Raw genomic sequence first — 60,948 nt, forward strand, 5'->3', positions numbered from 1 at the left:
TGCTTTTAAAGTATTTAGGGGAAATCAATTAAATGTTTGTTTTTTTTAAAAAAAGAAAAACACCTTAAGGGGCGCCTGGGTGGCTCAAATGGTTAAACATCTGCCTTCGGCTCAGGTCATGATCCCAGGGTCCTGGGATCGAGCCCCGCATCGGGCTCCCTGCTCAGCGGGGAGCCTGCTTCTCCCTCTCCCTCTGCCTCTCCCCCTGCTCATGCTCTCTATCTCTGTCTCAAATGAATAAATAAAATCTTAAAAAAAAAAAGTTTAAAAAACACCTTAAAAGTGATTGTAAAATAGTCAATTTTATAAGCCAAATAGTGAGAGTCATAAATTCAACACAAAGTTTTAGGGAAGAACTGTGTTTTGAATTTGTAGTTGTAATAAATAGAATATTAATTGGAAAAAAAAACCAACAAAGAGGTCCTTGAATAACCTTTCACAAAAGGCTTTCAAGACACCCTGTTGACAAAGAGAGCTTTGCAGCCCTCAAACCGTTTGTGCATAAGGTATCTCATTGCTTAGAGGTTCCCAAACTTGAGTGTGCATCAGAACCCCTTGGGAGGCTTGTTCAGATACAGATCTTGGGCTCCAGCCCCAGAGTTCCTGATTCAGTGGGTCCGGCGCCCAAAACCCTGCATTTCTAACCCAGGTGATGCTGATGCGGCTGGTCCGGGAACTAGACTTTGAGACCCAGCACGTTAGATCCGCACGATACACCCAGGGAGGCCACATAGTGTCGTCACCTGCTTGCCTTGCTCTTCCCTTGTTACCACTGTTCTTCGGGCCTTGATTCCCCTGGCTCTAGGATGAGAACGGAGCAGTGCTGCCCCACAGGGTAAGGTCAGAGAGGGTCACGGCGGGCTTGCAGAGTCTGGTAGAGAGGATTGCATGATACTGTTCCAACATGACCCCAAATCCTGGGGGCCTTTTATGTCCTCCGTGCATCTAGCATAGTGCTATGCACATAGTAGGAACTCAAGAAATACTGATGACAACAATGCTTACCGTCCCTTCCCCATTTACTAGGAACAATCAAGGGCTGGCTTATGGGGGTGATACTTACATACTCCCCCAAGTGGCCGTGCAGAAAGTACCTGGTCTCAGGGGCTGCTTTCTCCGTGAAGGGGAGGGAAATGGAGGCGCCTAGTGACAGAAGACAGCGAGGCTGCCCCGTCTGGGCTGTTTCCCCACTTGTGGCTTGTAGAGACGTGGCATGCTGAGTGAACAGAGAGGCAGCGCAGGGTGGGTGGCCTGGTCCAGAGCGCCAGCCCCCGTCCCGTCCGCAGGATGGGGCTAATCAGCCCCGCCGCACAGGGTGGCTGTGAGGAGCCCGGTGACTGCGGAGGGGATGCCAGGCGCGAAGTAACGACCAGCTCGTCATCAGAGGGCAGAGTCCCTTGGAAGGTGGCCTGGTGACTTTTGCAATGTGGGCTGTCAGATTAGGGACTCCTGTTCTGGTGGTGTGGCTGTCAGCCCGGTGAGGAGGGGGATATGGTGGGTTCCGGGGCCTGCTCGCGAGTTCACTCAGAGGAGAGCACTGGAGTTTTCCTCCCTGACTGTTCTTGTGTGAGAACATTCTATCACCTCCCCCATGGCTCCTGTCATACTTGGTTCAGCCAGTTCTTGGATCTAAACTCAGAGGGATTACGTGAGTCGGGCTTCTCTGAGACTGATGGGAGGAGACAGATGGCTCTCCCCAGCTGGGGTTCGTCCGGCCTCTGGTTCCCTGGTATCTGGGTTTTCGCCACACAACTTCTCCTCAGGGATTCTGCACATTAGGTTGGAGAGTGAACAGGGAAAGATTCAAGATTGGGTAGCCAGAGTAGGAGAAAATGTATAAAGCTGCCTTTTCCTTATAGGAGTGAGCATTTATTGATATAGTAAAAATAGGGCATTATTTGTGAAGGCTGCAAGTGAAGAACACTTGCTTGGTATAAACATCACAGACAGATATGACCTCTCTTACCAAGAAGCTGGAGATGAGCATTTCCAGGGTTGGTACAGAAGCCCAGAGAAGTTGGGGCTCGGGCTGGCATTTCTGTAAATTCTTTGGGCCCTCCCCTCATGGCTGCAATATGACTGCCGCAGCACGGGACATCACATCCTCTCAAAATGGTATTCAAATCAGGAATGGAGGAGGCAGAAAAGAAAGCTTCACTTCTTTCATGAGGGAGCAGCATCTTATCAAACTCCCTGTGCAGACTGGAAGTGTGTTGGACTGAGTTGCACACCCTCTATCAGACCAACTGCTGACAAACTGGGTTACCCGTACTTGGCTTTAACTGATCGTACTTAGTGCACATCTAAGTAGGGGAGCTAGGTACACTGCTGCCAGAACAAAGTTTGGGTTCTATTTGTAAGAATGAAGGAGAAATCGGCTATTGAACGGGCAGCGATATGTGAGCTGTCCCTGGGGTCCTACTGGATCCATGGTTTCATGTGATGTACTTTTAACCAACCACCAACAGTCTGCCGCGTGTCTGGTACATCCTGGGCATTGTGCAAAGCACACGGAGACAACCTGGGAACGGGAGGGACTAGAAGCGGGCCCTGTGACCAAGTGTGTTATCACTGCAGGTGTGGGCAATGCGTGGCTGACCCCTGCATTGGTAAATCAAGTTTTACTGGGACACAGCCATGCCCGTTTGTGTCGGTGGTCTCTGGCGGTTTCCACCCTACAACAGCAGAGCTGAGGAGCTGCGACAGAGACGGACAGGCCTGCGAAGCCTACCTTATTTACTGTCTGGCCCTTCCTTTACAGAAAAACATTTGTCAATCTGTGCCTTATTGTGATAAACCTCATTATGTAAAATTCAGAGGCGGGGCGCCTGGGTGGCGCAGTCGGTTAAGCGTCTTGACTCTTGGTTCGATCTCAGGGTCCTGGGATCAAGCCTCCTGCCGGGCTCTGTGCTCAGCGTGGGGCCTGCTTCAGATTCTCATTCCCTCCCTCCCTCTCGGCTCCTCCCCCTGCATGCTCACATGCATGCTCTCTCTCTCTCTCTCTCTCAAATACAATCTTTAAAAAAGAAAATAATAAAATAAAATAAAATTCAGAGGCGTGCCTGCCCTCAGAGTGGCGCTATGCTGGCTGGGAAGACAACATGCACAAAGAGAGGGAACAGTAGACACCCCCCCATCACTAGAGTCTGTATGTCTGCGGCAGTTTGGGGGCAGCTCACGGAATGGATAGCTTCGTCCCTTTTCCTTCTAAAATTATGTCTTCTACCCGATGCCAGCTTCTTCCAAAACATCATGAAGGCATTCCCCACTCAGTGTAGCAAATGCCAAGCACCACACTAGATGCAGGGAATGCACATATAACGGGGATCCAGGCCCCTCGGCCTGCCCTTAAGGAGCTCAAAGCGTTCTGGAGCCCAAAGGCAAGAGATGAAAATTCCCTGCAAGTGCCCCAACAGGGTTAAGCATAGGAGGCTAGGGGAGTGTAGAAATGCCCTGCCCAGCAGAGTCAGAGGGCGTGGGGTAACGTGGAGCAGAGTCAGCAGGAGAAGGTGAAACTGTGAGGCAGAAGCTGCACTGAGGGTGGTGATGTGGGGGGTAGGGTGTTCCTGGCAGAGGAACAGCCTATGAGTGGCCCAGAGGCAGGGGCTTGTAGGGAAGTCAGGGAGCCTGTAATTTAGGGCCGCTGCAGGGTCTGTGTGCTGGAGGGAGGTAAGTAGCCTGGGCTCAGGAATGTGGACCTTATCCTGAGGGCAACGGGGAAGCCATCAAGCAAGGGAGCAGCTCAAGGAGATACACATTTCAGAAAGACCAGGTCGGAGGCAGTTGAACTTGCAAGGCAGGAGGCGGTGGAGGCCCAGACCAGGGTGGCGGCAGCAGGGACGTACACAGGACACACGGTCCCCTCGCGCTGGATGACACATGGCTGAGTCATTTCGGCCTCCTCGACCCGAGAAGGAGGGTCTGAGTCCCCAGGTAGCTCTTCACCAACACAGGGTGGGAGACCACATAAACCAACCGATGTTCCTCCCGAGACCCCTCTGATTTACTCAGCGAGTGAATGGCTTCTGCATCCCTGGGACACCCCCGTTGGGGACATGGCAAGCCGTTTCCAACACCCGGATGGTTCTAGGCCTAGGTGAGAAATAGCCAGTCCTGGTCCGTAGGGGACGGGAGGAGAGGAGCAGTGTCCTGTGTCTCTGAGTCACTTGCTGGAGCCGACGGAGTCCCAGTTTGGTCTGCAAACCCATCCTCAAGACGGCATATCCGAAGGCCTGGCCTCTCTCGTGTGACTTTTCCCAGCCTGCTGCGTTCTTGTGCATCTGTGGTGCATTCCACAGAGGCAGCGATGCAAGACCAAAACCTCCCAGCGGAGCCTCCTGAGCCCCATGTGTCACCGGGCCACCAAGGGGTGGTGGCATCTTCATCTAAAATAAAACGAGGACAGAGAGACGGCACATCCAGGCAAGCAGGTGGGCCCCCAGCAGCTGGGGGCGCCTGAAGATGGGAGAGGGAAGCAGATCGTGGGGAGAACTTTTGGTCAGAAGGTAGAGTGGGGGCAGACAGAGCTCTCCCAGCCTTTGATCTGTACGGCTCCCGCAGACAGACGGCAGAAGTAGTAAAACAAGCTGGGAACAGATCTGGCTTTCTTCTGAGTCACCCAGGGCAGGAACATGGAAAATTCCCAGTTTCCCTTTCTCTCTTTCCCAAATGGGAACACAGGTTCCCTGGAGGGGCCGGCAGAGCCTTGGGCGTGCACCCAGCCGGCAGGACACCGGGGCCATCTTGCGTGGCGGCTGGCCCCTTTCTGGCTCTCTGGGGGTTCCCTGTCCAGCAGATCCTCTCCTGGCAGGTCTCAGAGTGCCAGAAGCCTCCGTGAGATTTTAAGGTTAGTAATGCTGATTGTTTTGGGCTGCTGCCTGATGGGGGTGACTCATGCTGAATGCACCTTGCCTGGACAGGGACATTTAGCAGAGTCCATCACGAGCAGGGGAAACTACATAGCCTGGCCCCCCTCACCATGGAACCAGCTGTTTGTCTCTATTACCATGTGCACAACGCTGCTAGGAGACCTCTGCCTCCCCACTCCGTGGCTTACTTCGGGATTTCGGCGCCACACATGCATCTGACACCCGGAACTGGCCCTTCTGTTCCGCTGCAGTATGTCCAACCCCGCCCCCCGCCCCGCCCGCCCCTGCCCCAAGAGGAGGGGGAAACCAAACTACATGGTAAATGATGCCCCAACAACCTCAGTGGATAACTAAGAGAAAAGAAAGGCGGAAGTCCTAACACCACATAGAGGAAATCTTAGCCGCTGATAAATAACATACCCATATAAGTACAGGACGGAGTGCCATCTTGAGAAACCAGGACATCAACTGGTGGTCCTCTGAACACCTTCGGATGTCAGCTTCTAATCCCTGGAAAGGCAAAATGATGATGTGCGCGAAAGTCAGTCACGCTTTGGCACAGGTCCTAAAGCATGCCCGGAGTCTGCCCTTGGGAGTTTAACTAACTCAGCCAAACTGTATTCGTGGCAATTTTGTCAAAACTTTATGGAAAACTATAGACATTTTTATACAAGAAGTTTGCCTTATTCTATTTGTTTCCGGGAGGATAAGGAGTTAAACTCTACTGGGGGAGTTATCTTAATCCATTCAGGCTGCTATACCAAAATACCACGGACTGGGGGGCCCAGGGGGAGGCTTACACAGCAAACACTTATTTCTCACGTTCTGGAGGCTGGAAGCCCAAGGTCAAGGTGCTGGCAGATTCGGTGTCGGCTGGGAGCTGCTTCTGGGTTCACGGATGAGGTCTTCCTGCTGGGTCTTTACGTGGTGGAGGGGTGAGAAAACTCTCTGGGGTCCCCTTTATCAGGCCACTAATCCCCCCATCTAGTCACCTCCCAAAGGCCTCCCCTCCAAATACCATCACCCTGGGGTTCACGTTGTAACACGTAAACTTGACGGGAGGGACTCAAACATTCGGTCTGCAGGGGCTGTAAGGAGCACCTCGGGTTCTGGAGTCAGCAGAGCTGGGTCGGGATGTGAGCTCCGTTACTCAGGAGCTGCGCCGTCTCGGACAAGTTACTCAACTTCTCTGAGCCTTAGTTTCCTTGTGTGTGAAACTGGGGTCATTCCAAGTACACCCAGGCCTGGCGCAGGATCAAGGCTGGGAAGAGCATGAGCTGTGACAGTGAGGGACGTCCGTGCAAAGAGTGCTCTGTCACGGGGAGGTAAAGGGACTTGGATCAATGGTCTCGAAGCGTTTGCCTGCCGAGTGTGCCAGCCACCGCGGACACGGACAGGAGTCAGTGTGAATGCTGAGCTCAGGAACTCATGCTGGACACCCCACGGAGGTGTCCCCTCCCTGCCCAAGCAGGAGGAAAGGCTGCTTCACTGCACAACGGGATGAAAGATGCCAGCCAGACTGGGCTGAATGGAGCCCCTGCTCCCCAGAGGCAGGTATGGCCTAAACAGCTAGGACAGCACGCCTCGGGCTGTTGTGAGTCTAAATCACCCACACACTGAGCCAGGTCATTCCAGGTTTGAGAGGAGAGTCCCATTTGGTCTAAACCTCTGCTGACTGTGTCTTCCAGCTCATGAGGTCCAGGCCCTAAAGGCAGATGAACAGACTCGCCGAGGAGGAGGAGGAGGAGGAGGAGGACGGTGGCCCGGTGCCCAGTTACCCACGCCAAGCACTGACAGACAAGTGGCCCAGCTGGATTCTAGCGCGCGTGAGCAAAGCTGGAGGTTTCGGGAATGAGATCTGCTTAGACCAGGGGACTCAGCTGAGCCCCAGCATACAATAGTATCTGCAGTTCTCACTAGACCCTGGGCTGGACCTCTCAAGACGGATGCTTTTGAGGTCTTTAAAAACCGAAAGCCCTCCATTTGTATAAGACCATCTCTATTACTCAGGGCTCAGAAAAACAAAAACCTCCAAGCCTGGAAGAGGACAACTGGAGGGAATTGTGTTAAAGACGCATCTGAAGACACGGGGGCGTGGAAGACGTGACTGGCTGGCTTGCTTATAAGAAAGAGCCCTCGGCAGAGCCATACCAATGGCTGTACATCCCGAGAGGGCCAGGAGGGGTAGAAACATAAGGCCCAGGAGAGGTAAGAGGCAAGAACATGAAAATGTCAATGCCTCAGTACCTCACTGACTCATTCACATGATGGGCCGACTCAGAAGAAGACGGGCTGTTAGGTTCTCTGCATCTGCAAATGCAATTGCTGAGAACCCTACTGTCCCACCCCAGAAATAGGGCACAGCCCCCAGACCGACATTAGATGGGTCGTGTTCTTACACCTCAGCCCAGATCATTGTTCTTAGCCAACAGCAGTCCATGGAAGTAGGGTCTTAATTGTAGCTAATTAAATAAGAAGGCCACAAGGTAGCGTGTGGGCCTTTATAAGTGAATTCCGCCCCCTGCGGTCCCCAGTGCCCTGGCCCTAAGGAGAGAGAGACACCATGCTCCTTCTGCACGGTCCCCCCTGAGCCTTGACCGGACACTGTCAGCACTCCATCCCTCTGGGGGTGGTACACCTCCCTGCTCAATGAGCGAATGCTTTAAAAAAAAATGGTTTCCGAGTTTTATACCCCTAGTCAAGGAGCCTAAGCCTACAGTTACTTTGTTGTCAGGTTCACCTGGGGCAAACACACTTCTTGGTGAGTGATTTTTAACTGTTTCTCTTTAAGAACCTCTACCTACGGGTTCAAGCTGCGAGCCAGGGTGCTTCCGCAGAAAACCCAAGTGGTCCTCACCATCCAGTCTCCTAATATTGAGGATGTATTTGCTTGTTTCTTTTTTTTTTTTTTTTTAAGAGAGGGAGAGGGGCAGGGGCAGAGGGAGAGAGAGAATCTTAAGCAGGCTCCCTGCTCAGCACAGAGCCCAACGAGGGACTCGATCTCACGATCATAACCTGAGCCGTAATAGGAGTCAGGTGCTTAAGCGACGGAGCCACCCAGGCGCCTATGAAGATGCATTTCTTGCATCACGACTGTTAATTTTTTTAGGTACGCATGGCACTGTGGTCGTGGAGGAAAGTGCTCTCATTCTTAGGAAAGACACGCCGGAAGAATTTAGGGGGAGGTCTCAGGGTGTCTGAGGCACTTTCAAATGGTTCAGGGGGAGAAAGTAGAGATGGAAATAAAATACAGCAAATGTTGAATCTTGGTGCAGGGTGTATGGGTTTCCATTACCCTCTTTCACCTGTTTTAAAAAAGTTTATTTTTTAGTAATCTCTATGCCCAACGTGGAGCTCGAACTCACCACCCCGAGATCAAGAGTCGCACACTTTTCCGACTGAGCCAGCCAGGCCCCTACCCTCTTTCAACTTTGATGTTGCTTCTGCTTAGACTTCTGTTTAAACAAAACCGGTGAAATGGATTATTAAATTACAGTTACACAAGACGAGTAAGTTCCAGAGATCAACTACACCTCCATAAAGCTGGAGGGGGAAAAAGAAAAAGCAACTTCCTTTAAAAACTTCGAGAGGACAAATGCCGAGATGGTGAGGGATAAAGAACACTTGCTCATTCTCCATCAAAGTAAATGTATGAGATCAGAGAACGTTTGCAATTGGCCGTGGAGAAATAACAAGGTTTTGAATGCCGAGTAATGAGGGCTGATGTTATGAGCAAGACTCTCTGTAGGGCAGGAAAAACCCTCCGAGGAAGCAATTTGGGGGCGAGAGAAACACCAGTGCAGTCAAGTCCAAAGGCCCAGGCTTGAGTACCTGCTCTGAGCCACCTGCCAGATTGAGGTACCTAACCTCCATGGGCCTCATTATTTCTCTTTGTAAAATGTCGGGAACAAAGGTCTAGCACTAGCTGACTGTTCAGGAGGTCTTTAGCTTTCAAATGCTCGAATCCCACGGGAATAGTTTCATACAAAGGTAGCCATTACCCAGAAAGTCTCGCAACTGCACTTTCTTTTATCCCATATTTGTAAGAGGCAAACCAGGGCAAAGACTGTGTAATATGTACCCAGAAAGGCCTTGAGAATATGCAGTTCAGCACTTACAGGGGACAGAAATGGACGTCCCCTGGCACAGCTCCTGGCACTAAGGGGGGAGCATTAAAAGACACTCAAGGGGGCCCCGGGGTGGCTCGGTGGGTTAAGCATCTGCCTTTGGCTCAGGTCATGATCCCGGGGTCCTGGGATCGAGCCCCGCATTGCATCGGGCTCCCTGCTCCATGGGGAGTGTGCTTCTGCCTCTGCCCCTCCCTCCTGCTCATACTCTCTTTCTCAAATAAATAAAATCTTAAAAAACAAACAAACACTCACGACACCAGCAGTCATCCAGTGAATGAGACTGCATCTCTTCCCAGCGCCACCTCCCAGGTGGGGCTCACATTCTCCCCAGAGGAAAACCCCGATTGCCTGGGAGAATGACAAATCACGACTCTCGACTCTCGTGATGCAGAGAGCACAGGTGTGCATACCACGCAGAAGCAGAGCTACCTGTGGTATTGAAAATCCCAGGCGGGGTTCAGAGCAGCTCTATTCACAACACCCAGAAGGTGGAAACAACCCGAAGGCCCATCAATAGCTGAGTGGATAAACAAAATGTGGCGTGTCCATACGATGGAATAGTATTCCGCTGATTCGTGCTACGGAGCGGATGGGCCGGGCGGGGGGAGGGGGGAGGGATGCAGGAGAGCCTGGGGGCAAAGCCCTCTGCACAGGAACAGCAGGGGGAGGGTTCACGGCAGGCCGTCCCCAAATCCGCCTCTGTGGTGTAGGTAGTGATTATTTTGAAACAAAGTGACTTAAGATGCATCCAGTGCATCCAAGGAGGACACTCTGACCCTGAGGGCAGAAATAAATCTCCCTTGTGCAAGGTAACCCTCCCTGAACCAGAAGAGAGGCGTCCTTATCACCAGAGGGAATTCAGGGCCCTGAAGGCTGTGGAAACAGCCCTTCTTGCTTCTTCACTAATTTGCTACCCCAAGCCCAAACCCCTTGCGCTTTTCAATTCTTCACAAATGTATCGTTTGTCTGGAAGGTATAAAAGCTGCCTGCTTCCGGCACTTCTCTGAGTCTCTTATTTCTATGGGCTCCTGTAAGTAAGATACTAATTTTTTTTTCTCTCCTGTTAATCTGTCTTGTGTCAATTTAATTATCAGACCAGCCAAAGGACTCAGAAGGGAAGGAAGTCAGTCAATGTTTTCCTGTCCTGTGGCCAGGACTGAGGACATCACCATATAGGAAGTGGCAGGTTATTAGTGAGTTCTAAAACCTGGGGATGACAATGTTTTAGAGACAGGGAAAAGCAATTAACCTTCATTCAAAGTGTTCTCTGGGTTCCCCCGATTTCTGCGGCTTGAATATGAAAATTTCTATTAAGATTCCTGGCGGTTTTTTTTTTTTAAGATTTTATTTATTTATGTGACAGAGAGAGACACAGCGAGAGAGGGAACACAAGCATGGGGAATGGGAGAAGGAGAAGCAGGCTTCCCGCGGAGCTGGGAGCCCGATGCGGGTCTCGATCCCAGGACCCTGGGATCATGACCTGAGCCGAAGGCAGACGCACAACGACTGAGCCACCCAGGCACCCCACGTTCTTTTTTTTTTTTTTTAAGATTTCATTTTTTAAATAATCTCTACTCCCAATGTGAGGCTCAAACTCAAAACCCCGAGATCGAGTTGCACGCTCTACGAATCGAGCCAGCCGGGCGCCCCAAAATTTCTGTAATTCTAAGGGAAGTAGTTGGAAAATCTGACCATGCAAGGATTCTATAATGCATGCTGTTCCCACTGGTTCTCCCCCAAATTTCTTTCCTTTGTTCTGTCAACTCCTTAAGTTCACTAAACAACCTTCTTTTAGCTGTCCTGTCCCCAGAAAACTTGCCATCATTGTCCTTAGTTGTTTTTTTTTTTTGCACAGCCGAACAAGGAAGGAGAACTTCCTATGGAAATATTAGCCCACTTTAAACTTAACCACCACGCCGCGCCCCCCTCCCCACCTGGCCAAAACAAAAACCCTTTAAAGACGGACTGCCGTAACAAAAACCTATATTGTACGGTGTCCACTTGGCAGTCAGGTGGCAAGGCACACGGACAGCAGGCTGGGAGGTGGGAGGGCTGTGTTTGGGGTCGGAATCGGTAAAATCTGGGCTTATGGTTTGCAAGGTGGAGCCGCTGGTTCAGGAGCTGGTCTAGGGGAAGCAGGCGAAGACAGAGAATATAGTGTGCTGGTTTCCCTTTGCAGCTTAAAGCAAGGTATGACGACAAAGACGCTCAGGGGACAAGGCGCTGGTTTGAGAACCGTAAGTCCAAAATCCTGGGCTCCCTATGTTAAAAAACCGTGGAGCCCCAGCAAGAGACGAGGAGAATCACTTTGAGCAACGCGGGCCCGTTAAACAGCTGGACTCAGCTTTGGCGAGTATCAGACTAGAGTGGCCATCGTTAAGTCAGAGGGGGGCATGGGGGGGGGCGGTGGTGGAGACAGGCACGGGGCAGAGCCGCAAGGAAATAAAGCAGACCCGTGAGGTTCTGGAAAAGAACTCTGGCTACGATCCTAGGCACAGATAGGTTAGTAGCCTGCTAAGTGTCTGAGGGAATTGTTGCCAGAGGATTCACAAGCTTGGGGCTGGCCCCCAAACCCTGCACCAGGCAGGAAGCACCCGCTGCAAGTTGCCCAGCTCCCAGGGACGATGCACCCCCAACCCGTACTAGTGGGGTGACCAGGGAGGGCTGGGTCCGGAGGGCAGGATGGGCGCAGCCACCTCTCCCCACACTGCCGGGACGGGGGTGGGGATGGGGAGTGTCTTCCGGGTGCCTGCCCAGCAGGATCTCGTCCCTGGGAGCACAGCGGCTTGTGTGAGTGTCTCCTTCGTTTTGTTTTTTCCCCGTGGGAGTTCCTACTGAGGCTGCCTGGCCTCTGCATCCCCACTGAATGGGTACCGGGGGGAGGGGGTCAAAACTCCTAGTTCATGGGGCTGGTCCCCAAGGAGCCACGCTGGACTGACCCTGGGCAGGATGCAGGAAGTGGGGAGGGGAGGCTCGGGGTGAGAGGCACAGACCAGGCGGAGTCCCCAAACCTTTCCTTTTCCTCCTGGGCACACGGGAGGCCATTTCCCAACCTCCTCTGGAGTCAGGCTGTGGGTCTGTGCCTTGTCTGGTGACCGAGGCAGTAGGGACAGATGTGGCTTGGCCTGAGGCGTCCTGCCCTTCCCTCCCGTGGTCATCTGCTGCAGGGACTGTGGACGGTGGCTAGCAGTGGGACCTGCGGGGGCCATGCGGTGGCAGGAGCAAACAAGACATTTCTGCCTGAGCCACTGACAAGGGCAATGTCGGCCGTCACCGACAGCCTGACCTCACCGAGGCGGTCTCCCTGGGGAGGGGGCACGTCCCACTGTGGGGAGAACACACCCAGAGTGGACTGGCCACGTGTTTCCGTGTCTTCGTTCCCAGCCTCCTTTGCGAAATGTGATTGGCAGTGCCAAGGGCCACCCCCCCCAGCCTCTGCGCATCAAACCCTCCCAGACGTGTCCCCTCCTGCTCACTCCCCTTCAGGGCCACAAAGCGTCCCGGAGACAGACGGAAAGCCCCCCTCCCCCCCGCCAACCCATTCCCCTGCCCCATGGTAGTGAGCAAGAAAGTTCTTTTGTGTTTGAGCCACAGGACATTTCTGGGTCTATTTATTACAGAACTAGCATCACCCTAATACAATCATCGCTAAATGGCCATAAGACATTTATTCTATAATTGCACAGAATTTTATTCACCGAAGGAACGTCCTTTCCTCTCAAGATTCTAAGTTGTCAGAACCGAAACATTTAGAAGTTAAAGTGGCTGCGAGGCAAGAGATCAAACCAGTGCGAGGTAGTTGCTAAAGTTGGCGGTAGTGTGGTTGTCGAGAGCTGGAGCTCGGAGGTCGGATACCTGGGCGTCCCACCAGCTGTGCACTCCCGCCTGCCCGGCTGGACGGGGGGATGCTGGCGGGCCTACACCTTGGCAGGGGTCGGCAAACTGTGGCCCACGGGCCAGACCCAGCCCATGGCCTGTTTCTTTACAGCCCTCGAGCTGAGAAGGTCTTCTACGTTCTTGAAAACAAAGAACATGTGACCTTACGAGGCCCGCAAAAGTGTTGACTACCTGGCCCTGCTTTAGAGGGTTGCTGTGAAGATTCTAGTTTAGGCCAGGGCTGGCTCAAAGGAAGCTTGCAAGACAAAAGAACACATGCAATACCAACTGTTGACATCTCCAGAAATGAACCGTCACATAGCCAAATTCTGCATTTCGTCTAGGTGAACATTCTCTCCTTTCCTCCAAAAAAACCCAGAAACACGGAAGAGCTACATCTTGATTATTATGGCCACAGGATACTTCTAAATTAAAAAGCTGCTGGTAATCCAGTTTTATTTACTTGGAATATGGAGTAAGGGAAACAGCATTTCCCCTTCTGATGGTAGAAGAAAGCCTAGAACATGAACGCTTGACTCAACATGTTAAGAAAGACTGAGACATTTAAAAATTAGGACAAGACTTTAAGTAGATATCAGAAAATGTAAAACTGATTTAGCAACGGTATCAATGCTGGTTTTCACGATAAAACAATTTTGCTGTGTAAATGCACTTATAATGAGATCTGTCATGAGGTTCTGGCAGAGACAACACGAAGCCAGCCTTTCAAAATCCGATTAGATGGAAGTTTTCAAACGAGACGCTTGGCCAAACTAGTCCGAGGCGAACGGAGACTAGTTTTGGACATAACTGATGACACAATGTTTCCCAAATTCGTCTGCAAACACTGCACCTCAAGGCTGCTGTGTGTGTGTGTGTGTGTTGGGGAGGAAAGTTCTAGGGTCTGAGAAGTAGGGAAGACACGGCACACTACATTCTCCCTCATGAAGTCACAATGCACAACAGTACGTTCGAGGTGTGAGACCCACTGCAGCACAGGACGCTGGGGACTGGCCCGTGCCCGGCCCTCTGTGCACAGCACGCAGGGGCATCCCCCAGAGAACGGGCGCCCCGCGGGGCGCTGTGGACGTGCGGCACATCATGCAGCTATCACATCAATGTTAACGGCGCACCGAGAACCTGCATTTCCCGAAGTGCCTGCCCTTCCCATTTCACAACACGGACCGTAACATCGGTGACAAGCCGCAACGTTCGCGTGACAACCAGGTGCCCTCGACCTTCCCAGCCGGCTTACAGAACTGATGTTTGGCAAGGAGCCCACGGAATAAAGGTACCCAGTGCGCTCACCAACGTTAGGAAAAATTCAGTAGAGCAAGTGTTTGCATGTTTGGATCAGAAGAGAAGCCAGGGACACTCTGCCGTTGTCAAGGCCGGGTTTTCTGTTCCGAAACGAAACCGGGCAGGCCACTTGTGTGGTTTCTCTGGGTAAGTTCCATTTATTAATCATTATACAAAAAAATCTTGGCATTCATTTGAAGAGGAAAGAAGTTACTATATCCAAATACTTAATACTTTAACATCGTGAAAGTCCTACTTTGTTGTAACAGGGCTTTTTAAAATGGAGAAACTTTTGGAAAAAGTTTTAAAAAGAAACTTATGATTTATTAGAGTACAGGAGATCCAAAACACGTTTTTAGAAAAATATAAAGTGCCCAAATACCAACTGACACAGGTGACAGAGGCTTCCTGGAGCCAAATGAAGCAACACGTTTAAAAACGGTCTAGATACATATTTACATTGGGTCAGTAAAGGTAAAACCATCCTTCTTGGCTTTGATGTTACTCTAAGAAAAAAAGGAAATCAATTGTAACTCAGCATGCTCCACAGTTTCTTAGTAACGCGTCTGGTTAGTATTACCTCCGGATTAAACTAGTTCTCACCTTTAAACGAGAGTAGTGTAAGACCCCCAGCCTCAGCAGGCTGGGTGCTGTGAGTGGTCACATTTCCCAGGCAAATCTAACCCATCAGGCTCTGGATCGGACTGACGAGGGACGTGGACACTGGCGAGGCTAACTCAGGCTGGCAGGAGCCGGCCCGCCAGACCCTCGTCTCTACAACTGCTTACCAGCCGCCAGGTACTACTACTAAGTGGTCTCAGCTGGCTTCCCCAAACCTCAGCCATCCCAGGGCTTCCACGGGCTAAACGAGAGGCAGTCCTCAAACACGGCGTGGGAAACAGCATGCAAATGCACAGGAGGGCGGCGAGGCAGGGCCAGATCACAGCCCCCGAAGCCTCACTCACCAGAGCAACTGGGTTCTTTTCGGCTCCGAGTAAAGTAACTAGGTCCTAACTCCAGGAGTTAGCTTCTACTGGTTAACTACGAATTAGCTAGCTCGCTTGAGAACAGGCAGGTGGAGAGCGGCAGGCGCCCGGAGCCGCGCAAGGACCCGGTGCCCTCACGCTCCGGGACTAAGGGCACAGGGCAGAAGCCAGGGGTATCTGCAAGACAGCAGCGCTTCGAGAAAGCAGGACCCCCCGCCTCCTTCCCCACTGATCGAACACTCTTCAAATTAAAGACGTTCTCCTTGTTTCCACCCCACCACACTCAAAAGGGCCTTAGAGTGATTCTAAGGGATGACAGGGGGCATAGAACCTCCTCTTTCCTCTTTAAAAAACGTATAAGGTTCATTATTTCTTTTTTCCGATTACAAAAGTGAAACCTTCTTTTCAGGTCTTTGGAGACCACTGTGTATGGTTTCTAAAAGCAAACATTTTAACACCAGATTATACTTCCTACTATAAAGAGACCCCGTCACTGACTTAAGATCTATTCATGATACTGGAACAATTTTTAAAATTAAAAGAAAAAGAAAGTAGTTATGTTAAAGGGAGGAATAGTAGATGAATGTGGGAAAATCCATCCATAAAGGCCATTATGATGCACTTTCTCAAAAGATTTTATGTAATGAAACAGAAAACTAAGGATTCGCAGAGAGATGAGCGTAAATCTGAGAGGAACACGAAGGAAAAGCTATGTTACTCTCCCAATTCAAATAGAGAAGATAAAACGCCTGAAATCTGTTCCAAATATTAGAAAAAATAAATGCGCAGGATTCTGATTACTGTTAGTCTGTTAATGTCCCCAGCTCTCAGATGCTGCCACCATCACTCACAGCCTCCCCCTCTGAATAAGCAACTCAGTTGAGGGTAAACAAGCAGCCCCGACTCAGGACTGCACGTGTTCCGCAGAGAAATCAGAAAGAAGTTATTGCCAACACGGGACCCCCCTCTGTCTGGCAAATGAAATGTTCTGAGACAGGTGGAGACAGACGTACGGAAGTGAGCAGGAAGAATGACTCTAAGAGTGTCGACTGTGAGACCTCATGAAGACAGAATGTCACGAACTGTCACCACGGGACAAGCACACAAGCCATGCCACTGGACACAGTGCCGTCAAATGAATTCACTAGTGTAGGCGGAGAGCAACATTGTCTTTGCAGCTGGAGGAGAGCACATGTTATTTAAACTTGGTAGGAGGCAACCAGCATTACTGGTTAAGTGGCTTTCCTGGTGGTGTGAATCCAGAGGGATCCGTGGAGACGTCTTCTTCCGGAATCCTGTTCTCCTGGAGGACAGCGGCAGCGGCAAAGGTGCAGTGTCCTCTACCAGACGTTACTCTACGTCCTCCTTCTTTGCACTGTAAATATTCTGCACCGTTTCATACACAGACTCCAGATCCTCTGGATACCGGATCTCTAGCTCTGCGTTCGGGATGTAGTGCGTGCCGGTAAACTCTGAGAAATAGCGTCCGACATCAGGGTGCGAGATTTCCTGTGGCTCCACATTATATTCCAAGTTTTCTGTTGGTAAAGAGGCACATGGACAACTGCCGTTAAAACGGACATTTCTGCGGTATCTTCCTATCTCTCAGCCCTTTCGTGTGGCATTTTTGACATGGAGGGAAAGGAGAAACATGTTCATGGAGTCTGGAGGAGGTAACAGGACAGTGGCAGTGGGGGACGCTGGGGGACGGACGGAGGGGCCCCCCAGCTCCACACTGAACAGAATGGTCTCCTATTCTCTGAGCAAGAGGTCCGGGAGGGGGGGCTGGCAAACTACGGACTCATCACGTTCCCCTGACTTGACGGCACCGACAGCCAAGCCTATGGGACCAGGGCGCCTGCCCATCATCTGCCAGAGGCTGCGCCTGGGAAGCCCCCACACCGCATGGCTCCAAGTCTCGCACCTGCCATCCGTCTTGTCTGCTGACGGGGGTGCTCCCACACAGACCGCACTCCTCCCCCAGCTCCCTCCAATACTGGCCGCGGGCTTCCTCGGGAGCCCGTGGGAGGAGCCGACGAGCGGCTCGCACCTCCAACATGTGCGGATGTGGGTTATCACTGGTCGTCCGGTCTCCCAGGAAACCATGCCACCTCCTCCCCCTGCTAGCCACTCTGCCACCAGAGAAACAGAAAGACTCCTTTAAAACAGAATGATTAAAACAAACAGATGACAATACAGGCAAGGTATTTAAAAGGCTGAAATCCTTCACATCACTGCCCCCCCTCCAAACACTTTGAAAGACGGCTCCCCTCAAGCCCAATGGAAGGATGGTGTTTTTCGCCCCCCACGCCCAGGAGACGCCGGGCCGTGCCCCCCACAACCTGGCACCAGGAGGCGCGGGGCCGGGCGGACCCTCCCACTCTGACCGGGGACCACGGGAACCACACCCTGCACAGCCCTGCACTCGGATTAATTCAAGCGAGTCTAACGCACGCAGTGCAGCCCTCGACACTTGGCTGAACATCCTGACATGCCCATTCAGGGCGCTCAGACCCCTCCACCCAGAGGCCGTGCGTCCCCAGCCTCCCCAGGAGCATCTTTCGGAAGCACTGACTTGACCTGGCATTGGGAGGGGGGAAGGAGTTGCAGGATTCAATCTGTAGCTTTCTTTTTTTTTACCGCAAGACGGGAAGGGATTTGAAGACATTCTGTGCTAACAGACTGCAGTTCGTAGAACACGCTCAGGTACACCGGGTGCTCCTGAGAAGACGCGTACAAACCAGGCGCAGGGATGAACGCTGCGCGGCCACCGAACCCTCACTTAGGAGCGCGCGCGTTAAGAGCGGCCGGACTGCGCAATGCAGTTCACTGCGCTCACAACGGCACATCCACTCCTCAGAAGACGAGGCCGCCAGCAAGAGGAGAGCCCCATTTCCCACGTGCTGCGAGGGAAGGGGCAGGAACACGCCGCACTGCTGGACACGAGCCTGGAGGCCACGCACCGGGGCCGCTCCGCCGCAGCACAGCTACGGACTGCCCGCGGAGTTTGCCGGGGGGCCCCCGACGCCACTCCCGTCTGCAGCTGAGTGAACTGCGACACGGACCGAAAGCCCTGGCCCAGGAGCCATCTGGGACTCGAACCCCGACAGCCCAGGTCCAGAGCTGAGGGCGTCAGAGTAGGAGACACACCACAGTGCAGGGGCAGGGGGGCAGGGACGCAGAACTGGGGCCTGCCTCGAGGGCGCACAGCGGCCCCGGCAGGGAACGCTCTGGCTGACACAGGAGCCCGAGGTTCTTCAAGAGGGAGACCGAGTAGTCTGCAAACCCTGATAGCCACCGTTAAGGAGATGTCTGTAGAGTACTTATCTTCTTTAGGTGCTACAGGTTTCTAACAGATGTTTACAAATGCCACTGCTGAGAGCACGTGCCTTCCTGCATCTGCCCCTGGTACCCCTTCCTCCCGAAGGCAGCGCTGCAGGTGGACCCTCGTTGGGCAGGCCTACGGGGTGAACCACGGCCCGGCGCCTCAGCCAGGGCAGCGACCGAGGGCCTCAGGGTCCCCTGCAGAGGAACGCGAGTATGGGGGGACGGCATCAAGACTCTGGAGGTACCACCAAGAGGCAAAAAAGCCCTCTTGCTTTGGAGGAACCATCATTACCTGTCATTAGCAGGCAGGATGGAAATATTTAAAAAGAATTCAAATCGGTAATTCAGAACAATGGCTCTGTTGCCTATTTGTTAAGAGCGATTTTGCCCCTGGCAGATCTGGCCGTCACCACAGGGCTGCCACTGACATCTGGTGGGAGGAGGCCAGGGCCACTGCTAAAGAAATGCACAGGACGGTCCCCCCCACAGAGAACTGTCTAGACCAACATGCTGACAGCAACCACTCGAAAGAATTCAGACATGTGTTTTAGCATTGTTTCTCCTTCCCCGTTTTTCTGTGTATTAAGTAGGAGCTCAATCCCAGGACCCTGGGATCATGAAATCAAGAGTTGGATGCTTAAATTGACTGAGCCACCCAGGCGCCCTGATATAAACATTTCTGAGGAGAAAAAATAATGAAGATGGCAACTATGCATTAAGAGAGGGAAATCCACTAAATAAAGTTAAAAAAAAATTTACCTGAGGAGGAATGAAAAATCTAAGCAATATAAAACAAGTGAATAAAATATCAAACAGGGCCTACTTAAAAGTCCTGGAAAAATCTTAAGTCTTTCCCAATCTCCTTGACATTTTTACAGAAATATGTCTGCTTATTTTATTTTAAATATTCAGCTACTCAGGGGCAGCTGGCTGGCTCAGCTGGTAGAGCATGCAACTCAATCTCAGGGTCATGAGTTCAAGCCCCACATTGGGCATGGAGCCTACTTAGAAAAAAAAAAAATTCACCCACTCAGATACATAAATATAGTTCTATAAAACTATGGCAATACCACGTAGTCCTCCCCTCCCGAGAGGAAACCACCCACTGTGAGTGTATCCTTCTAGCCCTTCTTCTGTGAACACAAATAGAAGTAGCTAAAAATAACTACATATAAAAAGAATTTGGTATTGTTTTAGGTGTGTTTATAGGAAGCATACTCTAAACATTTACCTGCAACTGGTTTAACTGCAGCTTAGCATGCCACAGTTTGGACAGACCCCAGTTTAGCAGGGGAGTCTTCCTGAATGACACCTTTGTCCTATTGTAACAAGAACAGACACCCGTGTGGGTGTGTCTCCAGTGGAGGGACCCAGGGGTGGGACTGCTGGGACACAGCAGAATGAGCACTTGAGATATTCACAGCTTAAAACAAACAGCCCTACCCCTCCTCTGTAATGGCTGAAAATGTGTATTCCACCCTCACATGGGGCCTCCTCACACACTCGCCAGCACGTGGAGATTGCCACGGACTGCTTGTGGGTGGAAACTTGTTCCAAAGTGTAAGACAAATGACGGGAAGGGGAGCTGACGCCTGGTGAGACGTAGCATGGACCAAGCATCCTCTGAGGCGCTTGCTCATTCTATACCAGACACCTGTAAGAACTGGATTTTCACATTGCAGTGAATTCCTGACCTTCCAATATGGGCAGCTGACTTCGATTCAGATCATCTGTTCACTTTCTGCAGTATCTAAGAAGTACAGAGGGAAGCTGAGATAGGAGGTACTGCTCCTCCCTGGTGTCCAGAAAGTACTAAAGCATGCCCCCTAGTGGGAACAAAAGCTAAACACATGCAAGATGCTGTCTATCACCCCACTTGGATTTAGGTATAGTCTAACATACTGAGAGAAAAATTCTCTTAATTATGCAGACTAAAACTATTTGAGGATGTCACGCACACAGGTGGCTTATAATTCACTCTTCAACTCTCTGTGGAGAGCTTATAATTAGGGAAGCATTCATCAGTGGGCTCCACCCAAGTTAATAAGGATTACCTGAGCCATAGGCTGAAAATTTAAATCAAGAAAAGATTTAGAAACAAAATAACCTGATGCAAATAAATTAACCCAGAAATGTTCAAAAACATATTTAAGGTTTTTTTTTAACATTTTATTTTTAAGTAATCTCTACACCTGACATGCGACTCGAACTCAGGACCCCGAGATCAAGAGTTGCATTACCAACTGAGCCGACCAGGCACCCCAGTGTTTTTTTTTATTTTTTAAAGATTTTATTTATTTATTTATTAGAGAGCAAGCGAGAGAGAAACAGCGTGAGAGGGGAGAGGGTCAGAGGGAGCAGCAGGCTCCCCGCTGAGCCGGGAGCCCGATGTGGGGCTCGATCCCCAGGACTCCGGGATCGTGACCTGAGCTGAAGGCAGTTGCTTAACCAACTAAGCCACCCAGGCGCCTCCCCCCCCACAGTGTTTTTTAAATTTAAATTTAGCCTCTCAAGGTTTCCCACTGGCTAAACATGGGTTAATCTGAGCATAAATTGTCCCTAATGATTTTAACACACTGATTAAATAAAAATCCAGGCATTTATGGGAGGAGAGGGGGTAGAAGTGAGAGAGACAGAGAGGGATAAGTGCGGAGGGAGAGGGGGAGGCGGGCAGGAAAGCTCTTGTTTACAGAAGCAGGGAGAACAACAGCAGTAGAAAATCACCATTCTGCAACTCTCATATAATAATTTGGGCAAGGAGATTCAACAGGTGCTAAAACAAAATGAGGGATCAGGGTTATCAGGGAACAGGATATTCACAGGATGTCACAGTGTTAGTTGCAACAGGAAAACTGTCCCTTACACGGATCTTAGCCAACTGACCAAACTTCACCTACCAACAGTGGGACATCACCAGGGGCTCTGGAGAAAATGCCTGGGACACACATGCATCTGACAAGAAGCATTCTAGCCCAAAATATTAACCTGATCTATTCCAGCCTCAGACCTGATCAGCTTCCAGTTTACAGACAATACAGGTAAGGAAACAGCGAGACAGATCCAGAATGTTAGGCAATTTACAAGACAACCGGCCTGGACATTTCGAAAAGTGAAAGTCACAAAAAAGGAAGAAAACAAGGTGAGGAATAAGGAACTAACTGGTTTTACTAAGAGGACTATGTCTTTAGATACACAATCACTTGTGTGAGTCCTGCCTGGATCATGATGTGAAAACAAACCTACAGCTATCAAAGTTATGCTGTGACAACTGGGAATGTAACCACCGACCCACTATGAGACAGGAGATCACTGTTACTCGCTACGTGTGGTGATGGAACCACAGTAATGCAGGGAAGTGTCTTATTCTTTGAAGATACATGATTCCGCATTTAAGTCCTGATGTCTGCAACAGTCTCAAACGGTTCGGCAAAAACCTGAAATCTCTATGTACAGATAAAAAAATATGGTAAATGCTAGCTGTTTATTTTTTTTATTTTTTATTTTTAAAGATTTTATTTATTTATTTGACAGAGAGACACAGAGAGAGAGAGAGGGAACACAAGCAGGGGGAGTGGGAGAGGGAGAAGCAGGCTTCCTGCGGAACCGGGAGCCCGATGCGGGGCTCGATCCCAGGACCCTGGGATCATGACCTGAGCCGAAGGCAGACACTTAACGACTAAGCCACCCAGGTGCCCAATGCTAGCTGTTTAATCTAATGGAAGGTATATGGGGTATTCAATGTTTTAACTATATTTTAAGCATATTTGAAAAATGCTCTTAATCCAAAGTTGTAAAAAAAAGCTAGCATCTTATTAATAACTCATCTCATTTTTACATGCACTCTGTTTGTAAGCTTGTCTGTCAGAGAGATGTGAACATCTGCTGGGACTCATCACCAGACAGGCAGACTGGGCTCTGGCTCTGCATTCACGGAGCTTACTGGACTGTGAGCCAGATGGTTCGATGGGAAACACTGCAACTCCCCCAAAGGTGTGAGGACTCAGAAGGGGTGGGGTGTCGGGGAGCTCAGAGCAGGGACAGATGACCAATCTGAGCCCTGTGGGAGAGTGGCGGGGTGAGGGGTGGGGTGGGGGGAGAGAGCCTGTCCGTAAGGGACAACCACCTGTGTGAGGACCCATGAGAAGAACGGTCTCCCGGAACAACAAAGTTTGCTGGGCTGGAGTATGACGGCAGTGGGAACAGAGATGAGGCTGTGAGGAAGGCTCCAGGTCACCTCTGGGCCCTGCAGGGGAGTCTGGCGGATGCCAGTGAGAAAGATGGCACAGTGCAGGCAAGGAATACCTGTGGCCCTGGAGGAAGAGGCGCCAGGAATGGCCGTTAGTGGATGGAAACACGAGAGGCAGACATTCAGGAGATGGAATTGGTGTCAGCTGTGGACTAACTGGACCAAGGAAGAGGGGGAAGGACAGAGAAGTCAGAGATGGTGCCGCAAGAACCCTTGAGCCCTCTGAAGCACAGGGCCAGGGCCCTCCCCAGACCCGTGATACAGCACCGAGCCGGCATGCAGAAGACACCCGGGAAACTGAGACACTGGGCCGACAGGGACCCCTGGCAGAAGATGGACAGCTTTCGTAGGGGAATGCCAGTTGCCCATGTCAAAGATTTTCTGAAAGTCTCAGAATTTAAAACTAAAAAAGGCAACTTGCTAATATTACCCACAATCACTTAGCTCAGCCTCAGTTTTAGAATGTAAAACTACAATCAGGTATTAAGTGTAGTATATTTTTTTTTACAAAGTCATTACTATGTCATAACTCTACACTTTACAGTGCATGTTTCCTTAGATCTGTTAGAGATGAACTGCTGAATCTTTAACAGACACCAAATTCAGAACACCTAAAAGCAAATACCCAGTTTTATCGACTCTGAAAAGCCCATTTTAAAGTTAATATAAATGTTTCTAGAAACTCAAAACTGGACGTCTTAATATCAACCCTCACAAAGGGCAAAAAATGCACACACATGGCGGAGCCATGGACACTGGAGTGCAGTGCTGAGGAAGGGACAGTCCCCTTTGTTCTTGGGATATGCTCTAGGACCTATGATGAGAAATGCTTACCAAATGATCAACGGGGGTGCAAAGAGTCCACTAAGTCATTCGATAATTTTTAAACGGTTTGTTGGTTTTTAGACATTGTTAGTATGATGGGGTTTTTTGTTTTGTTTTTTAATTTGAGAGAGCACAATTGAGTGGAGGGAGGGACAGTGGGAGAGGGAGAGAAAATCCCAAGCTGCCTCCACGATGAGCAAGGAGCCTGACATGGGGCTCGATCTCATGACCCTGAGATCATGACCTGAGCCGAAGCCAAGAGGGGGACACTCAACCGACTGAGCCACCCAGGCGCCCCATGTGATTTTTTTTTTTTTATGGCACAACTTCAAAAGTCAGATAAAATCCGTGTTGGCCCCTTCTCATGGGCACACACAGACCCTCTTCTACAACTGCCCCATTATATTGATGGAAGTGAAGTGACCTGCAGCCTCAGTGAACAGACTTTCTCTTGATTCTGTATACAACTCTCTCAGCTTCTGGAGAATTGACATGAATAGGAAACTTTCTAGTCTTCTGATACTTCTGAGATTTTTACACATCCAGTATTTCTGTTACTGCCTTTACCAATACAATACGGACGCAGGTCAAACCTGCTGTTTGAGGTCAGACACAGAAAGGTGTGCTCCCTCTGCCAGGGTCCCAGCTTCCAAGTCATACTCTGTTAAGTGAAGTGTGAATGAGCCCACATGCCTGTTTCCTCACACATGAGTACGACGATGAGGATGGTTAAGTGTCGTTCTCAAATGCAGTTAATACACATTAAGACACTGCCTGTCACAGAGCAGCACTATGTTAGCATTCATGTCCTTTTTCTTTTTAAGTTTGGTTTTTTTTTTAAGTAATCTCTACACCCAACGTTGGGCTTGAACTTATGACCTGAGATTAACTCTTCCAACTGAGCCAGCTGGGTGCCCTCAATTTGTGTTCACTTTTATTAATAAAATGAAAGCTGTGAATGACTTGACGGGTAGCCATGCAAGAAATTCATCCCATTAAATGGAGAAACAGGGGCGCCTGGGTGGCTCAGTTGTTAAGTGTCTGCCTTCGAAGGCTCAGGTCATGATCCCGGGGTCCTGGGATCGAGCCCCGCATCGGGCTCCCTGCTCAGCAGGAAGCCTGCTTCTCCCTCTCCCACTCCCCCTGCTTGTGTTCCCGCTCTGTGTCTCTGTCAAATAAATAAAATCTTTAAAACAAACAAACAAATAGAGGAAAAAAGAAAAGGGAGACCCACACTGGAGGCATATGTCTCTAACCTGCCTCCGCAGCCCCATCTGTCCCCACCTCGGGAGTGCCCTGGGCTAGCGCCTATCAGGGCTGGCAGTGGCCCCAAACACCACCAAGCACCTGCTGACCACCAGGAGCTCTGAGCCAGTGCTGTGGACTGCAGTTCCCATCATGGCCACTTGAGGGCTTCTCCAGGGGAGCACAGCTGGATGCCAGTCTCGTGTCCCCCAACAGTGTCCACTCATTGCCCTCCAGTTCCGACGGGCCGTAGGGGCAGGGCACAGGCTGGCCCTCTTTGCCTGGAGGGAGCCAACTGCAAGGCCTGGCAAGCAAGACTTTTGGGAATTTGACTGGCAAAGGTAATGACCAATCAGAACAGAGGTTGGCAACAGCACTGGAACAGGGTCCTGGGTATGGTGGTGATGGGGGGGAGAATCTGGGGGCAGTGACTATTTAACCCATGGCATGGCCACACTAGGGCATACCTATCCACGGTTAGCAGAGTATCAGCCCTGATGAGGCTGGCCATGGAACAACTGTCATCTCTAAATAACACTGATGGCTTGCCCACAATAGCAGGGTGCTCAAATGTGTGCTTAAGATGCACCTGCGTGTCATTACAGGTACACACAGAACTAGCTACTTACCTTGGGCTGCATATCTACAAGAGCCATCCTCCACCAGAACATTATAGAAAGGCTGATGATGGCCATGAGGCAGGCTGTGGACGTTCATGTTTCGGATCCACTCGTGTCCCATCATGCAGGTGGGGTCCCAACCATAGATCACACAGTTATAGCCATACCTAATTAACATAAGAGCAATGGCAAATCAGTTCCCTGGGACCCTGTCATGGCGACTATGGGATATATAAATAATGGCTTGGTTCTCTTAAGCTCATGTCCTTAGAAACTTAACCGCGTTTACTAAGCATTTTTTAAGCATTTTTCAGGACACTCTTAGCCCCCTTTATAAACCCCTCTTATTATCAACATAGCATACCTCAGTTGGAAAAGAATAAACTTCAACCAACTGTCATGGGACAACTGGTTATCCAAATGGAGGGTATCAAGACTCAGGCCTGAGAGCAATGCACAATATTAGTGGGACAAAGGCCTAGATATAAAAGATAGCTTCATGACATAGGACAGGTTTAAGATTCCTTAAACCAGGTATGAAAAATTCAGCCCCTAAAGGCAAAGAGTACTCAATCAATTTAATAGTATTACAGGAGCCAGATCCAAGCAGACTGTTAAAAAACATATAGGGCAACCGGGGCAACAGGAACTCTGACAAGATTGATGTGACGAGACGAAGGAATTGTTTGTCTTTCTTTAGATAAGACAAGAGGATGGTACGTGTACTTGGGAACAACAGAACAAGCCTTTACCGTTTAGGTACACGTACTACAACAGTCACAGAGGGAATAATGTCTGGTACGGGCCTGGGGAGGTGGGTGGGTGGGGGACAGCGAAGGCTAACCCTCACAACGGCCGAAGCTGGCTATGGGAGCATCTCTTGGTTCACTACACTCATCTCCACTGATGTAGGTCTGACATTTCCATAATGAAGTTGGAAAAAAAAAAAAAAAAGAATGCAATAAAAGAATGAAAAACACTAGCCCCAAACTAGGAAAAGGTTATTTGCAACGTATATGCATATAGACACTAGCGGCAGGACACAGGCCTACGAACCAACGAGAAGGACAAAGGACTCAGGTGAAAAATAAGAATACTTGAAGAGGTGCTTCCTAAAAGGAAACGTGAAGGAGCTTCTTTCTGTACATTTACTAGTCAATGTGCATGATCAGATTGCAATCTGGGAAATGCAAACAAAAACCACAATGAAATTCTATTTGTCATTTACCACGTAAGTCCACTCTCAAAGGTCTGGCGAGAACACAGGTCGGTGAGATCAGGAACCCTCCCCTCCTAGCCTGCTCCTGGCCTGCCGGTGGGACATGCAGCACAGGTGCCGTGGAGACAGTTTAATTTCGCCGAGTAATCGACCACGCACATGCCCGACAACCCAGCAAACCCTACCCACAACTCAGATTCAAGGGGATTCAGATGAAAAGAAGCACCAGGACAATGAGGAAATGAGAAGAAAAAAACTCGCTGCTTACAGATCGTCCGTTAGAAGACTCGCAGTTAAGAAAGCGAGTCCCTTCCGACAACAAAAAGCGTAGATCCGGTTCAGAGCAGTTCGGCCTTCGGTGGTTTCTGCGGTGGACACTGGGACGCGGTGGCTCCTGAGAAGCGTGCTCGGGGGCACGCCGCGCATCCTCTGCAGCCGCGTGGGGACAGACACCACAGGCACTCACCTCTTATGCTTCATAATGAGCCCAATGGAGTAGCAGACGTCTCTGTGCTTCTCGTGGGAGCGCAGCTTCACCTCCACGCCCACCTCCTCCTTCTTGCGCTCAATGTGCTCTAACGTGTGCTGCACCAGATAGCCCACCGCCCCGTGCTGCCCAGGGTCTAGGGTTTGAATGTGCTGGAGGATGTCAAGCACCTTCAAGACAAGACAGAAAGACTAGGAGATAATATTTTCATTTAGGCCTTTTCTTTTTCACGGCACAGGATTTAGACCTACATAACCTGGCAAAGGACGGCAAGGCGGGGCCGTGCTGATGGCCCACATGTCTGTGAGTTGGTGGTCTCCCTTCTAAGGCTGGGCACTGGCCCCAGACCTTCAAGTCCAACCTGCGGCAACAGGGGAGTTACTCAGAAACACGGCATGCTGGAATAAGCATGGGGAAAGGAGGCCAGGCCTGCCACCCATGGGCACATCTGGATTAGAGAACTCTAAAAGGTTCTAACACTCTCGGTCAGTGTGGGGATTCCGTTTTTCACACACAGAAAGGAGACGATTTTAAACTGCCACTGGCCAACTGAGAGGCAAAAGAACTGCTAAGCTGCTTTGGTCCAGATCAAGGGGACATGTGACAGAGCAGTCTCTGTTGCACAAGGTGGAAGGGGCGACAGAGAAGGCACCCGAGTGATGCAAATCAGCTGAGCTGAAGAGGTGTCTCAGGTTCTGAAAGCGTACTGATCGTTTCAATTACTGTAACTCCCAGTGGAACGCTGTACTCAGGTGGGCAAGGAGAGACGTCTCTGTGGAATGGAAATGACTAAGTGGCTAGCAGCAGAACGGTCTGACTCCAAGGTCACGGTTTTTCCTACTGTACACAGGGCCTCTAAGGTAAAATGCAAATTCAAATAAAGGTTTACACACACACACACACACACACACAATCATTCAGCGCCCATTCTATTACAGCATTCAGCAGAGGCTCTCGGACATGTTCCTCCTTGGGGAACAGGATCTCTTCCTCTTTACAGAGTCCTAAGACAGCATGCGAGCAGACAGAATGACCTGGATTCTAGTCCCAGATCCATCAAACTGGCTGGTTTTACCTTTAAATTAGTTTATTCACTTATCAAAAGATGATTAATAACTGTCCTATTTTCCTGATATATTTTGACCCAGTAAAAGTGTTGTGAAAACTAGTTTTTCGCAATGTAGGATGTTATTCCAAAACCTAATCTTGCCTTCCAGATTGAGTCCTGCAGGATCTCCATATTTACTGAACACTGTGCCCAGCCCGTCTTGTCTCTTACTTCCTTTATTCCTCCCAAGCTGAAAGGTTGGCAGCACCATCAGTGTGGACTTCCAGAAGAGGAATCAGACACCGTGAAGTTAAGGAACTTGCCTGAGGTCCCAAGGCTGTGAGGGGAGGGAGGATGTGGACCTGAGGCTGACTCTTCAATCTCAGGTCTCAACCACCATCTTACCAAAGCGAGAGCAAGAGCATTTTAATTCACTGTCCGGAAAATGGACTGAATGGTATAACCCTAAGTGCCTCAAACCCAGCTTCAACCAGTAGCAACTGAGAGCCAATTTCCACGCACATCCCACCTCTAGTAGTGTGCTTTCATTTGGGGGACACAAACATATTTATCCTACAATTTGTAGCTAAAAGCATGGAATTTGAATGGTAAGCTTCTATTTCCTATGCTTGCATATGGCTTCCCATGTGTTCCCGTACGCAGTTCCAAGTACAACTGACCCTTGAACAACATGGGTCTGAACTGCGTGGGTCCACTTACACGAGGATTGTTTCTAGCACAAGGCTGTAAATCTATTTTCTCTTTGTGATTTTCTTAGTAACATTTTCTTTCCTCTAGCTTACTTTATTATAAAAATACAGTATGTTTTCCTATAACACATACAATATGTTCACCAATTATTTGCTATCAGTAAGGCTTCTGGTCAACAGCAAGGTGCTAGTTAAGTTCTGGGAGTGTCAAGTTATATGTGGATGTTTAACTGCATCGGGGGCAGCATCCCAACCCCTGGGGTTGCACAAGGGTCGACCACAGTTACTTCTGACTGCACTTCCGAGACATTCTGCAGGCACAGCTCCCCCTCCTCAACTAGCAGCCCCTCCCTGGCAGCTAAGTGTAACAGATATAACTGTTCTAAGTATAGAGGAAGTCTCCAACTCACTCCGAGTATCAGGAGGGGACAAGATTCAGGGGTAATTACAGCCTTCTTCTCCTGCTGTGTGGATGACAGGGTGAAGGAAGAGGGCAGAAACAGAAAAGATACTGGGATGGCGCCCTGGTGTACTCCTGAAGGACAGCACTGATGGTGGGGTGCCATGATGTCTCCAACCAAATGTCTAGGCCAGTAATCCCAGGAGCCCACAATTTTGGGGATAGAGATCTAAAAACCAGGGGGGGGGGGTCCTATCACTCATGATTGGCAACCTTTACCGTAAAGAGCCAGAGAGCAAATACTTCAGGCTTTGTGGGCCGTATGGTCTCCAACCCAACCACTCTTCTCTGCCCCCTGCGGCTGGAAAGCAGAGTAAACAAATGGGCTTTATTCGAGATGTGCCTTTGATGAAACTGCACAAAGCCCGTGGCAGAGTCTGCCGGCCCTGTTCTGTCCTAACTACAGGCTGCCCCCGTGGCTCTCTACGATGTGCTTGGCTTCACACCTCAGACAGCCACTTGTCTGTGGTCTCTGCTGCTTCTGGGGCTTCAGCTACCGGGTGCTGATGTGGGGAGCCCCTGCCGAATGCCCTCAGGCAGCTGCCCTTGATGGCCCCAGGTTGTATCAAATCCAACATACCCCACACTGAACACTTTCCCCTGCCCCTGAAACAAGTCTGTTCTCCACTCACTCACTCTTAATGTGGCCAGTCTTCCTTGTTGGAAAAGCTGGACATCCTCTGCCTCATTATCTAATGAAGTTCCGACACTTCTTAATCCTACATTCCAACATCTTTTTGAGCACCCACCATGTCGTGGGAATGGTGTTAAGAGCAAGGGGAGTAGCTACGGTGAAGAACAAAGCAAATGTGGTCCTTGTCCTTGGAGAGCCTAGTCCATGGCGAAGGCACGGTGAACAAGCAACCACAGTACGCTTACAGAAAGGTCTTCGAAAGGACGAGCACACGGCTGGTGGGCCGGGGGCAGCTGACTGCCGTGGAGGGACCGAGGAAGGGCTTTCAGAGGTGAAGCTGAAGCTGAAGCTCGGCAAAAGGGAGCCAGGAAATGGGACTGAGGGCTAAGGGAAGTGTTTTAGGCGGTGCTGCGGGCCGTGCCAAGGACCAAGGCAAGAGACCAGGGATGAGTGGAGGACATGGCCAGGCAGCGAAGCACCAAAGGGGCAACCGTGAGAGCCAAGGAAGCTCAGGCTGGGCCAGACCCCCAAGAACCTGGTAAGCCTTCCTGCAGAGAATGAGCTGGATCTGCAAGGCCCTGGGGTAGCCCCTCAGAGGGCTCTGAGCACTTTATGAAGGTGGCTCCGGCTGCACTGTGCAAAACGCGTCCAAAGCGTCTAAGAGGGAGGGAGGAGCAGGCAGGTGGCCTCTGCAATAGTCCAGGAGACAAAGCCACGTGCAGATGTGCAGTGGACACGGGGGGGTGTTGGTCTGGAGCCCAGGGTCCAGGCAGAACGTCACTCAGGAGCTGTCAGCCTACAGATGGTAACCGAAGCAAGGAGGCCAGGCGGCATCACCTTGGGGAAAGGTGTAGAGTCAACAGAAGTCTAAGAAACGACCCCGCAGTGCGGAGCCTCTGGGGAAGAAACACAGGATAAGGAACTAGCAAGAGCCGGAGAACCACGGGCCACAGAGTCAAAGGCACAGAGGGTTCTGAGTGGCGAGCAGTCCCAGTGATCAAGAGAGATAAGGAAAGACGAGTATCTATGGGTCTGGTGACAAGAACGGTTTCGGTAAAAAGGGGTCACTGACTCCCTTGGCAAGAGTGGCGTGTGTGCAGGGGGAATGATCGCCATGTTCTGGGGCATGCGTGGGAGGCAAGGCAGGCGGCCATCACACGGCACGGTCGCACGGCTGGCCAGGGCCTGAGCCCTGCAGGGAGGAGAGAGATAAGGAGGCAGCCGCAGGGGATGCCCGCGGGGCTGTCACAGGCGTGCTTTTTATCTTCTCTCCCAAAGATGAGAGATACTGGAGTCAGCAGAATGCTGATGGCAGAGAGCAGGAACAGGGAGTTGTAGACAGAGGAAAACACAGTGGGATCCAGAGCACAGTGGGATCCAGAGCACAGAGGGCTGCCTTGGAAAACTGGAAGGACATCTTTCCCAGCGAGATGTAGAGCAAGGAGGGAGGTCCGGCAGCAGGAAGCAGGACGTGCCCAGGCGTGGGCTTCACCATCGCCCTGTAGCCTGCTGGCCCACAGGGGTGAGGTGTGAGGGTGGGCTCAGGTGCCAAACTGCCCTCCCACAACTCCGGAGCCATCGACGCCTGTGTGGGTGGCCTCAGCAAGGTACCCGACTTCTGCCGCCTCGGTTTCATTATTTACAGAATGGCAAAAACCCAGCACCCACCCTACAGGGTTGGAAGGAGGTATCTGCTAAGCGCCAGCGACCTTTTCAAAATCCGGCCATCCTACTCTCTCTCTCCATCACAGTCACAGTAGCCCTGGATTTCGGCCACTGTGACCCAGTGGACCTGTTTCTTAGCTCTTCCTGATTTACTTCAATTGAAAACAAGGTGACTTTCCCATCTTCCCAGTTTGGAAATGTTTCCCTTTTACCTAATAAGGCCACACTAATTCCAAACTATCCAGAAACTGATCCAAAAAATATTTTACACACACTCACACACTCTCATGTTTATACGCACATGTGTATGTACGTAAACCCTTGTCCAGCGGGCCTGCAGCACCGAGCTGGCCCACCTTTGTGCCATGGACGGGTGGGAATAACCTACTTTTCTTTTTCTTTTTTTTTTTTAAGATTTTATTTTATTTATTTGAGAGAGAGAGAATGAGAGACAGAGAGCATGAGAGGGAGGAGGGTCAGAGGGAGAAGCAGACTCCCTGCCGAGCAGGGAGCCCGATGCGGGACTCGATCCGGGGACTCCAGGATCATGACCTGAGCCGAAGGCAGTTGCTTAACCAACTGAGCCACCCAGGCGCCCATAATCTACTTTTCTGTCCTCTGAAATGGTTTCCCACCCTCCAAGGTCCAACTCAAACCCTTGTTCTGGAGAGGAGCCTTTTCTCATTGCTTCAGTGTCCCCTGGATTCTGCCTCCTCAGGAGCCCTGGTTTTGCTGCTGTCTCTGGTGTCACTCCCCGAGCTCAAGGACACACTGACGAAAGGGAGTCATCGGAGCACTGGGAAAAGAGCCACTCTGCACTCCTCATTCCCAAACGAGGGGGTGTCTAGGTGCTCGATCCCAGAAGCAAATGAATGGTCATCTTGAGGAAGAATGTTCTGTGCATAAGCAATGTGGAACTTGTTTTAGTGACATTTGCTTGGCAGGACGGCACTCCTGGAGGATACTACGGTACTTCCCCAGGGGGCATCGTGAGCACTAAACCGAGTCCATCATCAAAGGTAAGGACGTGAGAGCTCCTGCAGACTTTGGGTTCACCTTACCCCTTCTAAGGCTGATGTGCCATTAAAGTACAGAATTTACTTATAAAAAGCCATCCTCTGAGAGGGTCTCTGCATTCTACAAATTATCACAAAATTCCTTAACTAAAGAAAAAAGTGACAGGAATGAGTTGTGTAGACCCCAGGATCAAAAATAAAGTGAAAAAAATAAAGACAAACAATCGAGCTCTGGACAAGGGGGTCCTGGGAAGTAGATGGTCGCTTCAGTCGAGAATCTAGTTCTACCAGCTCACAGGATGTTCTGGGAGGACATCTGCTACCTGGACGACACATGGCATCTTAAGATAGGTCCCTCAGGACTTTCCTACTGATGCGCCCGCCCTTCCATAGAACTATGTGAGATCTCTGAAGTGGGGAATAAATGAGCCAATTTAAATCTATGCAATGTGGGGGCGCCTGGGTGGCTCAGTCATTAGGCATCTGCCTTCGGCTCAGGTCGTGAACCAGGGGTCCTGGGGTCGAGCCCCGCATCGGGCTCCCTGCTCCGCGGGAAGCCTGCTTCTCCCTCTCCCACTCCCCCTGCTTGTGTTCCCTTTCTTGCTGTGTCTCTCTCTGTCAAATAAGTTAATAAAATATTAAAATAAATAAATAAGTAAGTCTATGCAATGTGGAGTCAGACTATTTACCACTCTCTAATAACAAAAGCAGATGATTTTATGGCGACGTCTCTCGGCAGGCTGCTCTGAACAGACAAAATGGATCACTAGCCTATTACACGGCAAAGCCAGGGCATGATGGAAACGCACAGCTGCTTCCCATGCTGGGGCCGCTGGACGCACACCCCTGCCACCTCCCCAGCTCGCTGAGGAGCGTTTCTGACCGCAGTCACCGCGGTCCTCTCAGAGTGCTTGCCGCCGGCCGCAGGGGCCATCAGGAAACAGAGAAGCCCAAGTGCGACTGTATCAGAATTCAACAGCTTTCAAAGCCAGAGACAGTCCTTCAAGGCCAGCAGCCGGACCCGAAGAATCCATCTAAGATCCATTTTCTCCTTCTCAAACAGGAGTGTTTATGCACGGTCCGTTTCTACGCTACCAGCACAGCTGGACCAGGAACATTTAAAGTTTTGGTTCCCTATGTGGAGCTGGGATGACCTGGGGCAAACACATGTTGGGCAGCAGCGGGTGAATCGCAGAGCTGAGGCCTTGTGGTTCTAGGGGTTTAAGGCATGGACCACAAAGAGAACAGGCAACTCCTAGCAGTATAACCAACTTTTTTAGAATAAAGGAGACCAGAAACATTTAACTGATGGGTCAAGATCAGGAGAGCGAATCAATTTATGCTTATCCCCAAGGCTGATGCAAGGATAAGCTTCCGAGAGCCGCCTTTCCAGCTAGAATTTCCCTCTCTCAGGCAGGAGCAAAGCAGCAAAGGAAAATAATTACCTTCTCTGGCCAGATCCCCAGGTGGAAGTAGAGCCTGGCCTGAAGGAGGAGAAGCTGCACCTGGTCCGGGTACATCGCCAGATACAGATCCAGCGAGTCTCTCAGGAGCTGGTAGGACTGGTCGATGCCCTCCCTGGCAGGGGAAATAAATCACGGTCTGGCTCTGCTTGCTTCTGAGCGGAGATCCTCTTTTTCAAGGCCCAGGTTGTAAAAGTAATAGACACAAATGCCACACCTGTTCTAATTCTTCCTTTCTGCTCAGCAAGTAGTTACAATGGTTTTAATAATAATGATATATCCCAGAAAAAATAGAACTTTTGTACCTGCTTTGGTGATGGGCATTACATTAAAACTGTAAGCACTTTCATTACATAGTCACCTCAGTAACACTGTACATAACTAATAAATTCTGAATAGTGGAGAACAGAGGACGTTTAGGGCAGGAAAACTGTTCTATACAATACCACAATGGTGGATACCTGTCATTATGCATTTATCCAGACCCACAGAATGCACACCACCAAGAGTGAAGACGAATGTGAACCGCAGACTCTGTTAACCCGGCCATGGAGGTTCATTGGCCGTAACTAATGTCCCGCTCTGATGGGGGATGGCGATAGTGGGGGAGCCTGGGGGGTGGGGGAGGGCGGGGGCGATAGGAGAACTCTCTGTACTTTCTGCTCCGTTTTGTTAGGAACCTAAAATTGCTCTAAAAAAATCTATTTAAAAAGAAACAAAGAATTCCACCATGAGGCAGAAAACTATGACTCCAACATACAACCTTCTATTTTCCCTGTAAGACAAATTTCCTTTGACTTAGAAGCAAAATAGTTTCATACTTTTGTTTCTTATCTAAGTGATAGAAATGTATAAATCAAGAGACGACAAAGCACTTGGACCTGAGAACATCCTGCCCCTGAAAAATAACCTTTACCAATCTAAAATACTCTTGTTACTAAAGAATGCTTTCAGTATTACGGAGAGCTTGCGCAAGTGCACTTCGAAGGTGTCAAAGAGGAGTCACTCAGCACATCTTAAACCGGGACAGCATCATGTCACAGGGATGAGTTTCTTCCCAGAGTGGGTCGACAGCTGTAGATAATCCCAACTGTGTCCCACAGCATCCACGGCCTCGCTGAATCCACCATTAGCACATCGACTAAAATCCTCTGTAAGGCCATAGTGCCTCCAAACACATGCACTCGGCACAAGCGCTGGAAAACCAAGAAAACCTTACCGCTTTCCCAGGCTTAAAAGGTTTCCCACCATTCGCTGTAACACCTTCTTCACGTTGACCACCCCATACAGCGCCGCTGTCACGTGCTGGCCGATCAAGTATTCACACTCCTTTACCGTCAGCTGCTTCCCCTTCCCGAAAGCATCTATGTAGATGTAGTCAAAGATGTCCAGGCTCGCCCTATGCGAACGGCACACGTAGTTATTAGCCGGATCTCGGGTCAGAGCTAAACAAGGCAATATCTAACCACCACCCCCCCGACACCGATAAGTAGCTCAAATTAGAGCCTAAATATGAACAAAGCAGCATTTCTACTTAAAATATTAAAGCCTTGTCTAAAGTTCAAAATCTGACCCTTTATGCATGCCCTGCTGCGTTAAGACTGCAAGACACAGATGTTTAAGGAACAGCACTGATGTATGCCATCACACACAGTTTTGGGGGGAGATTAAACCAGATTAAACCAGATTAAACCAAGTTTGAGAACAAACTAGAATTTATTAACCTGGTCTACAAGATGCTCAATCTGATGTTCGGCCCAAGGCCTCTATAAACTCTCCAGACTGCCACAGTTCGTGTCTGTGGGCCCTGGGTCCCTGGGGCTGTGAGGAAAGTTATGGAGCCCTGCCCAGTAGTGTTCTGCCCCCAACTCCGCAGACATGCTCAGGTGGTCAGCCAGGGCTCAGCCTGGGAGCGCACGCCAGACCAGAGAGCAGAGCCCCTGCACTCGACCATGCCGCCCCTCCCATGAACCATGCTCTCGAACAAGGTGGTAGCCCTCGCTGGGTGGAGTGGTGGTAGGAGGTCACACAAAGCAAGTCCTCACCACATTACCAAGAACATTCTATGAGGATTCCTGAGGGATTTAGTGGGTCTTTGTTTCAGGGACTGTTGTGTATTTTTTCTTGAGCGACTGTTCCACTTTGATCTTAGGCCCACTGCAAGCCATGTAAGAGATGTTCTCTTCGGCCACTTTAAAAAGCCCAGGCAGATTCCTTCCTAGAGTCCTATCAATATCCTTTCTGTGGCAAGACAACTTTTTTTATGAGTCTAGGAGAACCACGCATATATACACAAATTTATAGGCAAAATCCTAAATAAAACACGAGCAAATCATACAACAATGTATTTTTAAAAATCCATATGACTAAGATAGATGTACCTCAAGAATGAAAAGAGAACTGAATGTTAAAAAAATCTATTTCAGCACACACAGTGTAAAAGAGAAAACAATATGATTTTATAAGCAGACACAGGAGATTTTGGGGGGAAAAAAATCTAATGCTAGGTGCCTGTGTGGCTCAGTGGGAGCATCTGTCTTTGGCTCAGATCATGATCCTGGGTTCCTAGGATTGAGTCCCTCATCGGGCTCCTTCCTCTGCCCCTCTCCCCTGCTCATGATCTCCCTAATATATAAAATCTTTAAAAAAAAAAAAAAATCTAATGCCAGCTTTTTTTTTAAAAAGATTTTATTTATTTGTCAGAGAGAGAGAGAAAGCGCACAAGCAGGAGAAGTGGCAGGCAGAGAGAGAAGCAGGCTCCCTGCTGAGAGACTCGATCCCTGGGCCCCGGGATCATGACCTGAGTCGAAGGCAGACACTTAACCGACTGAGCCACCCAGGTGCCCCTAATGCCCACTTTTTAATAAAACTGAAGCAAACTAGAAATTTAGAAGGCAGCTCTGATAATCCCAATGAAAGGAAATACCCCAAACGTCATACTTGACAATGAAATTTTAAAAGCATTCCACGTAGGGGCACTTGGGTGGCTCAGTTGGTTAAGCGTCTGCCTTTGGCTCAGGTCATGATCCCAGGGTCCTAGGATCAAGTTCCGCATCAGGCTCCCTGCTCAGCAGGGAGTCTGCTTCTCCTTCTCCCTCCACTGCTCCCCCTGCTTGTGCTCTCTCTCTCTCAAATGAATGGATAAAATCTATTTTTTTAAAGCTTTTATTTATTTGTCAGAGAGAGCGAGCGAGCGCACAAGCAGGGGAAGCAGCAGGCAGAGGGAGAAGCAGGCTCCATGCTGAGCAAGGACCCCGATGCAGGACTTGATCCCATGACCCCGGGATCATGACCTGAGCCAAAGGCAGATGCTTAACTGACTGAGCCACCCAGGTGTCCCTGAATGGATAAAATCTTTAAAAGTAAATAAATAAATAAATAAAAGCATTCCACCTAAAGTCCTACCCTAAGACAAGGGTACCCGCTATCACTGTTTCCACTCAACTTTGTGCAAGAGGACACAGTCAGCAGAATAAGTATAAGAAACAGAAACGTGCAAGGGCTGGAAAGAAAAGAAACAAAAACAAAACAAAACTGTCATGATTCACAAGCAATATGACGCTCTACACAGAAAACCCAAGAGTTGACAATGAGCTCTAATAATTTATTCCACAAAGGGATTATCAGATCTTTATCTAAATATCAATCTTATCCCTATGTATCATCAACACTTAGTAAATGTAATTTTAAAAATTACCATTTACAATAGCTACAAAATTTTAAGGTTCTTAATGAATAAAACTAGCAAAAAGTCAAAGAACTCCATGAAGAAAACAATAAAATAAAATCTTTTTAAGGGGGCACCTGGGTGACTCACTGAGTTAAGCGTCTAACTCTTGACTTTGGCTCAGGTCATGATCTCAGGGTCATGAGATTGAGCCCCAAGTCGGGCTCTGAGCTGAGTGTGGAGCCTACTTAAGATTCTCTTTCTCTCCCTCTCCCTCACCCCTCCCTCTCTAAAAGTAAGTAAGTAAATATATAAAAATCTTCTTAAGGACATCAAAGACAAATGTGGGGGGAAGTATCACATTCACAAACAGACTCAGTAGTGAAACAATGACAATATTGCTCGTATGCATCTATGAATCCAATCCAAAGCAAGCTCTGCTGCCAATCAATATCCGTACAGGCTTTTGAAGCCTGGTAAACGGATTCTAAATCTATAGAAGAGCAAAAGGCTAAGAACAGCCAAGGGAATTTTGAAGAACTCGACGGGGGTCTGACCAGTAGGTAGCAGTTAATGATAAAGTTACAGTAAGTAAGACAATATGATTTTGGCGCAGGGACAGAGCTGCGACCAAAGGCACAAGGAACGTGGGTGGAAATGAGGACGTGGAGGGCCTACAGCCCTGCTGATGCTTCACGAGCGGTGTATCCCCCACTATTCTCACCAGCTTCCCCTCTTTCCTGAGGACCCAGCCAGGGGGCTCAGTGTTTACTTCTGCCAGGTGCCTGGGGTGCTAACAAATTACTTCGTTGCTCAGCTGCACTGCTGTACATCCGCTGAGCCTAAGGAAGAATAACAGTTACCACGCACAACTGTATCCAGCAATAAGTTACTATGGCAAATAATACGGTAATTGGAGTTTTACATGCTTTGTATCATGCAGAGATCCTTGGTGGATTATTACATGGTCATTTAAGAATATTTTTGAGGTATTTGGGGAAATTGGTTGGGTTATTTAGGGAGAGAGAATGGGCTGAAAAAGCATATTTCCCATTTACAGTAACGGAAAATGAGTGTCTGCTATCCAAAAAAGAAGCCATGCAACACATTTTCAGAAATAGATATTTGGAAAAGAAGGGAAGCCCATACATACCATTTAAGGAAATATACATATGTAATGAACTATAAAAATTTGCATGGAAATAACAAAACTTTGTGGATATCTCTGCAGAGGAGGAAGAAGGGGATGAGGAAGCATACCCAGGAGGTTCCAACGATAAGTGTTTTTTTTTTTTTTTAAAGATTTTATTTATTTATTTGACAGAAAGAGACACAGCGAGAGAGGGAACACAAGCAGGAGGAGTGGGAGAGGGAGAAGCAGGCCTCCCGCCAAGCAGGGAGCCCGATGTGAGACTCGATCCCAGGACCCTGGGATCATGACCTGAGCCAAAGGCAGACACTTAATGACTGAGCCACCCAGGCGCCCCAAGTGTTTTATTTCTTAAACTAGGTGTAGAAATACAGAGACGAGTGGGGCGCCTGGGTGGCTCAGCTGGTTGAGCAGATGTCTGACTCTTGATTTCGGCTCAGGTCATGATCTCAGGATCCTGGGATGGAGCCCTGAAGTCGGGCTCCACACTGAGTGTGGAGTCTGCTTGAGATTCTCTCTCTCCTTTGCCCTCTGCCCCTCCCCCACCTTATGTGTGCACGCTCTCTCTCAAATAAATCTTTTTTTTTTAAAAGATTTTATTTATTTGACAGCGAGAGACAAAGTGAGAGAGGGCACACAAGCAGAGGGAGTGGGAGAGGGAGAAACAGGCTTCCCACGGAGCAGGGAGCCCAATGCAGGGCTCAATCAAGGACCCTAGGATCATGACCTGAGCCGAAGGCAGACGCTTAACGACTGAGCCACCCAGGCGCCCCTCAAATAAATAAATCTTAAAAAAAAAACAAAAAAACGAAATACAGAGATGAGTTACACCTTTCTTCTAGTTATGCATAACAAATTCTACTAGATGTGTAAAGCACTGGGTCATCTCAATCCTCCAAACCACTTGAAAAACATGTGCTCCATTTTCACAGAGTAAAAAACTGAGGCTCAGAGGAAGCTGAGGTCTGAACTCTGCCCGACTTCAAAGCTCAGGTATTTTCTATTATTCCACTCACCAGAGGGTATCACGGTCATTCAAAGAACAGGATATAATTCAATAACGTCGTTTCTTTTTCCTCTAAATGGCACATTTAATGAGAAGACAGTTCTGCCTATTTGGTGAACTCAGAAAAGCTAATCTCCAGCTGGTAAGAAATCGAGCATTTGCTTTGCACATGAGTGAGAACGTAGCTACTCTGTCCTCTCCCCCACCTTCTTCTGTGCCCTCCCCCACTTCTTTCTCTGGTGAGGTGGGAGGGGGGGAGATTTAATGGAAGACTACAAAGTAAGACTTTCTTTAAGAACTCTTTGATCTAGATGGACTTCACAGATATATTGAGAACACTTCATCCTAAAACGGCAGAATACACATTCTTTTTAAGTACACATGAGACATTCTCCAGAACACATCACATACTGGGTCACAAATCAGGCCTCAACGAATACAAAAAGACTGAGACCATACCATGCATCTTTTCTGATCACAACACTATGAAACTTGAAGTCAACCACAAGAAAAAATTTGGAGAGACCACAAATATGTGGAGATAAATAACATGTTACTAAACAATGAATGGGTCAACTAGGAAATCAAGGAAGAAATTTAAAAAATACATGAAAATAGGGCGCCTGGGTGGCTCAGTTGGTTAAGCAACTGCCTTTGGCTCAGGTCGTGATCCTGGAGTCCCTGGATCGAGTCCCGCATCGGGCTCCCTGCTCAGCAGGGAGTCTGCTTCTCCCTCTGACCCTCCCCCCTCTCATGTGCTCTCTCTCATTCTCTCTCTCTCAAATAAATAAATAAAATCTTTAAAAAAAAAAAATACATGAAAATAAATGAAAATGAAAACACAACTGTCCAAAACCTCTGGGTTGTAGCAAAGGTGGTCATAAGAGGGAAGTATATAGCAATAAAGCAATATAATACCTTAAGCAGCAAGAAAAATCTCAAATAAACAATCCAACCTTACCCCTAAAGGAGATAGAAAAAGAACAAGAAATGAAACCTAAAGTCAGAAGAAGGGAAATAAGAAAGATTAGAGGAGAAGTAAACGATACAGAACAAACCAAAAAAACCCCTGGTAGAACAGATTAATGAAACCAGGTATTGGTTCTTTGAAAAAAATTAATAAAATTGATAAACCTCTAGCCAGACTTTTCAAAAAAGAAAGGACCCAAATAAATAAAATCACAAATGAGGCATGAGAAGTAACAACCAACACCATAGAAATATATACAAATGTAAGAGAATATGAAAAATTATATGTCACCAAATCAGACAATCTGGCAGAAACGGATAAATTCCTAGAAACATGTAAACTACCAAAACAAACAGAAATAAATAGAAAACTTGAACAGAGCAATAACCAGCAAAGAAACTGAATCACTAAAAAAAAAAAAAAAAAAAAATCTCCCAACAAACAAAAGTCCAAGGCCAGATGACTTCACAGGTAAATTCTACCATTTATTTTTTTTATTTTTTAAAGATTTTATTTATTTATTTGACAGAGAGAGACAAAATGAGAGAAGGAACACAAGCAGGGAGAGTGAGAGAGGGAGAAGCAGGCTTCCCGCTGAGCAGGGAGCCCGATGCGGGGCTCGATCCCAGGACCCTGAGATCATGACTTGAGCCGAAGGCAGACGCTTAACGACTGAGCCACCCAGGCGCCCCTCTACCAAACATTTAAAGAAGAGTTACTACTTATTCTTCTTAAACTATTCCAAAAAATAGAAAAGGAAGGAAAACTTCCAAATTCCTTCTATGAGGCCAGCACTACCTTGCTTCCAAAACCAGATAAAAACTCCACTAAAAAAAGAGAACTAAAGGGGCGCCTGGGTGGCTCAGTCAGTTGAGCATCAGACTCCATTTCGGCTGGGGTCATGATCACAGGGTCATGAGATTGAGCCCTGAGTCAGGCTCCACGCTCAGCACGGAGTTAGTTCTCTCTCTCCTTCTGTCCCTCCCCACATTGGTGCACACGTGTGCACACATATGGGCACACGCTCTCTTTCTCTCAAATAAAATCTTAAAAGAAAATAGAACTACAGGCCAATATCCTTGAAGAACATGGATGCAAAAATTCTCGACAAAATACTAGCAAACCGAATCTAACAATACATTAAAAGAATCATTCACTACAATCAAGTGAGATTTACTCCTGGGTTGCAAGGGTGGTTCCATAGTCACTAATCAATCAATGTGATACACCACATTAATAAAAGAAAAGAACCAGATGATCATTTCAATAGATGCAGAAAAAGCATTTGACAAAATACAACATCCACTCATGATAAAAACACTCAACAAAGTAGGTTTAGAGAAAACATACCTCAACATAATATAAAGACCATATATGAAAAACCCACAGCTAATATCATCCTCAATGGGGAAAAACAGAGAGCTTCTCCTCTACGGTCAGGAACAAGACAAAGATGTCCACTCTCACCACTGTCACTTAACATAGTACTGGAAGTCCTAGCCACACCTAGCCACACAAAAAGAAATGAAAGGCATCCAAACGGGCAAGGAAGAAGTCAAACTTTCACTATTTGCAGATGACACAATACTCTATATAGAAAACCCAAAAGATTCCACCAAAATAATTGCTAGAACTGATACACGAATTCAGTAAAGTCACAGGATACAAAATCCACCTACAGAAATCTGTTGCATTTCTATACACCAAAAATGAAGCAGCAGGAGAAAATAAGGAATCAATTCCATTTACAATTGCACCCAAACCAGTAAGATACTTAGGAATAAACCTAACCAAAGAAGTGAAAAGACCTGTACTCTGAAAACTATAAAACACTGATGAAAGAAATCGAAGATGACACAAAGAAAAGACATCCCATGTTCATGCATTGGAAGAACAAATATTGTTAAAATGTCTACACTACCCAAAGCAATCTACACATTTAATACAATCCCTATCAAAATACCACTAGCATTTTTCACAGAGCTAGAACAAACAATCTTAAAATTTGTATGGAACTACAAAAGACCCCAAATAGCCAAAGCAACCTTGAAAAGGCAAAGCAAAGCTGGAGGCATCACAATTCCAGACTTCAAGCATATTACAAAGCTGTGTATTACAAGTATATTACCAATGGCACTGGCACAAAAACAGACACACAGATCAATAGAACAGAACAGAAAACCCAGAAATAAACCCACTATTACATGGTCAATTAAACTTTGACAAAGCAGGAAAGAACATCCAGTGGGAAAGACAGTCTCTTCAACAAATGGTGTTGGGAAAACTGGACAGCAATATGCAAAAGAGTCAAATACAAAAAGTTCAAAATGGATGAAAGACTTAAATGTGAAATATGAAACCATTAAAATCCTAGAGAACACAGGCAGTAACCTCTCTGACGTCAGCCATAGCAACTTCTTTTTAGATACGTCTCCTGAGGCAAGGGAAACAAAAACAAAAATACACTACTGGGATTTCATCAAAATAAAAAGCTTCTGTACAGTGAAGGAAATAATCAACAAAACCAAAAGGCAGCCTATGGAATGGGAGAAGATATTTGCAAATGACACATCTGATAAAGGGTTAATATCCAAAACCTATAAAGAACTTATATTGGGGTGCCTGGCTGGTTCAGTCAGTGAAGTGTGTGACTCTTGATCTCGGGGTTGTGAGTTTGAGCCCTGCGTTGGGTGCAGAGATTATCAAAAAAACAAACAACAAACCCTTACAAAACTCAGCACCCAAAAAAGAATGATCCAGTTAAACACTGGGCAGAAGACATGAATAGACATTTTCTCAAAGGAAGACATCCAGATAGCCAACAGACACATGACAAGATGTTCAATATCACTCATTATTAGAGAAATGCAAATCAAATCTATAAGGAGCCATCACCTCACACCTGTCAGAATGGCTAAACTCAATAACACAGGAAACCACATGCGTTGGTGTGGATGTGTTTATAGCAGCATTCTCTACAATAGCCAAACTGTGGAAACAGCCCAAGTGTCCATCAACAGATAAGTGGAGAAAGAAGTGGTATACTTATACACAATGGAGTATTACTCAGCCATAAAAAAGAACGAAATCTTGCCATTTGCAACAACATGGATGGATGTAAAGCTAAGCAAAATAAGTCAGTCAGAAAAAGACAAATACCGTATGATTTCACTCATATGTGGAATTTAACAAAGAGAAGAGCAAAGGGGAAAAAAAAGAGAGACAAACCAAGAAACAGACTATTAACTACAGAGAACAAGCTGATGGTTACCAGAGGGGAGGTGGGTGGGGCGTGGTGGGAAGGATGAAATACGTAATGGGGATTAGGGCATGCACTTGTGATGAGCACTGGATAGTCTAAAGAAGTGCTAAATCACTTGAAACTAATATTACACTGTATGTTAGCTACCTGGAATTTAAATAAACACTTTAAAAAAAATAAGCAAAATTCCTTAAAACAAAAAACCTCTTTGATCTGATCTGCTTTGCAACAAGGGACTTAAGAGACCCACCCAAAACCCTGAGCTCCTAGTCCTACTCTTTATATGGAGAATTGTAAATTCACATGCAGCTTTAAGAAAGAATACACAAAAATCCAGAGAGCCCTTCTCCCAGAACCAGAATCTCGACACTGATGGCCAAGGAACCAGACAGCTGGCCCACCCCCAGTGCTCTGGTGAACCTCTCTATTCGGTTCCTGCACTTCCTCTCAGCACCGTGGGAGTGAATCCTGAGGCCCAATCACAATGTGACATAGGTGGCTCACCCTTCTGCACCCTGGCACCACCTTAACAAGAAGTGACTGGGGAAGTTGACAGGTTCCAGTGGGACCCCCAACTGCCGGGCAATTGTCAAGTAGAGCAGAGACATGCTGATCGGGATTCCTGTTCTGCGAATCAAAACCTAAAGGAGAAAAAAATCCTTTAGCTTCATGGAAAGAAACCAGACCTTGTCGTTCCTGCAACGTAAAGTTCTTACAGGGCCCCCACTGTGCACCGGGAATGACGCTAGGTTTTTGTGGAGCAACATTTGATTTATTTAGATTGGGGGTCTGCAAACTGCAGTCTGTGGGCCAAAATCTAGTCCATCACCTGTTTTTGTATGGCCTGCATAAGAAGAGTTTTAACATTTAGTGTTTTAGAAAAATCGTCAAAAGAATACTATTTCGTGACACATAAAAATGACATGAAATTCACATTTTCATGTCTGTATAGAAGGTTTCATGTGTCCGTACAGAACACAGCCACACTCATTGTTTTTGCAATGTCCATGTCTCCTTTCAACTCCAGTGGCAGACCTGAGCACTGAGGACACAAAGCATATGGCCTGCAGAGCCAAAACGTCTGGCCCTTGACAGAGAAAGTGTGCAGATCTGTGATTTAGGGTGTGCTTCTTCCAAAAGAATGAAAGGCCATTTCAAGGAAAGTGTGTAAAATATGACAGAAAAAAATTTAAGGTACATACGGGGCAACAGAATAGATTTGAAAACGGTGCTAAGGACGAAGCACATTAAAACTAAGTATCAATGATACGGCCGGCCAAATTTCCTCTGGCCATTCTAGAGGCCAGTGCAGAAAACAGACCTGATTAGTTTCACGGTTTTGTGTTCGTAAGATACAAACTGACCAAACAAAGTAAGAGAAATACCTATTTCTAGACAGGAAATGATCTCAAGGGTTTTCACACAGAGAAAAATAAAAATCCATAGCAATAACCTGATGGTAGAGGCAAAAATGTGTTTCACCGGGCATTGAGAGATGAAAAGACAATATATTTGCCCTCAAAAATGATACAATTTGTCAGAAATTAGCTTAAAAAATACATATTATTCTGTTTTAATTCACCCGCATTTACCTGGTGCATGTACAAGTTGAGGGCATTATAGTAATCCATCCGGTTCCCCTTAAACTTGAGTTGGTCGTAAAGGACATAGTTCATGGCATCCAGCACCTGGCTCTGGAGTTCTATCTCCATTATCATGGAGGATTCACCTGAAACACAGAGATCTACTCTGAGGACACAAGCACTCCCCACGTTGTGACCAGTGTCCCAAACCCGTACCAGTCTCCCAAAAGGACCCAGCAGGTGCCGCCAGGCCAGGGTGGAGAAACGAATATGAACTTAACAGTCTTTCACATTTCCAGGTGAACATGGTGGTGTCATTAACTGCTTTTCTGGTGGCGTAATAGAAACATCCTGCAGAGTTTCTCAAATCCACAAATCCTCTGCAAGGTTTTCTTTTGCAAATACAGTTGGATCCAAAGCAATTCCACACCTGCCTTGAAGGCCAAGCTGGGGTGTCGACTGTTGATGCCCCGGAGGGTTTTGCAAACAAGCTCCACGATGCTGTCAATCTGGGCCTGGATATCTTTGAGGCTGATGTCAGAGAGAGGATTGCAGTACTGGTCAATATATACAGCACCTGCAAACGACCAGGAATTACTGAGTAAGGTCCTATTTTTACCCTTTTCCTCTCAGTTGCTCATTTAGCTCAGACACCTGGGGCCATAGTTCTTTGCACTATCCTAGCAGATAAGCTTTGTTCGTGGATGACAGACCTTGCTGCTAATACATGGAGAAGGAGCCACATTCTCAAAACAAAGGAGTTTAAACACTTTACTTATTTTTAAAAAATAAACCAAATCCTCTCTCAAAGGTTATGGACTCAAAAAAGGGCATGATACACAACATCTTTCCATATTCTATTACAAAGATAAATAAATGCTATAAAGGAGCTCCTTCCAGTAACTCTGAAAACATAATGGCATAAGATATCCCTTTACTTTAAAAAAAAGTTGAAAGCCCTCAATGAGGGATTTCTACAAACTGTACCCCTCAAAGGTGAAACAGTAAATGACCTTCAGAGAGAACTGTACTTTCAAATTAGAGAAACAGTAACACTCAGGGAACCTGCAGCTAAAGACTTGCACAAAGTACACTGGAGACCCTGTCTCTGGAATCCAGCTCGGCTCTTTACTGCCTGAGGCCATTTTCTAACCAGATGCCAAAGGGCTAACTTGATCATTGGGTTTTAAGACATTTTCACTTGAGAAGCTGCAGTTATCACTTGTTTTTGGAGTCATTTTAAATTCAAGAGGTCAGGTTCTTGACCCCCTACTCACACTGCAAGGAGCTGCAAGCAGGCATCAAGAGACTCGGACCCTAGTCCCAGTTTTGCCCCTTAGCTAGGGATTGGTTCCTGGGCTTTCTTGGGATGGTTTTCCTCACCTGTTGGCTGAAGTCCATTCCAACCTAATGCTATGATTCCTAGACTCTATTAATGCTATCAGATTATTCTTGTTAGTCACCAAGGATCAAAACCCTGGAGCTGACTTCCACCTGCTCAACTACTTGCTCAAAAACCTTCAATGGCTACCCAGTGCCTATAGCACTGATTTGGAGGAATTACTTTATGTTTGGAAGATGAAAAAGAAAGTCATCATCTTCCTAAGTAAGCTACAGAAAACAAAGCCTGTCAAATTATGTGGAATAAACAGAAGATGGGGGACTCTCCACTCCAGGATGCACAGAAGATTCCAGGGTGGTGAGGATGTTTGAGTTTAATCAATGCAAAGAGATTTTTCACTTCCTTCTAGATGATGAGACTTTTACACAAGAATCTGCATTAGGCACTGTGGAGTATGCAGTGATTGTAATAATGTAAGGTCAAGAGACACAAGAAACTTAACGATCAGTTGGAGAACAAAATGCACACACCTGGACAGACACTACATCGTGGTTTACTAGTCAACGCTACTGCACGTATGGCTTCTGAGGCGGGTAAAATCTGCAAGTGCTGCAGGAGTCGGCAGAAACTCAATGGAAGTTAAATTTGAACTGAATTTCCGCGGGCGCGCAGGATTTAAGAGGTAATTCTAAGAAAAACGGGTAACACTAACGAAGATACGAAGCCAGGGGGGAAGACAATGACCTGGCTGAAGCAAAGGGGGGTGTTTTGAGAGTAACAGGCAAAGGTCTGGGCTTCGGGGAGGTCCAGATTATGGCAGGCACTGAAAAGCAGGCAGTTAATTAAAAAAAAAAAAAAAAAAGGAAATCAGCCAGCCACACGGGAGTGGTGAAAAGGCCAAGTTTCAGACTGGACTGGCGCTAGGTGTCAGCGGCCTTGAGGCTCAGGAAAGCAAGTGCCACCTAGAAAGCGGCTGCCGGGAGAGGTGGTGACAATCGGCACAACCACACGAATAGAACGGGGACACAACCATGCCAACACTGGAAAGAAAGAAAATGGATGAACTGGTAAGTCACAGGGAGCAGGGAATGAAAGTGAATGAACAGTCGTATCTGCACTTCATAACCATAATTTATGGCAGTGCTTATGCAATATGCTAGGAATTTAAATTAGTTAAAAAAAATGAAGTCACATTTTGTTCTTGTCTGACTTAGCAGGAACAAAGTTATTCCCTTCATCGTGTCTGTCCACTCGACTTCTTTCTCCTCACTTCTCATTATGGACAAGCAGACTCACTGATGCACAAGAATACTTCGTCCTCATTAAACTCCAACCAGGGAGGTGAAGGGATTTGCTTGAGGTCACACGGAGACAAAACTGGACAAATTTATTTCTGATTTGGACACGATGCTTCAAAGCTTAGACAAAGGGAATTTAACCTCATTAGCTAAATTACCAGCCTCATGCTTTGAACTGACGGTGCATCTTGAGAAAACACTGTCTCTTCAGCTGACAGCCAAACACTCCAGCAAAATCTTAGCTTCAAGTTTAGCAGTTTTGCCTGTCTAACCTCCACAAGCCCATGCAGCACAGTTCACTTTTCCGCTGTGCCACCCTCAGGGACGGTCTCCACTACCGTTCTGAGTGACAGCTTAGCTGCCTATCGGAAGATCACTGTCAGAGCCTCACCTTCAAGATACGATTCATAGTCATCAGGCTGCTGAAGAAATGCCTTCAAGTTATTTAAAATTTTCTGTTGGCGTAGGTAGTAGAGAATTTTTTTAGCATAGTATTTCCAGGTCAAAGCTTTTCTGGAAAACAAACAGACAAGTCAATGAGAATCAAGATACTAAAGCCTTCGATTACCTTATTTTTTACTTCACACTAATCACAGGATGTAAAAAGCCTACTTAATAAGAAAAATATAACTGGTTCGTGATCACATAGCACTTGTTATCATGGAACAGATAGCACAATTTACGACTTTGCCTTTGTAACTAACACTAGATCATTCGTGCTGAAATCCAAGAAAACACTGACCTGTTTGGCTTCAGATTTACTAAAAGGAAATCCAAGAGAAAGCTGAAAAGCTGGGGCAACTGGCTGAAGCTCAGAAACCAGGGGTGAGGTGTCTATAATCCGCTGGCCCCTGGGGACCTGCCTTAGGAAATTCAGGCCTTGGGCTAATGCTTTCTCTTCCTACGCTCACTCCATGGTGATCTCATCCCATCTCACGGCTTCAAATATTATCTCCACTGACATCCCTCAGTTTATTTTCCAGTACACATTTCTCCTCTAAACTCCAGACCTGTATATCCCACTGCTCCTCCACAACCCCACCTGGTTATCTGGCGAACTCCTTACCCATGCTTCCCCTCCCAGTTATCCCCCTCTCAGGTAAAGGCAACTCTGCCATTGCAATTAGGCCGAAAACCTTGGAGTTCTCCTGGCCTCCTTGCTTGCTTGCTCTGAGGCCACATTCAACCCATCCACCTGTGCTATTCGTTCTATCTCAAAGTCTACCAGACATGTGAACACTTCCCACTCACTCATCTAAGTCCCCGTCATCTTTCGTCTGTATTGTACCAGTCCCCAAACTGAGCCCCCAGCTTCAAACCTGCCCCTCTACAGTCTCCCCTCCACACAGCAGCCTGAGTGCTTCAGTTAGCTAAGTCACAGCACAAAAACCCTCTGCCCCAAATTCTCCACGGGTTTTCCACCTTGCTCAAAGTAAAAGCCCAAGGCCTAACGATGACCTAAGAGATCCTTTAAACTCTCCCATTACCCCTCTGACCTCAATTCCTGCTCTTCCCTGCCTCCACCAGGCCTCTGTTCACACTGGCTTCCCTGCTGTTCCTTCATCACGCCTGGTGGTGCTCACCTTGGGCCTCAGCACTCTCAGCTCCTTGACTGGAACATTCCTTTCCTGGAGATCTGCAATCTGCGCCCTCGCCTCCTTTAGGGTTTTCATTCACATGTCATCTTGAGTATGGCCTTCTCCCCTCACCCCCAAATACCCCTCCCTGATTAGTATTTGTTTACAGCAATTCACATCTTCTAATGTAATAAATCATCTTACTTGGTTAGTAACTATCTCCCCCATTACAATGTAAGCATTTTTGTGTTGTTAACTAGTGTATTCTCAGTGCCTGGGATAGTGTCTGGCACACAGGAGATGCTCAATAAATACCTGCTAAGTGAATGAAATGCTTCACCAGATATTCCAAATGTACACAGGGATCATGGGAAATAGGAGGGACACTGATTAGTTTATCTGTGTGGTTTCAGAAATAAACAACTCTCTGGGGTGCCTGGGTGGCTCAGTCTGTGAAGCGACTGCCTTCAGCTCGGGTCATGATCTCCAAGTCCTGGGACTGAGACCCACATTGGGCTCCCTGCTCAGTGGGGAGCCTGCTTCTCCCTCTCCGTCTCTGCCTCCCCCACCCTGCTTGTGCTTTCTCTCTGGCTCGTTCTCAAAAAAATAAATGAAATCTTAAAAAGAAAAAAAAAAAAGGACTCTCGCTCTTCAGTTAGTAAATGAAAATCGGCAGAGCTAGATTCTACCAGTCTTTTAACCTTTGAGCTGTAAAGTATGTCAATCTAGAAAACTGCATGAAACAAATAAGCAGCTTCATGAATTAAGCTTAATGCACGACTATAAGACAAACATCCTCGTACCTACCAATCAGGTGGAGAAACTACTTCACAGACACCCCAGAGCCCTCCAGGGCCCTCTCTCTCCCATCTACAGCCATCACAACCCACACCTCCATGCTCATCACTGCCTCACCAAATGTACATCCCCGAACACTCTAGTGTAGCCCATTTTGAGGTCATTCAAGTCTCTTAACACACAGGCTCCCCCTCCATCTTTCCTTTCCCTTGCACTTTATTTGTTGAAGAAACCTGGTTGTGTGACCTGCAGTTTCCCACAGTCTGGAATTTGTTGATTGCATCCACAAGGTATGGTTTCACATGTTCTTCTGTCTTCTGAATTTCCTGTAAATTGGATGTAGACCCTTGATCAGATTCAGATTCCATTTATTTGGCAAGACTACTTCACAGGTGGTAGGGAAGTCCTTCCATCAGGAGGCAATCATGCCTTGGCTGTCCCTTTCGGTGATGTTAGCAGCCACTGCTCCTCAATGCCCAGGTCCATTAATTCATTAGAGGTTGCAAAGTGGTAATATTCTAATTCCACCATCCTTTCTTCATTTATTAGCTGGAGCATTTCTATAAGGAATAATTTCCCCTCATCCACTATTTGATTCCCCCAACGGCACAATATATAGGAAAGGCAGGACAAATGCTTGTGTCTTTCCTTTTGTTTTTCAAAATAACAATAATTTGAATTCTTATCCTCCAAGGGTGAACAATCAGTTGTTCCTGAGTATTATGATGAACAGAGCTACCCACGGTTGGCGTGTTTCAACCCATCCCAGTGATTATCCACACTGCTGCTCAAATCACATCTCTGGCCAATGGAAGCCTCTCCATGTTGGCTCCTGAACACTCACAACATGAAATATTGGTACTTCTCCTGCTATCTGGTTCCAGACTTCCAAGATGCTCCAGGACTTATCTTTTTACAATTCCCGTATCAGACCTAGAATCAGCCCTTTCCCCACAATCATGGCTTCTTTTGATGGGAAAGGGTATATCAAGACCACCATCTGGGTACTAGGGATCATCATTTCTACTAGATTGGTTATTGTTTCTAGACCTTTTCAACGGACAGAAATACTAAGCCTAGTGTATCTATGTGTATATCCACACACACCCCCTACATATTTTTAAATATAACTCAGGAATTCACACTGACACTTGTAAATCAAATTCAGAACTAAACAGTTTTTACCATCTTCTATTTTGTATCTCTAACTTTTCTTCTTCCGAGAATACCCCACTTCTCTAGAATACCAGAGATGAATTAGAGTATCACCTAGGTACTCGTTTGCTTTATTCCACATCTTAGAAACACACAAATGCCCAGCCTCAGAATAACAAGACCAATATTTTCATCACCTTGATGAGTACTGAAAACAGCTAAATATTTGTTTCCATTCTCCCCTATTCTCTGCTCATTTCTTTAAACAACTGTACTAGATCTATGTTGAAAAGGCTTATGGCCATTACATACAATACTTTTTACCCTATTAACTGTCACTTGGATTTAATTCTACAAGTAAATACGTATTTAATGCTCACCATTAGTCCTGTGTCAGTGTCTCTCTGGTTGTTTTGGTTGTTTGAAGCTCATTTTCTAGCACATTTCTCACGAAGGGCTCAAAAGTCCCGGAGTCTTCGCAAGTTGGTAAGTTTGTCTGCAGCCTTTATACTTGGAAGTCAGTTTGGCTGGATATAGAAATCCTTGGCTGACATTTCTGATCCTTGAGCATCTTAAATATATTACTCTTTTTCCCTCTGACATAGAGCAATTGTTGAAAAGTCTGACGATATTCTGATTCTCTTAACCTTATAAGTGACTTCATCTTTTTTGGTTGGATGCCCAAAAGACTTTTCTGTCTTTAAAATCCAGTAGGTTTACTGAAATATGTCTCAGTGATGGTCACTCTGGGTCATTTTCTCAGGTACAGCATATGCCATTTTTAATATCTTGTTTCAAATCTTTATTGTAGATGTACTTTTTTTAAAGATCACACAGAACACCATAAATGCAATCTGTTTTCAAATATCCAGAGATTGGTGCTTCAGCATTTATGGAAAACTATCCTTCCTTCCTATGCTTTCCATATTTGCACAATAAGCATTTGCCAGGAATGAATACAAACAGGGTCCTTCAAGAACACCAGCATCCCAAAATATTTACAAATATAAGTATTCCCTCTCATTTAAAAATAACCCTGTCTTAGGCTCAATATGTGTGTCAGGCCAAGAGGTGACATATCTGTGACACTCATTTTTAAAAAGATTATAACTATGCTTTTTTTTAACTGGCTGGGCATATTTAGTCATGTTTGCCAATCTAAGTAAAAAAAAAATCAGTATTTCGTTGTTATGTAACATTTCTTTGCAGAGTGAATTTAAAGATCTACAGGATTCTCAGCCCTTTGGATCTGCTCCTCTGTGAATGTCCTCCTCTTTTGCATCTTTTTCAATTTCTTCTTAGGAATTTTAAGAATTCTATTGATGTTCTTTATAGTTTCTTTGGTCAAAAGGAAGTTTATTTTTTATTGCAAAACTCTGTCTATATTCTTGTATTGCTTTGGTCTCATTAATCTTAGTTAAGTAGGTCTCCCTAGATTAGACACAAAGTCTGCTATTTTATTAATGGATTTTCATTGTGATAATTTTAAAATTTAGGTTATTTAATCTTTTGGAACTTAATTTTTGTACATCATGTCAGTTTTACTTTCTTCCAGATGAACATTCAGCTATTTCCAATAACAACCATTAAATAGGCCACCTTTTTCCCTCTGACTTTACATATATTAAATTATCTTTTATGCTGGGACACGTTTCTGAATTATTCTTTGTCACTGATGTAGTTCTCAACTCCTATTTAAACACTGTTTCAGTTACAGCTAGCTTCATCTATGTCCTATTACCTAGTGATGCAAGTTTTACAATGTGATCATTTAAAAATTGTTTTTTTTCTGGCTCATCTAGTGAATTTATTCTTCTTGACATATTTTTTGACAGTATTATCCAATTAAAGCAAAAAACTCCTGTCCCAAAACTCTTTTTGGATCCTAATTGGAATGGCACTAGGGTTATGTGTTAATTTTAGAAGAATGACATTTTTGTAATAGTAAGTCTCCCCAGTCAAGGACATGCTATCTTTTATGTTTTTCGATAACATTCTATAGTCTGACCTCAGACACTCATTCCCAGGAACCTATTACTTAGAAATGAGACCACAAAAAACATCACCCTCCACAATAACATAAGATGGAGAAGAAAGTGGTTGCTCATCAACAGTGGGATAGTTAAATAAATTACAGTATGTACTGTAAAACAGTATACAGCCATTAATAAAATGAATTTGACTTTTTATCAGTTGATTAGATTTCCACAAGGTAATGCTAAATGAAAAAAAAAGATTAAAAAAAAGCACCTATTTTATGATCACAATTCTGTGAAATAAATGATCTCCCTCCATCCCCATATATATCGATGTGTATCAGCACGTTAGAACATAGGCTAAGCTGTCTTCATTAATTACAGGGGTGGGGCAGGGAAAGCCAATGCAAATGGAGGGAGTGGGGAGAGCATAAGCAAAAAAGTCTGCACTCAACATCAAATCAAAACTAAAACAACCAATAAACTTAGTATATATGACATTATGTTTAGTATTTGAAAGTATACTCACACATATGTAAAAAAGACAGGTCAGCTTTTATTTTTAAGGCTGCACAATACTATTAGATCATACTTCAATTCATTTATAGATAAACCAAAATAGAAACAGAAAAATGACCTCTGCATCTGAACTCATCCAAGGCCTAGAACAGTGGCACATCTTACCTCTCCCCTACAGTTGTTCCTGATAGATAGTTCTCTCTCCTAAACCTCTTTAAAAACAAGAAAAATATCCTATGCCTTGTTCGTGAACTATCGCACAATAAGCTCTAAGGAAGATGCTAAGCTAGCCTTCTTATCTTCTATTACTAATAGTTTCCAGAACTTTTAGGGCAGAAAATCTTTTTCATAGGTATGTTAAACTGGAAGCCAAGTCATCTTTTAGGTAAACTGGAAATTAACTTTCACAGCAGAACATATGAGGCATAAAAATTTTTAAACAACAAACAAGAGACGATGGATTCTTCTTGATCAGGAGAGATAAAGGAAAGGTTCAATCAGATACCAATAATGTTCAAGGCCAAAGTAAGATCATTTCTTAACAAAATTCAGAAATCATAAGAAAATCCTCCATTAAATTAAAACATGCCTAAGAAATTAAGAAAAAAATTCAATCCATAACAGACAAATTTGGTGATGGTAGGTGGAAAGGTCATAAAGGAAGGGTAGTTTATATTACTAAATTACGTAACAGATACGAGTGCCGAGCACAGTGTTTGACCCATACCAGGAATAAATACTAATTCTCTTTTCCTTCCAAAAGGATTTTTGCAAGGTTTCTTTAAATATCCATTGTCTCAGGGTATTTACATTAATTACTTACACAGAATTTTTCAAAAATATAACGATGGCGGGCGCCTGGGTGGCTCAGTTGGTTAAGCAACTGCCTTCGGCTCAGGTCATGATCCTGGAGTCCCTGGATCGAGTCCCGCATCGGGCTCCCTGCTCGGCGGGGAGCCTGCTTCTGCCTCTGACCCTCCCCCCTCTCATGTGCTCTCTCTCTCTCATTCTGTCTCAAATAAATAAATAAAATCTTTAAAAATATATATATATATAACGATGGCAAGACATGAAATATTTGGAAAACATATCCCAGGGCTGAGCCCCATACAAATTATAGCAGTTAATTCTGGGCATTATTAGAATGAACAAAAAACAATCCCTGCTAAAACGTATGACTTACCTTCCTTCCATATTTAGGATACACACCAATTCATCCTCAAAAAATATCTCTGGTCCCTCAAGATTCTCAATGTCACTAAAACCGTTACAAGGGACCTATGAAGAAGACATATACAAACAGGCCTCAATAACAGGCAATAATCTGTCACTCTCACACACAAATCTGAGTTGCAAACAATGATGCTCATGTGCATGGAAGTGGTAACAGCTGTCCTACACTATCCTGCAGCACCCACCATGGGTGGAAAGTAACATGTGGAGTAACAATAATTTGTTCAGATCTTACAGCCCCGGTTGTAAATTAATTATATTTTCATAGTCTGGAATTTCTGAAATTACTCAGAGTTCTAATGTGAAGAAAAATAGCTCTGAAACAAGGATTAGAAATACAAAATATCGTAATTTACAACAGTGATTTCACGCAATTTATGCTGTACTCAAGTAGGAGCAGAGGACCAGAGAGAAGCCTAGTACTTTGGGCAACTCACTTAACCCGCTGGGCCTATTTTCTCCTCTGTAAATTGAGGTGGTGGTACCAATAAGCTTTAAAATTCTATTACTTCTCCCATTTTGTTTTGAAAGTAGTTAGGAAATTTCATGTCAACCTGTGTGCATGCAGAGAACACACGAATATAAGGGTCCTGAGCCAAAGTAATCATCCGCCCACAGATCAATCTTAAGTCTATTCCTGCTATATTCAAAGTCCTTGACATACTTCTAATTAGGCAGTGGTACAGGGAAAGAGGGAGCTAAGGAAAAAATACAGTAATTCATCATTATTAGACAAACACACAGGCTGTTAAAATGCACACAAAACCAGCTGGACTAGAAACAGGATGCAAATTAGTAGCCCATGACCAAGTGCATCAAATACATCTAGCACCCAAATATATGTGTGTGCAATCACATTTGTATCAGTTTTAAAATTTGATATGAATGCTTTTGGCCAGGGCATGGCTTATCCAGAACAGAACATAAATTCTGTCCATCTTAGTATCAACAAAAATTTATTTATAGAAATGAATTACACTAGGGGCTCCTCAGTCAGTTAAGCGTCCCACTCTTGATTTCGGCTCAGGTCATGATCTCAGGGTCCTGAGATCAAGACCCACGTCCGGCTCTGCGCTTAGTCTGGAATTAGCTTGTGTCATCCCTGCTCCCGCCAACTGCCTGCTTGCTCTCACTCTGGCTCCTGCTCTCTCTTTCTCTCTCAAATAAATAAATAAAATCTGAAAGAAAAAAAGAAAGAAAGAGAGAGAGAAAGAAAGAAAGAGAAAGACAGACAGACTGGAAGAAATGAATTACATGGGGTATATCTAGTTTTACTCCCCACAGGGGAGTAAGTTCAAATTTGTCCAAAGTTCAAATTTTCCCTTTCAAAACTTGAAAAGTCTTGAAAACAATTCACATGTATGAACTCCATTTAGTAATATTAATTAAAATTAGAAAATAGGAATTAATCAGGGTGCCTCCTCGCTAGCCCAGTCAGGAGAGCATACAACTCTTGATCTTATGGTTGTAAGTTCAAGCCCCACATTGAGTGTAGAAATTACTTAAAAATAAAATCTTGGGGTGCCTGGGTGGCTCAGTCGTTAAGCGTCTGCCTTCGGCTCAGGTTATGATCCTGGGGTCCGGGGATCAAGCCCCTCATCAGGCACCCTGCTCCAAGGAAGCCTGCTTCTCCCTCTCTCACTCCTTGTTTGTGTTCCCTCTCTCGCTGCCTCTGTCAAATAAATAAAATCTAAAAAAAAAAAAAAAAAAAAAATCTTAAAAAAGAAAGGAAGAAAGTAAGAAAAGAGGAATTAATCTTCAGTAAACCAGGACAGTAAAATAAATCAGAGGCACCTGGCTGGCTCACTCAGCAGAGCATGCGACTCTTGATCTCACAGGGTCCTAAGTTCAGGCTCCACACTGGGCATATAGTTTACTTAAAACAAACAAAAAACCCCAAACCCAATCAGACTGGCTCTATTTCTAGGCCGTCAATCAGAAGTAAATTTAAGGGGTGCCTAGGTGGCTCAGTTGGTTAAGCATCTGCCTTTGGCTCAGGTCATGATTTCAGGGTCCTGGAATTGAGCCCCGCATTGCATCGGGCTCCCTGCTCAGTAGGGAGCCTGCTTCTCCCTCTCCCTCTGCCATTCACTCGCTTGTGCTCTCTGGCTCTATCTCTCTGTCAAATAAATAAATAGTATCTTAAAAAAAAAAAGAAAAATTTAAAATATCAGTGTGAACTACTTCCCGGAATTACAAAAAGTTAAGAATCATGACCTAATATAGAAACTTTTGAGACGCTTTGTGGGAAAACAAAACAACTACAAAAACCCATGCATTTCAGCAACATTAAAAAAAAAAAAACAAACTTTTCAGGGATAATGAATGCAAGATAATTTAACTGAGGTAGTAATACTTCTGATTTACAGATAGCTTCCAATCCTCTGTTACCTTAAGAAACAATGCTATTCACTAGTGGTTAGTTAGAACTTGCAAAGCCAGAGAAGAAAAACCATATTAATTTTGTCAACCCTTCTGGGAAAGCAACTGGGCAAACGAAATCTGTAGTGTTCGATCACTGATGATCCCCTACCTCAAGCGGGGGCTGTGAAAAATATGTTTAGCCTCCTCCAGGAAAAATAATGCTGATCTGGATTCCCTCTACATTGTGCTGCGGGTCCCTCCCTCCCTCTCCACCCCCATCCTCTCTCTGGCTTTAGAAAAGTAAAGCTGGCAGGGACAAATGGCTTCGTGTCGTTGGATGGGAGGAAAAGGACACAATGACTCTTGCGGCCATCTAAGTGAGTCAGGGATTGTGAGAGAACTGAAAAAGGAGTATCAGAAAGCTGGATGAGCTAATGCCTACAGACCCAGACACACACCACTAGCAGGCAAAAGCGGGGAGCTACATCAACGGATCCTTACGTGCTCTGAAAAGAACCTCTTTGAGAATGAGGCTACAATCTTCCGGGCTTCTAACCCAGCTTTTTGCCGAACTTTATACTCCTCCAACCAATTGACGTAGTCGGTGGGGCTGTAGTGTTTCATAAGGGAAGGCCACCTACAAGGAGAGAAACACCCTCTCAGCTTAACGGAGACTCAAAGGCAGACACACGAACCAAAGACAGCCTTGAGAAACAGGGAAAGCAGTTAGTGGCACCAGGGGCCCTGGCGGTGACCCTAGCTCAAATCTCCACCCGGCACGCAGCTCGCGGCGTGACCTTGGCGTAGCAGTAGGAATGCTCCGTCTCCCCTCCCCATCTATAAAATGGGGACAGTTGCAACAACAATAATAGTGACGACAAGGGCTGCTAACATTGATCGCGCGCCTCCCAAGGGCCGGGCCCTGTGTAAATAAATGCTCCTTACACATCATCTCATTTAATAACCGCAGTAAAAGGTAGGTCTGATTATCACCGTGTAAACTCGATGAATGAGGCGCAAAAGAAAGGGAAGTCGCTACCCCCCCCCAAGGTCATACGGCAAGTGTGCCACGGCCAGATTCATCCGGGGTCCCACACCGAAATCTGTGCTCTCCGCCCGCAACCGGGCAATGCTGCGTCCGCTTCCTCCGAGGGCTGTTAGGATCACTGCATCGCCGGATCCATGTAAACATTTTAGCTCGGAGTCGGGCACAAAGAAGCGCGCAGGATGGATCAGCAGCGATCCTACCGTCGTCACCCTCTATGGGGGGCCCCCGGCTGCCGGGCGCTTCCCGATGCGCAATTTGGGCAGCGGCGGGTCCGCGCGGCGTGGACCCCAGGGGCCCGGGGAGCCGGCGGCCTGGAGGCCTTTGTCTGTCGGTCCGCGGGCAGGGGTCCGGGGGTGGCCTCCGGGGAGAGGGTCCGCGCGCGGGCAGGGAGGCGGCGGCGTGGGCCGGCCAGGCCCGGGCCCGGGGGGCGCGGGGCGGGGGCGCGGGCGGCGGGGCGGCGGGCTCACCTCACCCGGAACTGCTCCTTCCACACCTTCCCGCTACTCTGGCACAGCTCGCGCAGCCGCCGGCAGGTGCTGGAGACGCGGCCGATGTCGGCGGCCGTCAGCGAGCCGCTGCACAGGATGTACTCCAGCACCTCGCCGGGCAGGTTGACGAGGCAGCTGAGGCCCGCCGCCTCGGGCGCGGCCTCCTCCGCCAGCGCCGGCACCACCTCCATCGCGCTGTCGACCGCTGCCGCCGCCATCTTGTCCGCGTACCTGGGCCCGCCGCGCGCGCGCGCCAGGGCGCCCCGCTTCGCCCCGCCCACTCGCCTTGAGGGGCGGGCGCACGGATCGCCCCGCCCGCGCTCTTGGCCACACCCCCTCGGCCCGGGCTGAGGCCGGCTGAGCGAAGCCGGTTCTTGCCAACTGCGCGGTGGGTCCGAGAGCGGCGAACCCGAGGTAATAGCAGCATCCAACTTTCTTGTGTGTCCGGAGCGCTTCCTGTGCATGAGCTCAGCGGTCCTTCCCAGTAACCCTATCACCTCTTATCTCCCCGAGTTACAGATGGGGAAACTGAGGATCGGGGAGCTAAACGGACTTGCTCACAATCCCGTGTACTAAAGAGCCTCTTGACTTCTGCTTGACTGCGCTCTAAATATTCTTGAGTTGGGGCTGTGCCAATCATTTTACATTTCTTTCTCCTCTATTAGAGCCCTCTATGATGGGTGCTGTAATTATACCCATTCTAGGAATACGGAAAGCAAGGCTCATAAAGGTGGGAGTCACTGGTTCAAAGTCACAGACACAAAAAGTGGTAGAGCCTGGCTTTGAACCCTTAAAGCAGGAATTACCATCCGGGTAATTCAGTGCCTACACCAATAATAATAATAATAATAATAATTATATTATTAATAAATATCAAATAAATATTATTATTTTTAACCCGGGGCCCTGTGCTGTGTGCCCTGGGGATACAGATGTGAGTGATATGGTGTCCTTGCCTCACAAGAGCTCTAAGTCCAGTTGGGGGGACACATAGGTATAGAACGATGGGTCTACTGTCAGTACATGGAGGCTCAATAAGGCCCCCACCCCAATTTGGAAATCAGAATGCCCTGAAAATATTGAAGTTGTAAAGTTAACTCTCAATGGATGGTGTTAAGCCATCCATGGCTCCCTATTGCCCTTAGAAATGAATCCGAAATCCCCAACATTGTTGCAAAGGGATAGTCCCCTGTTTACCTCTCCTTATCTATCTGAAGCCATTCTTTCCTTCACTAGTCACATCCCAGCCAGCCTGGTCTCTTTCCTTCCACTTCTGGCCTTCACAGGTATGCTGGTCCCACTGCCTGGAATATATTTTGTGTTAGAATGTCCTCCTTCTAGCTACTCCTCCTCTTCCTCCAGGCCTTAGTTTAACCTCTCCAGATGAC

At 47.1% G+C, this 60,948-nt stretch overlaps 1 protein-coding gene across 5 annotated transcripts; it reads right to left on the reverse strand.

Annotated features, from left to right (window-relative positions):
• Window positions 1–12,573: 12,573 nt before the first annotated feature.
• Window positions 12,574–59,789, reverse strand: FBXO21 (F-box protein 21). 5 transcript variants are annotated; one of them, XR_004681423.1, is made up of 12 exons: window positions 59,540–59,789; window positions 58,526–58,661; window positions 55,611–55,705; window positions 48,794–48,915; window positions 46,193–46,339; window positions 45,772–45,908; window positions 44,684–44,820; window positions 35,344–35,523; window positions 34,107–34,239; window positions 26,910–27,319; window positions 25,432–25,589; window positions 12,574–16,697 (listed from the first exon to the last, which is right to left on the reverse strand). XR_004681423.1 is itself a non-coding variant. In XM_035017088.1 (12 exons), exons 1-12 carry the CDS (start codon window positions 59,776–59,778, stop codon window positions 16,510–16,512), a joined length of 1,884 nt encoding a protein of 627 aa, XP_034872979.1. In that variant the 5' UTR covers window positions 59,779–59,789; the 3' UTR covers window positions 12,574–16,509. The 5 variants fall into 5 exon arrangements, 4 of the variants coding, with proteins under 4 accessions (XP_034872979.1, XP_034872980.1, XP_034872982.1 ...); XM_035017088.1 differs by having other exon boundaries at window positions 27,108–27,319; XM_035017089.1 differs by having other exon boundaries at window positions 16,503–16,697; window positions 27,108–27,298.
• Window positions 59,790–60,948: the final 1,159 nt, after the last annotated feature.

This window comes from Mirounga leonina, unplaced genomic scaffold (genome assembly GCF_011800145.1).
Source record: "Mirounga leonina isolate KUSES-001 unplaced genomic scaffold, KU_Mleo_1.0 Mir_171, whole genome shotgun sequence".
NCBI classification, from domain to species: Eukaryota; Metazoa; Chordata; class Mammalia; order Carnivora; family Phocidae; genus Mirounga; species Mirounga leonina.

What these genes read in the sequence shown, in the direction of transcription:
- FBXO21 (XM_035017088.1), bottom strand. Translation starts at nt 59,778, where the DNA reads ATGGCGGCGGCAGCGGTCGACAGCGCGATGGAGGTGGTGCCGGCGCTG. An exon ending in AAGGAGCAGTTCCGGGTGAG is followed by an intron (nt 58,662 to 59,539) that starts GTGAGCCCGCCG and finishes CTCTCCTTGTAG; the next exon opens with GTGGCCTTCCCTTATGAAAC. An exon ending in CTATGAATCGTATCTTGAAG is followed by an intron (nt 46,340 to 48,793) that starts GTGAGGCTCTGA and finishes GGTCGTTTGCAG; the next exon opens with GTGCTGTATATATTGACCAG.